Source organism: Euphorbia lathyris, chromosome 8, assembly GCF_963576675.1.
Source record: "Euphorbia lathyris chromosome 8, ddEupLath1.1, whole genome shotgun sequence".
NCBI classification, from domain to species: Eukaryota; Viridiplantae; Streptophyta; class Magnoliopsida; order Malpighiales; family Euphorbiaceae; genus Euphorbia; species Euphorbia lathyris.
In genome coordinates this window covers 36,804,776-36,876,864 of record NC_088917.1, presented here as the reverse complement: position 1 = coordinate 36,876,864, position 72,089 = coordinate 36,804,776, and the positions used below count along the sequence as shown (strand labels likewise).

Here is a 72,089-nt window from a genome sequence, read left to right as displayed (position 1 = left end):
CACTGGAAGTTAAAAGGCAACTACATTCAGATATGGATGCCTATTCCATGGTCAAGCACCTAAAAGAGTTATTTGTGAATGAAACTCGGTGCGAGCGCTTCGAAATAACAAAGGAGTTATATAAAAGCAAGATGCAGGTGGGCACATCTGTAATGGCACACTGTGCCAAGATGATCAGCCTTATCACCAAGTTTTCTAGTATTGGAGATGCGATGGACCATGAACTAAGTGAAAACTTACTTCTTCAGTCCCTCCCCGAGAGTTACTCACAGTTCATCATGAAATACCAAATGAGTGGCTTGCAAACCTCTTTTGTAGAGCTTGCACATATGCTCGAGTCAGTCGAGCCCATTATAAAAGAAAACGAGGAGATACTGGCCCTTGTTATTGAAGGATCAAGAAAAAGGAAAAGGGTCTCTCCCAATCCAAACCATCCTGATAAAGGCAAGGAGGCTGTGCTCACCGAAACGAAGGGAAAGGAATTAAAGAAGCCCAAAGGAAAGTGCTACTATTGTGGTGACTTGGGGCATTGGAAGAGGAACTGCATAGAGTACCTGACCTTCCACAAGAAGGAAAATGATGGTGCTTCAGCATCTAGTATGTTTTATATTGAAATAAATACAGTTTCACAGTCTGAATCTTGGGTACTTGATACCGGATGTGGATCTCATATTTGTACAAATATGCAGGAGCTAAAACAGACTAAGGAACTAAAGAAATGAAGCATAAACTTGCGAGTGGGAAATGGAGCAAGAGTTGTCGCCCTCGCAATTGGAGATTATGTTTTAAATTTGCCCTCTAGGCTTGTAATAGAATTAAGGAACTGTTTGTACATTTCGCAAATATCTCGTAACATTATTTCTATTAGCCGTCTTGTTGACGACGGTTTTCATATTTCAATAAAAGACAAGAGTTGCAATTTTTATAAAGATTCGATCTTTTATTTTTCAGGAATATCACAAAATGAGATTTATGTGTTAGATGAAAAAATTCCTGTTTTTGCAATTGATACCAAAAGACATAAGCTAGATAATTCAACTTACTTGTGGCATTGTCGTTTAGGCCATATAAACAAGAGACGCATGCTAAAGCTACATTCATATGGGCTTATAGATCCAATCGATCCCGAATCATTGGAAACATGTGAATCATGTCTAAAAGGTAAAATGACAAAGACACCCTTTAGCAATAAAGGTGAGCGTGTATCAGACACTCTAGGACTCATTCATTCAGATGTATGCGGTCCTATGTCAGTCCAAGCAAGAGGAGGATTCAGATTCTTCATAAGCTTCATAGATAACCATACCCGATATGGTTACATCTACTTGATGAAGCACAAATCAGAAGCTTTTGAGAAATTCAAATGCTTCAAGAATGAAGTAGAAAATCAATTAGGAAAGAAAATAAAGACGCTTCGATCTGATCGAGGTGGCGAATATCTTTCAGATGATTTTCTGAATTATCTAATTGAATGTGGGATATGCTCACAATGGACACCTCCCTATACACCACAACACAATGGTGTGTCCGAGAGGAGAAACCGTACCCTACTAGATATGGTACGATCCATGATAAGCATGGCCTTACTTCCAAAGACGTTATGGGGCTATGCCTTAGAAACTGCCCTCTTCACCCTAAATTAAGTACCAACTAAATCCGCTAGTTCCACACCATATGAATTGTTCGTTGGTAGGAAACCCGTGTTTTCATTTATGAGAGTATGGGGTTGTTCAGCATTTGTCAAACGCATTGCGTCCGACAAACTAGATTCGAAATCTGATAAATGTTTCTTCATTGGCTACCCTAAGGAAACTATGGGATATTACTTCTATCATCCAGATGATCAGAAAGTAATAGTATCCAAGCACGCAACCTTCTTAGAGAAAGAGTTTCTCGAAGAAACACAAAAGGGAAGCATGATTGAACTTGATGAAGTTCAAGAAGAAGAAACACCGACTGAAACAACAGAGGCGGTTGAGGTACCCGAAGAAGTCCCATTAGATGAGACTCCAGTGCCACCTATTCGTAGATCACAAAGAGTTCGTGAACTCCCAGTTAGATATGGTTTTCTAGTGGGAGATGATAATGAGGTTCCCGTGTTAGACGAAGAACCCGAAAACTACGAAGAGGCTCTTACTAGTCCAGATTCTAAAGCATGGCTTGAGGCCATGGATTCCATGTATACTAACCAAGTGTGGACTTTGGTTGATCCACCCGAAGGGATAAAACCCATTGGGTGCAGATGGATCTTCAAAAAGAAGACAGACATGGATGGAAAGGTTAGCACCTACAAAGCTAGGTTAGTAGCGAAAGGATATCGTCAGAAGCAAGGAATTGATTATGACGAAACTTTCTCTCCTGTGGCTATGTCCAAATCAATCAGAATCATGCTTGCAATTGCCGCTCACTTAGATTATGAGATTTGGCAAATGGATGTGAAAACAGCTTTCCTAAACGGAAACCTGCTTGAGGATGTATATATGATGCAGCCTGAAGGTTTCATATCGAAGGATGCAAATAAAGTTTGCAAACTTCAGAGATCCATTTATGGACTCAAGCAAGCATCAAGAAGCTGGAATAAGCGTTTTGATGAATCCATAAAACAATTTGGTTTCGAACAAAATTGCGAAGATGCTTGCATTTACAAGAAAGTAAGTGGGAGCTCTATAGCATTTCTCATACTATATGTGGACGATATATTATTAATGGGAAATGACATTGCTCTACTACAGTCGGTAAAAGTATGGTTATCTGGTAACTTCTCAATGAAAGACCTTGGTGAAGCAGCTTATATACTTGGTATAAAGATCTACAGAGATAGATCGAGAAGACTGCTTGGTCTTTCATAGGCTACATACATTGAAAATGTGCTAAATCGGTTTAGCATGCTTGAATCGAAACGAGGTAACTTACCCATGCTACATGGACAATCATCAATGTCCTAAAACCGATAATGACAAAAGACGCATGGTTGTAGTCCCGTACGCCAGCGCAATCGGTTCGATTATGTATACTATGCTATGCACTAGACTTGACGTAGCGTTCGCGTTATCAGTAACGAGTCGTTACCAAGGAAATCCGGGAGACGAGTATTAGATTGTCGTCAAGAACATTCTTAAGTACTTGAGAAGAACTAAAGATATGTTCCTAGTGTACGGAGAAGGTGATCTGAAAATAGAAGGATTTTCAGACGCAAGTCATCTCACAGATGAGAATGATTTTAAATCCCAATCAGGATACCTGTTTATCTTGAATGGGGGCGCGGTCAATTGGAAGAGTTCCAAGCAGGGAAGCGTAGTTTTCTCTACGACCGAGTCAGAGTATATCGCAGCTGCGGAAGCAGCAAAGGAAGTGGTTTGGATTAGAAAGTTCATTACAGAACTTGGTGTGGTGCCTGACATTGTAAATCCCATTACACTGTATTGTGATAACAATGGAGCCATTGCGCAAGCAAAGGAACCATGGTCTCATAATGCGTCCAAGCATTACCTTAAGCGATACCACATCATTAGAGAGATTGTGGCTAGAGGAGATGTGAGAATAGAAAGAGTACCTACAGAGGACAACGTTGCAGATCCGTTGACAAAGCCTTTAACCCAGAAAGTACATGATCGTCATTTAACTTCTACTGGGATAAGTTTTAGAAACAATTGGCTTTAGTCCAAGTGGGGGTATGTTGGGGTTTAGTATCCTATAGACAATTGTTCTAGGATACAAACTTAATGTAAATAAATTGTTCTTTATATCATTTGTTTTAATGAGATATATGTTTTATAACTATATAAAGGCAATCCCTTTTAAGCACTAAATAAAGTCTAATAAAAGGAAATCCGTAAGTTTGTTTAAAGTGATTATAAAGTGTTCATACAAGCATGAAGTGAGACAAAACTTTATAATAAACTAATAAACTTAAAACCACCCCAAGTCAAGTGATATGTTTAGGATTGATATATCACTGTTGAGACTTGCATGTGACAATGTCTTCTGTCCGACAGAAAGCTGATCTCACAAGCTTCATATATAGAGATATCTGGACAGTTACATGGATCCAATGAAAAGTAGTTCATTAGGATTGGGGATCCGATTTGAGATAACAGGATGGGTAGATTCATCCTTGTCACCTATTCATCTCATTGGTATTAATAGGTATAACTAATCCTCAGACTCAAAGGAATATTAATTGGTATTCTGGATTACGGAATGTGACGCTTTGACTCTGGTGTAACACGATCCTTAACAGAGATGACTCTGGGGTGTGAACAGTAGATGTTGGGTATCATAGGAAGTGATTACGGGATCGTTATATATTGGATTGAGCATTTATCACTCCCGATAAATGGGAGATACATCCAAGGATCGCTTATGGAAGACTCGACTCTAAATCCTTGCAAGGTGATAGCTTAAGACTTGATATACAGATTTCACTTAACCTATCTATTTGAGTTGACTCGGCCTGTACAAGTAAAACGAACGTCTCGCTATATGTGACTTGACATCATCCATAGTCATAAGATTCAGTTCAAGGATGTAGTTGATAAAGGATCGAATTATACTGTAACTAATACGGAAAGGTTAACGACAGAATCAACCTGTCTTCTTATAGCTCTGGGGGAATGATTACGGACTTGCTAATCACATACTCTGTACATCATTCCGTTATGCAAAGATTAAATATAATTCTTTGAAAATTATTTAATAACGTTGCATACGGCTAGAAGCAATAAGAACCTAATGGGTCACACATAAGACTTGGAACCTAAAAGAGAGATAGATGTTAATTAATTGATGGAAGCCCAATTGAGCCCAATAAGGCCCATGGACCAAAGGGGGGGTCGAAATTCATGTAGTAACATACATGAATAATTAATTTGATTTTGTTAATTCTAATTGGATTAGGATTATGAATTAAATTAATTAAGAGATAAATAAGTTAGGAGTTTTAATTAGATTATAATACTCCTTTTATTATCCAATAAGGTTATTATTATTATCCTTAATATATTAGATATATAATGAGATAATAATTAGGAATTCTATTCCGAATTGAATTCCTATTCAGTAACCTAATTCTACCTAACTAGGGATTAGATACAAGAGATTATAAATACCCCACCCTATGAGATTTTCGAAAGACACTAGCTAATCCCCTATATGAGATTTTCGAAATCTACCCTAGTGCAAGAGAGAGAAAATTCGACACCCCTAGTTCGAGGACGAGATTTCTCTACGGCTTCCTTCCGATCAATTGATTTCATCTATTTCTTTTATCCTTGATCTTGTGTTGATTAGTTAGAGGCAATCTACTTTGGTTGCTATTCAACGGTTGATTCTAAATTAATATTCCCGTGTTTTATTTCGTGTTTGGGAACTTGGAGAAAAGTTGTGGGCACTTCATTAACAACGGTAGATTGATCATCAAAAGGTAATTCTTCTTATCCTACTTTATATGAAATAACGATTAACGGATCCTAGGGTTAAATGGAAATAGGTTAAAAAAATTATATTTCCGCTGATATACCTTAGCCTAATTTCCAACAGTGGTATCAGAGCCATCGTTAAATCCGTTATTTCATATATGAAAATTTAGAAGTTTTTCAATAGGATTGAATAAATATTTATAGTTAGGATTAATTAACAAATTGTTTTGATTAATTGATTCTAAAGATAAATAAGTTTTAATTAATTGTTAATTAAAATAGATTATGCGTATGTTCCTAATTATTTTGGTTGATAATCATTATAACAAAAATCTATTAGTTTTATAGTTAGATTGATAAAATCAGTTTTATTAATTCTAAAGATAAAACGGAAATCTATAGTAGATTTTCCTATTTTCTGAAAATCGTTTTAAAACCGTTTTAGAACTGATATATATATATATATATATATATATATATATATATATATATATATATATATATTTGAAATTGTTATTATATATAAAAAAAACGACAGCAGCCCGAGTCGCGCCTCGCAGCGCAACTGGCCGCTGTCGCGCGCCTGCTGCCTCGCGGCAACAGCCGCGTGCGGCGCCTGGCCGTCGCTGCCGCAAGGCAGCGGCGGTTCAGCCGCCCTAGGGCTGCTGCCAATCGGCAGCAGCCCACTCTCGGGCCCGGCCCGACACCCACTTGATTTTAAATTATTTAAAATCGTTTTTATATTTAAATATATATGTTTCAGAAATTGATAGTTTTCTGTTTTGATTATCGAATGAAAATTTGTTTAAAAGTTTGTTTTACCAATTTGTAAATCAAAATGTTAAATGAATTAAAATCAAAATAATTGGAACGTGCATAATTAAAGTTTTGTATAGTTATATTAATCTAAAAATTAATATAAAAGATACGAAACTATTAGAAGTAAAATTGGATGAAAGTTAATTTGATAAGTTAATGTGATTAACATAAATATTACATAAGATAGTTATGTAATCAACCAATTAAATTTATTTAATTGAGTCTGTGCATGTTTGGAGTTATGGACATATTTGGACCATCTTTTAGTCTTTTGGTATTTTTGAAATAGGGCCTGCGAGTCCTGCCTTTCTACTATCTATTGTAATTTCTCCTCTCATCTGATTCCCTTCAATTCAATTGAAGTTTTCTTTAGTAGTATAGAAATTAATATGTAATTTCAAAGCGCCATGGAGAAGACGGAGGACCTAAAGAGAAATATGTAATAGTTAGTATTTCCTTAGGTTTGCCCTTTTATTCCGTCTCTGGCTCGACGGAATAATTTAGATGATATGTCCATAACACCAATGTATGTGAATGTATGTGTCTGATGTATGTTAAAGCAAATCAAGACTAAGTTAGATTATGAGACCTAAAATAAAATCCCTCATTAAAAAGTTAAGTAAATAAACAAGTTATTAAAATCGTTGCCCCTCCCTAATATTATAATTCAGCCGACAGTACTGAGGGCCTTTGGGTTGTTGAGTAAACTCAAGCTCGGGGTCTTACGGTAACACCTGAATTATCGAAAATCATTTTTCATGAATATGGGGTAATACTTAAATTAGATTATGATAATTGGATGAGTAAACTCATGTTGTCATAAACTAATGGGCAATACGGTTGGGATTAATATGAATAGCATATTAGTTACTAATGTGGTTAGTAACCCAATAACCTAGGAATCACATTAAAGATGTGATTGATTACATGAGTCTACCTAATGAATGAGACTAGCTTGTTGAGTAAACTCAAGGCGAAATCTCAGGAGTTAGGATCCTAGCTCACTAAAGGATTTGTGAAATTCTTCGAATTAATATGGAGGGCTATTAATTTGGCAAAATAGTGGGAGCAATCTAAAATAAACTAAAAGGCCTATAATTTTAGATTGATATACTTTAAGCAAATGAATGACATACGTTTACTCTTTCTCACTCTCAGGTTTAATTAAACACACTCTTAAAATCATGACTAACACCAATCTGCAAAACATTCTTACCGATAACAAATTGAATGGTTCAAACTTCACCGACTGGTATCGCAACCTCAAAATTGTTTTGAAGTTCGAGAGGAAATGGTATGTACTTGATACACCGATACCCCTTTACCCAACGGATGATGCTCCCTACTAAGAATTTTATGCTTACTTGAAGCATAAATCTGATGATGATCAAACGTGAGACATCATCCCTGACACTGGAAGTTAAAAGGCAACTACATTCAGATATGGATGCCTATTCCATGGTCAAGCACCTAAAAGAGTTATTTGTGAATGAAACTCGGTGCGAGCGCTTCGAAATAACAAAGGAGTTATATAAAAGCAAGATGCAGGTGGGCACATCTGTAATGGCACACTGTGCCAAGATGATCAGCCTTATCACCAAGTTTTCTAGTATTGGAGATGCGATGGACCATGAACTAAGTGAAAACTTACTTCTTCAGTCCCTCCCCGAGAGTTACTCACAGTTCATCATGAAATACCAAATGAGTGGCTTGCAAACCTCTTTTGTAGAGCTTGCACATATGCTCGAGTCAGTCGAGCCCATTATAAAAGAAAACGAGGAGATACTGGCCCTTGTTATTGAAGGATCAAGAAAAAGGAAAAGGGTCTCTCCCAATCCAAACCATCCTGATAAAGGCAAGGAGGCTGTGCTCACCGAAACGAAGGGAAAGGAATTAAAGAAGCCCAAAGGAAAGTGCTACTATTGTGGTGACTTGGGGCATTGGAAGAGGAACTGCATAGAGTACCTGACCTTCCACAAGAAGGAAAATGATGGTGCTTCAGCATCTAGTATGTTTTATATTGAAATAAATACAGTTTCACAGTCTGAATCTTGGGTACTTGATACCGGATGTGGATCTCATATTTGTACAAATATGCAGGAGCTAAAACAGACTAAGGAACTAAAGAAATGAAGCATAAACTTGCGAGTGGGAAATGGAGCAAGAGTTGTCGCCCTCGCAATTGGAGATTATGTTTTAAATTTGCCCTCTAGGCTTGTAATAGAATTAAGGAACTGTTTGTACATTTCGCAAATATCTCGTAACATTATTTCTATTAGCCGTCTTGTTGACGACGGTTTTCATATTTCAATAAAAGACAAGAGTTGCAATTTTTATAAAGATTCGATCTTTTATTTTTCAGGAATATCACAAAATGAGATTTATGTGTTAGATGAAAAAATTCCTGTTTTTGCAATTGATACCAAAAGACATAAGCTAGATAATTCAACTTACTTGTGGCATTGTCGTTTAGGCCATATAAACAAGAGACGCATGCTAAAGCTACATTCATATGGGCTTATAGATCCAATCGATCCCGAATCATTGGAAACATGCGAATCATGGCTAAAAGGTAAAATGACAAAGACACCCTTTAGCAATAAAGGTGAGCGTGTATCAGACACTCTAGGACTCATTCATTCAGATGTATGCGGTCCTATGTCAGTCCAAGCAAGAGGAGGATTCAGATTCTTCATAAGCTTCATAGATAACCATACCCGATATGGTTACATCTACTTGATGAAGCACAAATCAGAAGCTTTAAAGAAATTCAAATGCTTCAAGAATGAAGTAGAAAATCAATTAGGAAAGAAAATAAAGACGCTTCGATCTGATCGAGGTGGCGAATATCTTTCAGATGATTTTCTGAATTATCTAACTGAATGTGGGATATGCTCACAATGGACACCTCCCTATACACCACAACACAATGGTGTGTCCGAGAGGAGAAACCGTACCCTACTAGATATGGTACGATCCATGATGAGCATGGCCTTACTTCCAAAGACGTTCTGGGGCTATGCCTTAGAAACTGCCCTCTTCACCCTAAATTAAGTACCAACTAAATCCGCTAGTTCCACACCATATGAATTGTTCGTTGGTAGGAAACCCGTGTTTTCATTTATGAGAGTATGGGGTTGTTCAGCATTTGTCAAACGCATTGCGTCCGACAAACTAGATTCGAAATCTGATAAATGTTTCTTCATTGGCTACCCTAAGGAAACTATGGGATATTACTTCTATCATCCAGATGATCAGAAAGTAATAGTATCCAAGCACGCAACCTTCTTAGAGAAAGAGTTTCTCGAAGAAACACAAAAGGGAAGCATGATTGAACTTGATGAAGTTCAAGAAGAAGAAACACCGACTGAAACAACAGAGGCGGTTGAGGTACCCGAAGAAGTCCCATTAGATGAGACTCCAGTGCCACCTATTCGTAGATCACAAAGAGTTCGTGAACTCCCAGTTAGATATGGTTTTCTAGTGGGAGATGATAATGAGGTTCCCGTGTTAGATGACGAACCTGAAAACTACGAAGAGGCTCTTACTAGTCTAGATTCTAAAGCATGGCTTGAGGCCATGGATTCTGAAATGGATTCCATGTATACTAACCAAGTGTGGACTTTGGTTGATCCACCCGAAGGGATAAAACCCATTGGGTGCAGATGGATCTTCAAAAAGAAGACAGACATGGATGGAAAGGTTAGCACCTACAAAGCTAGGTTAGTAGCGAAAGGATATCGTCAGAAGCAAGGAATTGATTATGACGAAACTTTCTCTCCTGTGGCTATGTCCAAATCAATCAGAATCATGCTTGCAATTGCCTCTCACTTAGATTATGAGATTTGGCAAATGGATGTGAAAATAGCTTTCCTAAACGGAAACCTGCTTGAGGATGTATATATGATGCAGCCTGAAGGTTTCATATCGAAGGATGCAAATAAAGTTTGCAAACTTCAGAGATCCATTTATGGACTCAAGCAAGCATCAAGAAGCTGGAATAAGCGTTTTGATGAATCCATAAAACAATTTGGTTTCGAACAAAATTGCGAAGAAGCTTGCATTTACAAGAAAGCAAGTGGGAGCTCTATAGCATTTCTCATACTATATGTGGACGATATATTATTAATGGGAAATGACATTGCTCTACTACAGTCGGTAAAAGTATGGTTATCTGGTAACTTCTCAATGAAAGACCTTGGTGAAGCAGCTTATATACTTGGTATAAAGATCTACAGAGATAGATCGAGAAGACTGCTTGGTCTTTCACAGGCTACATACATTGAAAATGTGCTAAATCGGTTTAGCATGCTTGAATCGAAACGAGGTAACTTACCCATGCTACATGGAGTAAAGTTAAACAATCATCAATGTCCTAAAACCGATAATGACAAAAGACGCATGGTTGTAGTCCCGTACGCCAGCGCAATCGGTTCGATTATGTATACTATGCTATGCACTAGACCTGACGTAGCGTTCGCATTATCAGTAACGAGTCGTTACCAAGGAAATCCGGGAGACGAGTATTAGATTGCCGTCAAGAACATTCTTAAGTACTTGAGAAGAACTAAAGATATGTTCCTAGTGTACGGAGAAGGTGATCTGAAAATAGAAGGATTTTCAGACGCAAGTCATCTCACAGATGAGAATGATTTTAAATCCCAATCAGGATACCTGTTTATCTTGAATGGGGGCGCGGTCAATTGGAAGAGTTCCAAGCAGGGAAGCGTAGCTTTCTCTACGACCGAGTCAGAGTATATCGCAGCTGCGGAAGCAGCAAAGGAAGTGGTTTGGATTAGAAAGTTCATTACAGAACTTGGTGTGGTGCCTGACATTGTAAATCCCATTACACTGTATTGTGATAACAATGGAGCCATTGCGCAAGCAAAGGAACCATGGTCTCATAATGCGTCCAAGCATTACCTTAAGCGATACCACATCATTAGAGAGATTGTGGCTAGAGGAGATGTGAGAATAGAAAGAGTACCTACAGAGGACAACGTTGCAGATCCGTTGACAAAGCCTTTAACCCAGAAAGTACATGATCGTCATTTAACTTCTACTAGGATAAGTTTTAGAAACAATTGGCTTTAGTCCAAGTGGGAGTATGTTGGGGTTTAGTATCCTATAGACAATTGTTCTAGGATACAAACTTAATGTAAATGAATTGTTCTTTATATCATTTGTTTTAATGAGATATATGTTTTATAACTATATAAAGGCAATCCCTTTTAAGCACTAAATAAAGTCTAATAAAAGGAAATCCGTAAGTTTGTTTAAAGTGATTATAAAGTGTTCATACAAGCATGAAGTGAGACAAAACTTTATAATAAACTAATAAACTTAAAACCACCCCAAGTCAAGTGATATGTTTAGGATTGATATATCACTGTTGAGACTTGCATGTGACAATGTCTTCTGTCCGACAGAAAGCTGATCTCACAAGCTTCATATATAGAGATATCTGGACAGTTACATGGATCCAATGAAAAGTAGTTCATTAGGATTGGGGATCCGATTTGAGATAACAGGATGGGTAGATTCATCCTTGTCACCTATTCATCTCATTGGTATTAATAGGTATAACTAATCCTCAGACTCAAAGGAATATTAATTGGTATTCTGGATTACGGAATGTGACGCTTTGACTCTGGTGTAACACGATCCTTAACAGAGATGACTCTGGGGTGTGAACAGTAGATGTTGGGTATCATAGGAAGTGATTGCGGGATCATTATATATTGGATTGAGCATTTATCACTCCCGATAAATGGGAGATGCATCCAGGGATCGCTTGTGGAAGACTCGACTCTAAATCCTTGCAAGGTGATAGCTTAAGACTTGAAATACAGATTTCACTTAACCTATCTATTTGAGTTGACTCGGCCTGTACAAGTAAAACGAACGTCTCGCTATATGTGACTTGACATCATCCATAGTCATAAGATTCAGTTCAAGGATGTAGTTGATAAAGGATCGAATTATACTGTAACTAATACGGAAAGGTTAACGATAGAATCAACCTGTCTTCTTATAGCTCTGGGGGAATGATTACGGACTTGCTAATCACAAACTCTGTACATCATTCCGTTATGCAAAGATTAAATATAATTCTTTGAAAATTATTTAATAACGTTGCATACGGCTAGAAGCAATAAGAACCTAATGGGTCACACATAAGACTTGGAACCTAAAAGAAAGATAGATGTTAATTAATTGATGGAAGCCCAATTGAGCCCAATAAGGCCCATGGACCAAAGGGGGGGTCGAAATTCATGTAGTAACATACATGAATAATTAATTTGATTTTGTTAATTCTAATTGGATTAGGATTATGAATTAAATTAATTAAGAGATAAATAAGTTATGAGTTTTAATTAGATTATAATACTCCTTTTATTATCCAATAAGGTTATTATTAGCCTTAATATATTAGATATATAATGAGATAATAATTAGGAATTCTATTCCGAATTGAATTCCTATTCAGTAACTTAATTCTACCTAACTAGGGATTAGATACAAGAGATTATAAATACCCCACCCTATGAGATTTTCGAAAGACACTAGCTAATCCCCTATATGAGATTTTCGAAATCTACCCTAGTGCAAGAGAGAGAAAATTCGACACCCCTAGTTCGAGGACGAGATTTCTCTACGGCTTCCTTCCGATCAATTGATTTCATCTATTTCTTTTATCCTTGATCTTGTGTTGATTAGTTAGAGGCAATCTACTTTGGTTGCTATTCAACGGTTGATTCTAAATTAATCTCCCCGTGTTTTATTTCGTGTTTGGGAACTTGGAGAAAAGTTGTGGGCACTTCATTAACAACGGTAGACAAAAGATAATTCTTCTTATCCTACTTTATATGAAATAACGATTAACGGATCCTAGGGTTAAATGGAAATAGGTTAAAATTTTTATATTTCTGCTGCTATACCTTAGCCTAATTTCCAACAGTGGTATCAGAGCCATCGTTAAATCCGTTATTTCATATATGAAAATTTAGAAGTTTTTCAATAGGATTGAATAAATATTTATAGTTAGGATTAATTAACAAATTGTTTTGATTAATTCATTCTAAAGATAAATAAGTTTTAATTAATTGTTAATTAAAATAGATTATGCGTATGTTCCTAATTATTTTGGTTGATAATCATTATAACAAAAATCTATTAGTTTTATAGTTAGATTGATAAAATCAGTTTTATTAATTCTAAAGATAAAACGGAAATCTATAGTAGATTTTCCTATTTTCTGAAAATCGTTTAAAAACCGTTTTAGAACTGATATATATATTTGAAATTGTTATTATATATAAAAAAAACGACAGCAGCCCGAGTCGCGCCTCGCAGCGCAACTGGCCGCTGTCGCGCGCCTGCTGCCTCGCGGCAACAGCCGCGTGCGGCGCCTGGCCGTCGCTGCCGCAAGGCAGCGGCGGTTCAGCCGCCCTAGGGCTGCTGCCAATCGGCAGCAGCCCACTCTCGGGCCCGGCCCGAGACCCACTTGATTTTAAATTGTTTAAAATCGTTTTTATATTTAAATATATATGTTTCAGAAATTGATAGTTTTCTGTTTTGATTATCGAATGAAAATTTGTTTAAAAGTTTGTTTTACCAATTTGTAAATCAAAATGTTAAATGAATTAAAATCAAAATAATTGGAACGTGCATAATTAAAGTTTTGTATAGTTATATTAATCTAAAAATTAATATAAAAGATACGAAACTATTAGAAGTAAAATTGGATGAAAGTTAATTTGATAAGTTAATGTGATTAACATAAATATTACATAAGATAGTTATGTAATCAACCAATTAAATTTATTTAATTGAGTCTGTGCATGTTTGGAGTTATGGACATATTTGGACCCTCTTTTAGTCTTTTGGTATTTTTGAAATAGGGCCTGCGAGTCCTGCCTTTCTACTATCTATTGTAATTTCTCCTCTCATCTGATTCCCTTCAATTCAATTGAAGTTTTCTTTAGTAGTATAGAAATTAATATGTAATTTCAAAGCGCCATGGAGAAGACGGAGGGCCTAAAGAGAAATATGTAATAGTTAGTATTTCCTTAGGTTTGCCCTTTTATTCCGTCTCTGGCTCGACGGAATAATTTAGATGATATGTCCATAACACCAATGTATGTGAATGTATGTGTCTGATGTATGTTAAAGCAAATCAAGACTAAGTTAGATTATGAGACCTAAAATAAAATCTCTCATTAAAAAGTTAAGTAAATAAACAAGTTATTAAAATCGGTTGTCCCTCCCTGATATTATAATTCAGCCGACAGTACTGAGGGCCTTTGGGTTGTTGAGTAAACTCAAGCTCGGGGTCTTACGGTAACACCTGAATTATCGAAAATCATTTTTCATGAATATGGGGTAATACTTAAATTAGATTATGATAATTGGATGAGTAAACTCATGTTGTCATAAACTAATGGGCAATACGGTTGGGATTAATATGAATAGCATATTAGTTACTAATGTGGTTAGTAACCCAATAACCTAGGAATCACATTAAAGATGTGATTGATTACATGAGTCTACCTAATGAATGAGACTAGCTTGTTGAGTAAACTCAAGGCGAAATCTCAGGAGTTAGGATCCTAGCTCACTAAAGGATTTGTGAAATTCTTCGAATTAATATGGAGGGCTATTAATTTGGCAAAATAGTGGGAGCAATCTAAAATAAACTAAAAGGCCTATAATTTTAGATTGATATACTTTAAGCAAATGAATGACATACGTTTACTCTTTCTCACTCTCAGGTTTAATTAAACACACTCTTAAAATCATGACTAACACCAATCTGCAAAACATTCTTACCGATAACAAATTGAATGGTTCAAACTTCACCGACTGGTATCGCAACCTCAAAATTGTTTTGAAGTTCGAGAGGAAAGGGTATGTACTTGATACACCGATACCCCCTTACCCAACGGATGATGCTCCCTACCAAGAATTTTATGCTTACTTGAAGCATAAATCTGATGATGATCAAACGGGAGACATCATCCCTGACACTGGAAGTTAAAAGGCAACTACATTCAGATATGGATGCCTATTCCATGGTCAAGCACCTAAAAGAGTTATTTGTGAATGAAACTCGGTGCGAGCGCTTCGAAATAACAAAGGAGTTATATAAAAGCAAGATGCAGGTGGGCACATCTGTAATGGCACACTGTGCCAAGATGATCAGCCTTATCACCAAGTTTTCTAGTATTGGAGATGCGATGGACCATGAACTAAGTGAAAACTTACTTCTTCAGTCCCTCCCCGAGAGTTACTCACAGTTCATCATGAAATACCAAATGAGTGGCTTGCAAACCTCTTTTGTAGAGCTTGCACATATGCTCGAGTCAGTCGAGCCCATTATAAAAGAAAACGAGGAGATACTGGCCCTTGTTATTGAAGGATCAAGAAAAAGGAAAAGGGTCTCTCCCAATCCAAACCATCCTGATAAAGGCAAGGAGGTTGTGCTCACCGAAACGAAGGGAAAGGAATTAAAGAAGCCCAAAGGAAAGTGCTACTATTGTGGTGACTTGGGGCATTGGAAGAGGAACTGCATAGAGTACCTGACCTTCCACAAGAAGGAAAATGATGGTGCTTCAGCATCTAGTATGTTTTATATTGAAATAAATACAGTTTCACAGTCTGAATCTTGGGTACTTGATACCGGATGTGGATCTCATATTTGTACAAATATGCAGGAGCTAAAACAGACTAAGGAACTAAAGAAATGAAGCATAAACTTGCGAGTGGGAAATGGAGCAAGAGTTGTCGCCCTCGCAATTGGAGATTATGTTTTAAATTTGCCCTCTAGGCTTGTAATAGAATTAAGGAACTGTTTGTACATTTCGCAAATGTCTCGTAACATTATTTCTATTAGCCGTCTTGTTGACGACGGTTTTCATATTTCAATAAAAGACAAGAGTTGCAATTTTTATAAAGATTCGATCTTTTATTTTTCAGGAATATCACAAAATGAGATTTATGTGTTAGATGACAAAATTCCTGTTTTTGCAATTGATACCAAAAGACATAAGCTAGATAATTCAACTTACTTGTGACATTGTCGTTTAGGCCATATAAACAAGAGACGCATGCTAAAGCTACATTCAGATGGGCTTATAGATCCAATCGATCCCGAATCATTGGAAACATGCGAATCATGTCTAAAAGGTAAAATGACAAAGACACCCTTTAGCAATAAAGGTGAGCGTGTATCAGACACTCTAGGACTCATTCATTCAGATGTATGCGGTCCTATGTCAGTCCAAGCAAGAGGAGGATTCAGATTCTTCATAAGCTTCATAGATAACCATACCCGATATGGTTACATCTACTTGATGAAGCACAAATCAGAAGCTTTTGAGAAATTCAAATGCTTCAAGAATGAAGTAGAAAATCAATTAGGAAAGAAAATAAAGACGCTTCGATCTGATCGAGGTGGCGAATATCTTTCAGATGATTTTCTGAATTATCTAACTGAATGTGGGATATGCTCACAATGGACACCTCCCTATACACCACAACACAATGGTGTGTCCGAGAGGAGAAACCGTACCCTACTAGATATGGTACGATCCATGATGAGCATGGCCTTACTTCCAAAGACGTTCTGGGGCTATGCCTTAGAAACTGCCCTCTTCACCCTAAATTGAGTACCAACTAAATCCGCTAGTTCCACACCATATGAATTGTTCGTTGGTAGGAAACCCGTGTTTTCATTTATGAGAGTATGGGGTTGTTCAGCATTTGTCAAACGCATTGCGTCCGACAAACTAGATTCGAAATCTGATAAATGTTTCTTCATTGGCTACCCTAAGGAAACTATGGGATATTACTTCTATCATCCAGATGATCAGAAAGTAATAGTATCCAAGCACGCAACCTTCTTAGAGAAAGAGTTTCTCGAAGAAACACAAAAGGGAAGCATGATTGAACTTGATGAAGTTCAAGAAGAAGAAACACCGACTGAAACAACAGAGGCGGTTGAGGTACCCGAAGAAGTCCCATTAGATGAGACTCCAGTGCCACCTATTCGTAGATCACAAAGAGTTCGTGAACTCCCAGTTAGATATGGTTTTCTAGTGGGAGATGATAATGAGGTTCCCGTGTTAGACGACGAACCCGAAAACTACGAAGAGGCTCTTACTAGTCCAGATTCTAAAGCATGGCTTGAGGCCATGGATTCCATGTATACTAACCAAGTGTGGACTTTGGTTGATCCACCCGAAGGGATAAAACCCATTGGGTGCAGATGGATCTTCAAAAAGAAGACAGACATGGATGGAAAGGTTAGCACCTACAAAGCTAGGTTAGTAGCGAAAGGATATCGTCAGAAGCAAGGAATTGATTATGACAAAACTTTCTCTCCTGTGGCTATGTCCAAATCAATCAGAATCATGCTTGCAATTGCCGCTCACTTAGATTATGAGATTTGGCAAATGGATGTGAAAACAGCTTTCCTAAACGGAAACCTGCTTGAGGATGTATATATGATGCAGCCTGAAGGTTTCATATCGAAGGATGCAAATAAAGTTTGCAAACTTCAGAGATCCATTTATGGACTCAAGCAAGCATCAAGAAGCTGGAATAAGCGTTTTGATGAATCCATAAAACAATTTGGTTTCGAACAAAATTGCGAAGAAGCTTGCATTTACAAGAAAGCAAGTGGGAGCTCTATAGCATTTCTCATACTATATGTGGACGATATATTATTAATGGAAATGACATTGCTCTACTACAGTCGGTAAAAGTATGGTTATCTGGTAACTTCTCAATGAAAGACCTTGGTGAAGCAGCTTATATACTTGGTATAAAGATCTACAGAGATAGATCGAGAAGACTGCTTGGTCTTTCACAGGCTACATACATTGAAAAGGTGCTAAATCGGTTTAGCATGCTTGAATCGAAACGAGGTAACTTACCCATGCTACATGGAGTAAAGTTAAACAATCATCAATGTCCTAAAACTGATGATGACAAAAGACGCATGGTTGTAGTCCCGTATGCCAGCGCAATCGGTTCGATTATGTATACTATGCTATGCACTAGACCTGACGTAGCGTTCGCGTTATCAGTAACGAGTCGTTACCAAGGAAATCCGGGAGACGAGTATTAGATTGCCGTCAAGAACATTCTTAAGTACTTGAGAAGAACTAAAGATATGTTCCTAGTGTACGGAGAAGGTGATCTGAAAATAGAAGGATTTTCAGACGCAAGTCATCTCACAGATGAGAATGATTTTAAATCCCAATCAGGATACCTGTTTATCTTGAATGGGGGCGCGGTCAGTTGGAAGAGTTCCAAACAGGGAAGCGTAGCTTTCTCTACGACCGAGTCAGAGTATATCGCAGCTGCGGAAGCAGCAAAGGAAGTGGTTTGGATTAGAAAGTTCATTACAGAACTTGGTGTGGTGCCTGACATTGTAAATCCCATTACACTGTATTGTGATAACAATGGAGCCATTGCGCAAGCAAAGGAACCATGGTCTCATAATGCGTCCAAGCATTACCTTAAGCGATACCACATCATTAGAGAGATTGTGGCTAGAGGAGATGTGAGAATAGAAAGAGTACCTACAGAGGACAACGTTGCAGATCCGTTGACAAAGCCTTTAACCCAGAAAGTACATGATCGTCATTTAACTTCTACTGGGATAAGTTTTAGAAACAATTGGCTTTAGTCCAAGTGGGAGTATGTTGGGGTTTAGTATCCTATAGACAATTGTTCTAGGATACAAACTTAATGTAAATGAATTGTTCTTTATATCATTTGTTTTAATGAGATATATGTTTTATAACTATATAAAGGCAATCCCTTTTAAGCACCAAATAAAGTCTAATAAAAGGAAATCCGTAAGTTTGTTTAAAGTGATTATAAAGTGTTCATACAAGCATGAAGTGAGACAAAACTTTATAATAAACTAATAAACTTAAAACCACCCCAAGTCAAGTGATATGTTTAGGATTGATATATCACTGTTGAGACTTGCATGTGACAATGTCTTCTGTCCGACAGAAAGCTGATCTCACAAGCTTCATATATAGAGATATCTGGACAGTTACATGGATCCGATGAAAAGTAGTTCATTAGGATTGGGGATCCGATTTGAGATAACAGGATGGGTAGATTCATCCTTGTCACCTGTTCATCTCATTGGTATTAATAGGTATAACTAATCCTCAGACTCAAAGGAATATTAATTGGTATTCTGGATTACGGAATGTGACACTTTGACTCTGGTGTAACACGATCCTTAACAGAGATGACTCCGGGGTGTGAATAGTAGATGTTGGATATCACAGGAAGTGATTGCGAGATCGTTATATATTGGATTGAGCATTTATCACTCCCGATAAATGAGAGATACATCCAAGGATCACTTGTGGAAGACTCGACTCTAAATCCTTACAAGGTGATAGCTTAAGACTTGAAATACAGATTTCACTTAACCTATCTATTTGAGTTGACTCGGCCTGTACAAGTAAAATGAACGTCTCGCTATATGTGACTTGACATCATCCATAGTCATAAGATTCAGTTCAAGGATGTAGTTGATAAAGGATCGAATTATACTGTAACTAATACGGAAAGGTTAACGACAGAATCAACCTGTCTTCTTATAGCTCTAGGGGAATGATTACGGACTTGCTAATCACATACTCTGTACATCATTCCGTTAAGCAAAGATTAAATATAATTCTTTGAAAATTATTTAATAACGTTGCATACGGCTAGAAGCAATAAGAACCTAATGGGTCACACATAAGACTTGGAACCTAAAAGAGAGATAGATGTTAATTAATTGATGGAAGCCCAATTGAGCCCAATAAGGCCCATGGACCAAAGGGGGGTCGAAATTCATCTAGTAACATACATGAATAATTAATTTGATTTTGTTAATTCTAATTGGATTAGGATTATGAATTAAATTAATTAAGAGATAAATAAGTTAGGAGTTTTAATTAGATTATAATACTCCTATTATTATTCGATAAGGTTATTATTATTATCCTTAATATATTAGATATATAATGAGATAATAATTAGGAATTCTATTCCGAATTGAATTCCTATTCAGTAACCTAATTCTATCTAACTAGGGATTAGATATAAGAGATTATAAATACCCAACCCTATGAGATTTTCGAAAGACACTAGCTAATCCCCTATATGAGATTTTCGAAATCTACCCTCCTTCCGATCAATTGATTTCATCTATTTCTTTTTATCCTTGATCTTGTGTTGATTAGTTAGAGGCAATCTACTTTGGTTGCTATTCAACGGTTGATTCTAAATTAATCTTCCCGTGTTTTATTTCGTGTTTGGGAACTCGGAGAAAAGTTGTGGGCACTTCATTAACAACGGTAGATTGATCATCAAAAGGTAATTCTTCTTATCCTACTTTATATGAAATAACGATTAACGGATCCTAGGGTAAATGGAAATAGGTTAAAATTTTTATATTTCCGCTGCTATACCTTAGCCTAATTTCCAACAGTATGGCTAACAAAGAAGCTGCGGCACTATTTTCAGTCTTACAAAGTGATCATTATTTCCCGGATGGATCCCGTGAAGTATCTGTACCAAACTCCATCCCTAACAGGGAAGCTAGCCCGATGGTTGTTGTTATTGTCAGAATTCGACAGCAAATATGTAACGAAAAAGGTTATTAAGGGGAGAGCCGTAGCGGAATTTTTGGCCAATCAGCCTCTAAATGCGGAAGAGGAGGAGATAAACTATGATTTCCCCGACGAGCACTTGAACGCAATAGAAGTTATACCGTGGAAAATGTTCTTTGATGGAGCAGTTAACTCAAATGGAGCCGGGGTAGGAGTGCTACTTATCTCACCAGAAGGAGAAAGGATCCCAATGGCAAAGAAGTTATCATTCCCTCTCACTAATAATATGGCTTAATATGAAGCGTGCATCTACGGGTTAGAGTCGTTAGCAGCGCTGGGAGCATCGTATGTTAAAATCTGGGGCTTCTCAAAGCTGATTATCGAACAAGCACAGGGAAACTGGGAAGTAAGGGAAGAAAGGTTGCACCCATACCTAGACCAGTTGGAGGGGTTGGCGCAGAGGTTCAGTGAGTGCCGTTTTTATCACATTCCCCGAGCACAGAACCAAGCGGCGGATGCTTTGGCCACTTTGGTGTCGGTATGGGATAATCCACGGAATCTTGCCTCAAAGCCTTTGGTGCTAAAGAGGTCCCACAAACCGTGCTATGAAGATGTAATGTTGTTAGGAGTTGACGAGAAGCCTTGGTACTTCGACATTGTGAATTTCATGAAAAACGGGACTTATCCGGCAGAATCAGAACTTAGGGATCAGGCTGTGATCAGAAGGTTAGCCCAGCAGTTCGTCATCCACAATGATTTGCTTTACAAAAGGCACGCCAATGGATTACAATTGAAATGCTTGGACAAGGGAAAAGCCCATGAGGCAATGGAGTCGGTACACTCGGGAATTTGTGGAGCCCATATGGGAGGAGCGGTGTTACCAAAGAAAATCATAAGGCAAGGCTTCTGTTGGCTCACCATGGAAAGAGATTGCAACGAATATGCGAAGAAATGCCATGGTTGTCAAATCCATGGGGATTATAATCACCTTCCAGCTACGGAACTGCACGTGTTGGCACCTGTTTAGCCGTTTGCAGCTTGGGGCATTGATATCATCGGTGAAGTGAGGCCTAATGCATCAAACGGACACAAGTTCATTGCAGTGGCCATTGATTACTTCACCAAGTGGGTCGAGGCAGAATCGGTTAGTAAGTTGGGATCTAAGCAGATGAGGAAGTTTATCGAAAAACACCTAATCACCAGGTTTGGGGTACCTCACCATGTGATCACAGACAACGGGGTCCAGTTCCAATGAGAGGTGAAAAAAAAATCTCTTCTAAGAGTACGACATTGGGCATCATAGATCATCTCTATACCGCCCACAAGCTAACGGGGCAGTAGAAGCGGCAAATAAAAACCTCAAAGGGATTCTCGTAAAGACCGTGGAGTCACACCAGAATTGGCACGAGCAGCTTCCACTTGCTTTGTGGGCCTATCGCATGACTGTTAGAACATCTACTGGGGCAACGCCGTTCTCCTTAGTGTATGGGGCAGAAGCAGTTCTGCCGATTGAGGTTGAAAAGCGATCACTGAGAATCGCGGGAGAAGCAGAGATTCCTGAAGTAGAATGGGTGAAAAAACGATATGAACAGTTGGCATTGGTCGACGAGAAGAGGATGGAGGCCCTTTACCGCGTGCAACTATATCAGAGGGGGATGGCCCGGGCCTTCAACAAAAGGGTTAAGGTTAGTCCTATCAGAGAAGGAGACATGGTGCTGAAACAGATCCGGATGACGCACACCGACCCTAGGGGCAAGTTTAGGCCAAACTGGGAAGGGCCATTTCTCGTGAAGAAGATGCTAAGTAAAGGAGCGGTTAAGCTAACTACTATGGACGACATGGAGTTCTCCGAACCTACCAATCTGGATAGGCTTAAGAAATACTTTTCGTAAAATAATAATAAAAAGAAATAAAAATTCCCGATAGGTTGAAAACCCGCAAAGGGCGATCTATGCAACAATAAGGGACATCCCAATGAGTGAAAACCCAAGAAGGCGCTCATTTGAAAATTCCGGGATAATAAAAGGAGAGTTGAAAAATCGCTGGGATCTAAAAACCGAAAAAAGGCGGGTCCTGGTAACAGTAGTTCTGTCTTGAGCAATTACAAAAACAATGTATAATTGGCTAAGTATTTCTGTTGTTTGTAAATGAATAAAGGCATGAATATATTTGAAGAGAATGATTAGAATTATTATGATCGACTGAATGCATGGTATTGTAAGTCATGATTATACATTTATTTTCCCCACCACCAAATAAAAAGCCTACACAAATATCTTTTTCACATATACCCGCTATACATCATGGTAGTACTAATAAAGTTGTAAACCGAAACAATGACAGGACTATCAATGAGAAGGAATCCCAAAGTCCCAAAAGCCCCCAAACGAATCAAAGCCTCCGAAGTAAGGTGCCTGCTCCTCAGCTAAGGTCTCCTAGGCAACTCGACGGGCATCCATAGTCGCCCGCCAACCCTCATCCGAAACTCGGCGGCTCTCCACTGCAATCCGCAAACTCTCCTCAGCAGCTCCCCGGGCCTCTATGTCCACACGGCTCCTCTCCTCGGCTGCTCGGCCTCGCTCCTCTCAGTTGGAGCGCTCATCCTCCATATCCCGATAACGACGTCCGATCTGAGCATCATCATCCCGCAGTGACTCCTCTCACCCGGCCGCTATGCCCTCCGATACTCTTCGGTCAATAGAATGAAGATCTCATTGCAAAGGAAAATAGGAGCGAAGCAATAAAAAAAAAAGAAAAAAAAGAGAGGAAAAATATATATACATTCATTCATAATCATGTGCATACATATCACTACACTAGGTTATACTCACCAAGTGATGGGCGTGACTCAAAACAAGCTGCACGCAGAAATACTCGGATAGCTCCACGACATTCGTGCAAGTCTAGGCAGGTTTCGATAGGCAAATTAAAATTCGATCTATGGGCACAGGCCCCGCTACGGACTGCGGTCTACGGTATCATCAATGGGCACAGGCCCCGCTACAAACTGCGGTCTACGACATTATCAATGGGCACAGGTCCCGCTATGGACTGCAGTCTACGGCATCATCAATGGGCACAGGCCCCGCTACGGACTGCGGTCTACGGCATTATCGATGGGCACAGGCCCCGCTATGGACTGCGGTCTACGGCATTATCAATGGGCACAAGCCCCGCTACGGACTGCGGTCTACGACATCACCAATGGGCACAGGCCCCGCTGCGGACTTCGATCTAAGGCATCAAGCGAATGTGGTCAAAAACTCTCGGACGAGTGATAAAGCCCAAATATCAAAGCGACGGTGGTCAAAAAGTCTCGGACGAGTGATAAAGCCCAAATATTAAAGCGACGACGGTCAAAAACTCTCGGACGAGTGATAAAACCCAAATATCGAAGCGACTGCGGTCAAAAACTCTTGGACGAGTGATAAAACCCAAATATCGAAGCGACTGCGGTCAAAAACTCTCGGACGAGTGATAAAGCCCAAATAACAGAGGACTGCGGTCAAAAACTCTCGGACGAGTGATAAAGCCCAAATATCAAATCGACTGCGGTCAAAAACTCTCGGACAAGTGATAAAGCCCAAATATCAAAGCGACTGCGGTCACAAACTCTCGGACGAGTGATAAAGCCCAGCTATCATCAACAAAGGACGCCTCCAATCGATGTAGAGATTAGGGTCGAACGGTTGATTTTGAGATATGCAAAATTAAAGGACGCTTGCGATCGATGTATAGATTATGGTCGAACGGTTGATTTGGAGATATGCAAACGAAAGGACGCCTGCGATCGATGTATAGATTAGGGTCAGATGTTCGATTTGGAGATCTACAGTACAAGAAAACGCCTGCGATCAATGTAGAGATTAGGGTCGAACGATGGATTTCGAGATATGCAAAACGAAAGGACGTCTGCGATCGATGTATAGATTAGGGTCGAACGGTTGATTTGGAGATATGCAAATGAAAGGACGCCTGCGATCGATGTATAGATTAGGGTCGGATGTTCGATTTGGAGATCTACAATACAAGAAAACGCCTGCGATCGATGTAGAGATTAGGGTCGAACGAGGGATTTCGAGATATGCAAAACGAAAGAGTACCTGCGGTTGAGATAAAGACTAGGGTCGCTAGAAAAAGCTACATACCTGCGGTCGAGATAAAGACTAGGGTCACTAGAAAGAGCTATATACATGCGATCGATTTAGACTAGGGTCGCTAGAAAGAGCAATTTACCTGCGGTTGGTTTTTTTAGACTAGGGTCGCTAGAAAGAGTTATATACCTCCGGTCGATGTATAGGCTAGGGTTGGATGGTCGACTCGAAGACCGGGAATGAAGAATCACCCACGGAGATCTACGCTTGCAGTCGATGTGGAGGCATACGACGTGAAGATCAGGTATTCAGGGAGTCCTCGTCCCACTCTATATGTGTCTTTTACTTTAATATATTTCGCATTGCATGTGTTGTATTCTAGAAAAAGTTTTTTCAAAAAACACACACGTCACTGTCAAAAATAGAAAAGTAGGGGCAACTGTAGACAGTGAGTCGGAGGACCTGTGACGAAAACCCATAACAAGACGGTTGAAGCGGTTGATTCCAATAATTTAAACAATAAAAATCACGAAAGGGTCCGAAAGGATTGCGTGTCGTCAAGTAGACGGCTCGCGAGTGCTCAGCGGCGTTGGGCGAGCGCCCAGCGGCAGCTGGCGCGCGTCCGACGGCAGTTGGGCGCGCGTGCCCAACCTGCGTTGGGCGAGCGCCCAACATCCGCTAGGCGGACGCCCAACTCTCGTCGGGCGATGCCAATTTTTTTTAGGGTCCGTGCCTATAAAAGGCACGGATCCCCATGCATAAAAGGGGGGGATTTTTTGGAGCTTTCTCACTCTATACATTTTTAGAGAGAGAAAGTCAATTTTTTGGGAGAAAATATTTTTTTTCCTAAAAAAATCCAAATTTTCTAAAAGTTAAATATTTTACCAAAACACCAAAAACACCGAAAAAATCATAATTCGTGGGATCAACCGACTTCAGCTGTCAATACCGATCTTGAGGTATTATCCGAGGACTAGACTCGTTTTATTTATTTATTTTATTTATTTTATTTATTCTATTCATTTATTTATTTTTAGGACATAGTTTTATTTATTTATTTATTTATCACGTTTATTTACTTTTTCGCGTTTATTTAATTCCTGTCTCGTATTAAACAAATATTTTTGTTTTAAATAGAAAACCCTCGTTTTGACATCCCAACACGAACCATGACCCGATTTGAAGGTAGTTCGGGATCAAACGTTGTAATTATAAATTTTAAAAATATTTGCGAATAACGTTTTGAAATAAAACATCGTTTTAGGAGTCTCCGTTATTGACTATGATCCAATTTCGGTAGTTCGGGGACCCAAAATGATATAATAGTTTAGATTTAAAGTGTTTGAATAAATCTGAAAAGTTAGGTGCTGTTTCTGTAATTCTACCATTTTCTGTCGCTAAAGGCTGTTTACCGACGGATTTTCCGTCGGTAACCCTGCTGGAACTTTAAAAAACCCATTTTTGAACATTTTTCTTACCTTTTTGGAATCGATTCTTATATATGTATATATGTAACTATGTAATATGTTTATCAAAATTATTTTTGGGGTATATAACTATTAAATACTAATTATACATCTATTCATTCGCTATTTTGATACCATTTATACTAAATTAGCTTTGGTAAAGTATATGTATATATATATATATATGTATAGTTTTTTTGGGTTTTTGGGATAATCAATTAATAGATGATGTTGGGAGGTATTAAACCTTGGTTTAGAGTTTATTAGGTAAAAACTATTTTAGATTAAAGGTTGTTTTTCTATAAACTTTGTTCATTGTTTTACATAATTTTAATTTGAATAAAACTATATCATACCTAATAGTATTTTCATCATTATTTTCACCTATTAATATGTATTATCTTCTCTCTTTAGTTTTAATGGGTATTATTACTCATTTATATATATATATATATATATATATATATATATATATATATATATATATATATATATATATATATATATATATATATATATATTTCAAATGTATTTAGGGTGGGGTTTGGATTTAATTTGTTTAAGTAATGAGTAAATTGAGTGAAAAAGGGAAAAATAAACCACAAAAGAGATTTTAACTTGATTATTTAAACTAATGGTTTCTAGAGGTTCCTCATGTAATTAAAAGGTTTCTCCTTAATTCTTTATCGTTTTCAAACGATTTCTCAAATATCATGTTTTAAAACCTTAATTCATTCCAACGACGGATTAAGCGAACCTTGTAATTAAAATCGTCTTTTAATTGTAATTAATAGATTTTTGAATCGTTTTCCCAACTAAGCGGTTTTGTACAAAAATTAATGGACTTGTATACTTAATCACTTTTTTTAAAGCTTCTTATCTCACGTTTTCAAACGCTCGAGTCGTTCCAACGGCGATTCGAGTCGATATCATGTAAACTGACGGGGTTTTGAAATGTACCTAAATCGTTCCAACGGCGATTAAGGTACGAACCATGTAAATAAACTCGTTTTTGGGGAATGAGATTAGCTTAGAGTTAATATATAGATTGAAGCATAAATCACACTGTGAATAAATCAATTCTCTCCTCTATCTCCCTCTCTCTCCTATATACTTTAAATTCATGCAAAATGGTTTATTCTTTACTAAAATGGCTTTCAATAACATGCTCAAAACGGTTTTCAAAGCGAGAAAGAAACGGTTTCAAATGAATTTTAAACTTAAAGAAATATGCGATTGGTCTGTTATCGCCTAACACGCTAAGTAGGAGGCCGGTGGTTCATAATCGGGCGATGTCGGGGTGCCTAGTAGCCTTTCTCCAGAAAGGAGCTAGCCTTCTCGGCTCGTACCTAAGTTTCCCGAACCCTCACCGGTCTCCCGCAAGGGATCGGTGTTCATTTCCCATTCGTGGGTGGCGACTCTTCCATACTCCAGGCTCTGGTCCTGCCGAGCAGCTTGATTCCGCGATTGGCTGCTTTCGGCGCCAATCACAGCATCTGTCGTCAACGGTGTCCACCCCCCGGTCCGCCCGGGCGAGGCCGCGGCACCTACAACACTATAACATCCATGAGTTTTGACACTAACTATTTAGTCCCTCCATCCATAAATTTTATAGAAAATGACAATTTTGCCCTTCTACCACTAATTAACTTTCTTACATGTTTAATTAAGTTTTATCTAATTTTATTTATTATATTAATTCAAGAATAAAAAGTAATATTAGTAATAAAATTATATTAGGTAAAGGCTATGGTTACTTTGTTTTTTACAAAGTAAGTCTTACTTTGTGTGTTTTCACCATTGGATTAATTTTATACTCCATCATTCAATGGTAAAAATACACCAAGTAAAATTAAAATTTATGTAAAATTTCTAATTGATTTTATTACACACTATTTTAGTACAAAAATATTTTTTATATATAATTGATCTGATTGCTCAGTTCAAGATTCGTTTGACACCCTTTAGGAGGATTCTCTTGCAATTAATATTTTTTATGTATACTAAGACTCTAACTCAAGATCTTTAGTTTAAGCGACTTGAGGTCTTTTACCAATCAATTCGATATTAGTTGGTTTAGAAAAAAAATAGTTAAATACTACATTGATTTTTTAATATATTGATTTATTGAATATTATGAAATACTAAAATTTTTTTTTATAGAAATTGGGACGAGACAGAACTTAGGCGGGGTGAGCACCCGTTGCCCAAGAACTGACAAACCCTCAATATATTAATAAACGAAAAATGAGTGTTTGAACAAGAGAAGAGGAAGGAGAACAAACAAAAAGAAGGGGGAGGAGAAAAGTTTAGGAAAGTCAAGAAAAACGCAAGTGAGAAATACTACAAATGTCATCATTGATAAACCTGTGGCAAAAAGCAAGAGCTGAAGGCCACTAATTGATCACTGAGGAAATTGGTAAATTTATTATTTTATTTATAATTATTTATTAAAATAATTTTAATTATTGATATAAATAAAATTTGATAGAACTTAATTAAATATAGATGAAAGTTAATTAGTGATAGAAGGGCAAATTTGTCATTTTTTATATAATTTATGAATGAATGACTAAGTAGTTAGTTTTGTCAAAATTTAGGGATGTTATAATGTGTTTTTAAAAACAGAATGACTAACTAGTGTAATATACACAAACTCAGAGACTAATAAATTATTGGGTAAATTCAAAAAAAAACCCCTGTGGTTTGATGTTGTTCCAAAAAAACCCTTGTGGTTTGGTTTTACAAAAAAAAAAGGACCGTGGTTTCGCCGTTACCCGAAAAACGAAAATTGGCTTAACAGTGTTAAAGTTGCTGACGTGGCAAGGGGTAGAGTTGGAAAAATATTTTTTTATTTATTTTTTCTTTTTCTTTTTCTTCTTCTTCTTCTTCTTCTCCTTCTTCTTCTTCTTCTTCTCCTTCTCCTTCTTCTTCTCTTTCTTTTTTTCTTCTTCTTTTTTCTTCTTCTTCCTCTCTCTTCTCTTCTTCTTCTTTTTTTCTATCTTTTTTTTCTTTTTTTTTAATTTTCAGAATTCTGGAAAATTCCAGAAAGAAGAAGAAGAAGAAGGAGGAGGAGGATTTCAGACGTTGAACGTCTGGATTTCAGACGTTCAATGTCTGAAATCCAGACGTTGAACGTCTGAACCAGACGCTCAACGTCTGAATTTCAGACGTAACGTCTCGATTTCAGAAATTAAAAAAAAATAGAAGAAGAAGAGGAGAGGAGGAAGAAGAAGAAGAAGAAGAGAGGAAGAAGGAGAAGAAGAAGAAGAGAGGAGAGGAAGAAGGAGAAGAAGAAAAAGAAAAAAGAAAAATAAAAAAAATAAAAAAATATTTTTCCAACTCTGCCCCTTGCCACGTCAGCATTTTTAACGGTGTTAAGTCATTTTCCGTTTTTCGGGTAACGGCGAAACCACGGTCCTTTTTTTTTTTGTAAAACCAAACCACAAGGGTTTTTTTGGAACAACATCAAACCACAGGGTTTTTTTTTTGAATTTACCCTAAATTATTTAACCTTATTTTTTCCTTAGTTAGATATCCGAGCGGACCAAATTATTATATCAGGTGGTTTGTTAGAGTATCTCCAAGAGACTCTTAGTGCACTCCCTAAAAATAATATAAATAATTGACTCTTTTTTTTAAACAATAAATAATTGACTCTTAGTGATTTAATAGTAACTAAGACATATCATTTCCAACAATACTCCTTATATCCACTTATTTATTATTTATAATTAAAATTATTAATGATTGTTACATTTGTCAATAGTGAAAGGAGAGAATTATTAATAAAAAATAAATGGCAAAAAGCATCCTGAGGCCCCTGATCTTTTATTGTTTGGTGCATTAAGTCATCGATCTTTCATTTAGACACATTGAGCCCCTGATCTTTCATTATTCGGTTCATTAAACCATCGATATTTTATTTAGACACATTGAGCCCTTGATCTTTTATATATGGATGTATTAGACCCTTCTGTAAATCAATTCATATGTATTAAATGCCTGTTTCATTAGGTTTATATAACCGCATCGTTTAGAATTTTCTTTGGACGCTGCAGGATTTTGAAGCTTTTCACAAAAAGCTCTTTTTAGAATTTTTCATGAACAAATGTTTGCAGTTACTTATTATTGACAAAATTATTCTTCTTATTTCCAGAAAATGTGTTTCCTTTTTAACTTATTTTTATTTTTAGAACATAATTATCGAAAAACAAGGTTTTATTGCGTTCAATAAATTTTTTATTTTTTATTTAAATTATTTTTATGTATTTGTATAATACATTTTTTATTTTATAATTTATTTGTTGATTAATTTAAAACATGTCCATATTAGACATTTTAAATACTAACAGCAACAGTTCAGTATAATTTTACCAAACACTAATAATTAAACCGCTAATAACAAACAGTCAACAACAACAATAAACAGCTTACTACAACCGTAAACAGCTAACATCAACAACAACATCTATTAGCTAACAGTTGAATCAAACAAGCTCTTAATACACATATATATGAATTGATTTGCGGAAGGGCCTAATACACCCATATAGGAATTGATTTACGGAATGACCTAATACACCCATATATGAAAGATCAAGGGCTCAGTGTGTCTAAATGAAAGATCGAGGGTTTAATGCACCAAACAATGAAACATCATTGACTCAATGTGTCTAAATGAAAGATCGGGGACTTAATGCACCAAATAATGAAAGATCATGGGCCTCATGATGTTTTTTGCCAAAATAAATTTAAGAGGCACTAAAAGGTGGAGAGAGGTTCTCTATTAATAGAGAGGAGGAAGAGTCTCTTAGGCCATCTCCAACAGGCTAATCTATTTTTCCTACTTCAACTCTATTTTTTTCTACTTTATCTTCAATTATAGAGTTACTACAGTTTCTCTAACCATCTACTATATTTATAACACTAAAAAGAATATTTATATTAACAAATAATATTTTTTTATTATTATATTAATTTTATATACAATTTATTATATAGAATAATATTTTTATTCTTAAACAATCATTAAATCTAAAAATAGAGTAAGACATTTTGATTCTCCATATATAGAGTATCAAAAGTCTTACTCTAAAAATAGAGTAAGGTTTTAGAGAGCCACTGGAGTGCATTTTTACTCTAAAAATAGATTATAGAGAATGGTTGGAGATGACCTTAGTGATTTGAAGAGCCATTAAAAAACTGTTGGAGGTGAATTTTTATTTTTCCACCTTAAATTTTAACTTAAAAGTCAATTTAGGGAACGGTCGGAGATGCTACTAAAAAATACAATATTGTTTATAAGTAAGGGTAAAAGAATTTGCCACTACTTATAACATAAATACAAAAGGAGAGATTGAATATACAGTGAGCACATAGATCCTAAAAATGAAAGAATATGAAAAATGATGATAATGATTTATGATAGAGATCACCTGATAAAACAGTAGCATGATGGGTACCTAACCTAACCTAGCTTAGCTACCTCTTTTCTTATAGATTAATGATCACACCACTACTAATTAGCTATTTATATACAAAAGTAGCCGTGGCAGGCTCAGCAAAATGAGTTTTAGAAAAAGAAAGAAATTAGGATTTGTAATAAATTGATCAAAAGATCTCTTTCATCAGAGATTGATTTTGCTTGCATCACCCATACCCTTCCTTCCTTCCAAAGTACACTGATACAACAGTCTTTGCTTTAATGGATTTTTGATTTTGAAGAGAAACAAACAAACTCTCTGAGACAGTAGTGCATATTTATTATTGCTGATAAGCTTAAAACAGGCTAAAAGAACAAAGAAAAGAAAGAAGTTTTTCTACTTTTCATTTATGTATATATGTATATTAAAAGTGAGTGTTGAAATATGAGGCTGGCATGAACAGAAGTTAGAACAGAGAGAATCCAGATATTTAGATTGTGATGATTGCAGTAGCTAAGCCAAGCAGATAACGAAAGGTGGGATTGAAGCAAGGACAATTGGGCCCTCTGCATTTGAAATGAGTGCTTCTGCACCAAACTCTTTCTCTCTCTATTTCTTTTTGGGATTCTCTTTCTTGCTTTTAATGAGTTTTTCTGATCCACCTTTGTCTTTTTTCTCCAACTCCATTTTTGTGTTATTACGTGGTGGAGTGACACTCTGAATGGATTTCAGTTTCTTGGGTTTTGCATTCTTGAACTGATCATGCAACCAATTTAATAAATTTCACTTTTTTTTTCACCTTTTTTTCACTTTTTTTTTTGGGGGGGTAAAGAATAGTGAGCATGGTTCTTTTCTTTGTTAAAGAAGAAACAAAAGTTGCCACTGTTATGTGGCTTTTGATTATACACTTTCATGGAGAAAAAGAGTAAACCCAATGATTTGAACCAGATTTTGTATTGAAAATAGCTTTGTCCTGTGTTTTCTTAGGAACCCTATATATATCCATACAAACAGACACATCAAACCAATTTTATCAAAGGTTAGCCTTTTATTTTACTTTTGCTTAATTATTCATGAATAGTTCCATCTTTGAGTTCTCTTCTTTCTGTCTCTTGCTTTTCTTCTTTGCTGCCCTTTTGCTTAATTATTGATAAATTGTTTCATGATTACATCTTAGGATAAGCCTATTTTAACACTGAAAATGCTCTGCTATCCTACCGTTTGATTTTGTAAACTGTGTGCTACAATGGAGAATCGTTTGTTCAGTGTTCCTCTTGGAAGAAATTCTGTTCCAACAATGGAAGGAATAGCACCCAACTCACTTGCCGAGTTCGAATCGTTCGATCTCAACAATCAGAACCAGACATTGGACTGCTACAATTTGCTTTCTACATTGCAAGGCTCTTCAAGAGCAGAGCAATTTGTGAGTGGAATACCCTTTTCTGGTCCTGCACCACTTACCACCATTGTAGCTACAAGAAATGGTCGTCAAGAAAATGTGGCCACTTTTGCTATTTCAGAACCTCCAATATACCCTCTAGAGGCTTTAAGAACTTGTGTGTCCAACGAATTCGCTAATGGTTTGACTTCTTCATTCACATCTTCTGTGAATTATGGCTCTGATCAAGTATTTGGTAATGTGAATTCTAAGGGGGAAAGTAACCGATTTCCTGCTCCTGTTAGAGCTGAGTTTCAGCCTTTTAGCTGGATATCAACTAATAGTGTCAACATTAGCAACGATAATCTGTATGGCTCTTGTAATTTTAGTAATGAGCTATCACTGAGCCTTGCTACATCTCAACCTTCTGCAATCAATGGGACTAATATCTCGGATCAGTGCTCCGAGATAAGTTGTCCTGGGGGCTATACCCCCCGGTGCTTGAAAGAATCAACCTCTTCAAGCAGTAAGGAGCTTTCACTAAGTTGCAGTTCCTACAGGAATGGCAAATTCTCACATGTATTGTCAGGTTCCAAATATCTTCAAGTAGTTCAGGAAATTCTTACTCAAATTGCAAGTTATTCAATGGAGATCCTGGAACGAATGTGCTTTTCGACAGGCGGGATGAAGATGGGGACAAGTATCTCTTTCTCCTCCATGTATGCTACAGAGAGAGGGATGGGGTTGATCTGCCCTGATGAAACGCCTAACGAAGATGATGGATTCGAAGTTCATGTGGATCCTGCGCTGCGAAAACGAGCAATTGAAGCAAAGAAGGCACAATTGCTGACTCTTCTTCAAGTGGTAAGTTGATTCACTACTTATTAGCTACATTGCACTGATACTTTTCTTTAGTAGCGTTATTGCATTTCGTGTCCGTGTCAATGTTCGTTTATGCGATGTTAGAACTAATGTTTCCGATGTTTGTTTCCCTATCCGTGCAACATAGCTTATTAGGCCAAACTAGTTCATATAGTTGAAGGCATATGTTGTCCATTCTCAACAACAATCGATAGTGTAGCTGAAACTAGACATTGTAATTCAGGCTGTTATGTTATCTATTTGGACTCAGTTGCATTCTGCTCTTTGTTATCATCATATATTGAGATGTTAAAAATGTAACACAGCTTGATGATCATTGCAACCGAAACTAGACATTGTAATTCGGTCTGTGACGTTATCCATTTGAATTCAGTTGCATTCTGCTCTTTGTTATCATCATGTAGTGAGATGTTAAAAATGTACAGAGGTTGATGATCATTGCAACCGAAACTAGACATTGTAATTCGGGCTGTTACATTATCTATTTGAATTCAGTTGCATTTTGCTCTCTTGGTTTTATCATCATATTCATATATTGAGATGTCAAAAATGTAACACAGGTTGATGATCAATACAGCCAATGCCTAGATGAGATACACACAGTTGTATCGGCGTTCCACGCTGCAACAGAGTTGGATCCCCAAATGCACACTCGTTTTGTGCTCCAAACGATCTCATTCTTATACAAAAGCCTTAGGGAGAGGATCAGCAACCAAATCCTCGCAATGGGAGCACATGCCGATGGCGGTGGAGGTATGAGAGATTCAGAAGAAGGAGGTCATGAAAGTTGCTATTTCCAAAAGCAATGGACTCTCCAGCAACTCAAGAAAAGAGACCATCAACTATGGAAACCACAGAGGGGGTTACCAGAACGTTCTGTCTCAGTGCTCCGTGCTTGGATGTTTCAGAACTTCCTTCACCCGTCAGTCCTCATACTCATACTCTGCCATGAAAAGTATTGATAGCTTATAAAATGATCATTCAACATGATTAACAATTACAAAATCTGCATGATCTCAGGTACCCGAAAGACGCAGAGAAGCATTTGCTAGCAGTAAAGAGCGGGCTTACACGAAGCCAGGTGTGCAGAATGTTATGTTATGTTTTGTGTAGTTTTGTTAGATTTAGAGTTTGGTAGCTCTACTGATGTTTAAACATATTGTGTGATTATTACTAGGTTTCGAACTGGTTCATTAATGCAAGAGTTCGGCTATGGAAACCGATGATTGAAGAGATGTATGCAGAAATGAACAAGAGGAAAGGTCCTCAAAACGAGGAGGGAAGCAGCAACAATAATCACAGAAACCATATCAGCTTCAGCAATCTAAGATTTAATGTCAATTAATATCAGATAGATATATGGCATCCTTTTGATTGTTTATTAGAGGAGCAAATGTAGAATTCATAAATAGGAACAAGTGTATATAATGCTCCATAAAGTTGGGAAATCAAAAGGGTTTAATTATGTTATGTTAGAATGTCTCATTAAACAGATAACATTTTTAGCTCCTACTTAAATGCAATGAGATTATTTTTGTATGCGAATGCTTAATTATTATCCATTTCTCTTTACACAACAATTTTGCTTTTTTTTTTTTTTTTATGTTTGTTTTTCGTTTTTCAGGTTTATATAATTCACTTTTTATGTTTGTGTTAATCTCATCTATACTATATATAATTACGGAAGCAGAGAGAAATGAAGTCTTTTTGATGAGTTGTCAACGTAATAAAAAATCAGATTAAAAATATTTAATTAATTAAAATAAATATTTAATTAATTAAAAATAACAAATTTATATTTATAATATATTAAATAATTACTAGCCTATTTAATTAAAATAATAAAAGAAAGCAAGAGTTACGGGAAGATGAAAAAACACAAAGCAAAGGAAATCCAAAAGTCACAAATAAACTTCTATATAAAGCATGATAGATAGTATTCCACCATTATATTCATTGGTCACGATAGATAGTATTATATTTCTGAAGGTAAATATTCGATTTTTTTCATATGTTGTAGTTATTTTGTTCTCAATTATGTTGTTGTTTTATTTTTATTAAACAATAGTTGTTATAGTTTCATCTTTCAGATTCATTTCTGTTGTTACCCAGGTTCTATACATCTCGTTATCTTATCCATGTTTTCTTTTTTATTTGTCTTTTTTTTTTCCAAACTGATAGCTTCAATTGAAGAAATCCGACAGAAATAGAAGATGCATTAACAACTAAAACCGGAAAACACAAAAGTGTCAAAAATTACAAGAAATTCTTATGTTTCTCAAGGTAATTATTCGATTTTTTTCATATGTTGTAGTTATTTTTGTTCTCAATTGTGTTGTTGTTTTCTTTTTATTAAACAATAGTTGTTATACTTTCATTTTTCAGAGATGAAATTCCATTTCTGCCGTTACCCAGGTTCCATACCTCTCGCTACCTTATCCATGTTTTCTTTTTTATTTGTCTTTTTTTTTCAAAATGACTAAAATAAAGTTTTTGTAAATTTGTATTCTTTTTTAGTATATGTTGCTAGGTGTTATCGTTTCGATTGCTAACTCTTAAATAAAATTTAGATTTTCGGCTTTATATGAACTCAATTTTTGGTTTTCTCAATTGTACTGTTGTTTTATTTTTATTAAACAATTGTTGTTATAGTTTCATCTTTCAGAGATGAAATTCCATTTCTGTCGTTATCCAGATTTCATACCTCTCGCTACCTTATCCATGTTTTCTTATTTATTTATTTATTTTTCAAAATGACTAAAATAAAGATTTTGTATATTTGCATTCTTTTTTAGTATATGTTCCTAGGCGTTATCGTTTTGATTGTTAACTCTAACTAAAATTTAGATTTTCGGCTTTTTATGAACTCAATTTTTAGTTTTAATTGAAGTTAGATTAATTTTTCTAATTCGGAACATGTTGAAATCCACTCATTTTTTTAGTTTGAGTTTAGCTAATTGATATTGAGATAATTGTTTTTGCAACATTGGCTTATATAATTTTTAACTATTATATTATGGTTCGTACAAAATTGTTAGTATTTCAAGAGTTTTTAACAGATGAAAATGAAATATGATCATAGGACAAATTATTGAAAAATATTAATTAAGAAAATCTTATTATTTGAATCTCTTCAAATTCTCAAATGTTGAGCATAATGATTCTAATTAATATAATTAATTTCAAATATTAATTATAAAACGTTTTTTTTTTTTGTACTGAGTGGTTATAATTGCGATTTAATTCTATTTAACTAAAATTAATTTATGGACTTAATACTTCATTAAGAAAAAATAAAATGTTTAATTAATGGGCAAAAAATATTTTCACTCTCCTCTTTATACGCTTATGTCTCGACATTCTCTCTTATTTTTAAAAAAAAAACCCGAGAGGAAGATCGTTCTCTCCTAATTATCTTTTTCATCCCTTCATTTTTTTTTTCAATTCTTTTGTTTGTTTTTCTTACTTACAAAATTCAAGAATATATAATTATTAGAAAATATTAACGAAGTCAAATAAGTGATATCTGCGAGTATGGCTGATATTATATATAGTGAAAGAATGAAGAACAAATTGATCGAATGTCTTGATGAGATATTACGAGATGAAAATAGGAGAAATCATCATCTTAAACTGATTCAATTACATATATTGGGTATTGTAGCAGAATGAATAATTGAATTCAAATACTTGGTGATCATGAAATTCCATCAACCAAAATAATTATCATCAAGATGAATTTGTGACTAATTCTTATGAATTTTATTTTTTTATATGTAACATATTGAATTGATAAAGTTTCTTCATATGCAACATTAGAAAAGTATTGATTGTAATAGTTTATAGAATATTATATTGATGTTGCTTCCATTTTAACATAGATTGTAATTCTTTTATATCGTAGATATAATATTTAATTTTAATTATAGTTTAATTCAATTTTTGTTTAACCTATATTGTAATTCTTTTGTATCGTAAATATAATATTTAATTTTAATTATAGTTTAATTCAATTTTTGGTTTTTTATTATATTATAATATATTTCTTAATTAATCTGCTATTTTATTATTATTGTTTCACAGAATATTTGGAATATGAAAATGTATTAAAATTCCTAAAAAGTACAAATCATTGAATTTTGTAAAAATAAATAAATTATTCATCTTTAGTTAAAATTCTATAAAAAAAGTAGTCAATTATTTTTAAAATTAATTTAATTTCAATTATCATTAAAAAATATATATTAATTTCAAATATACATAATATAAATTTTTTTCATAGCATGATATAAAATTATTTAAAAGTAAATATGTTAATTTATTTATTTATCTAAATTATATAAAAGTTTCATACCCCGTGCATCGCACGGGTTTTCGACTAGTTGAGATTGAAGAACATATGAATATGATGATAACAAAGAGAGCAGAATACGATATTGTTTGTTTATGTGGCCTCAAATTAGAGGAGAGCAAAACTGAAAAAACCATATCAAAAATTAATTAACCATACATGTGGAATTAACTGATTTGTTAGTTGTATTATTTATTAGGTGTATTGCTCTTTGAGTATTCTAAAAGGTTTACATTTTTACTTTAGAATATAAACCGTGGACTGAGATTGTAAATTATCTTTTGGTGAAGAGATTAGAGATGAGCGAATGCAATGATGAGAAAGTAAGAGGGAAAACAAAAATAAAAGGTCAATTTGATAGTACCTTAAGGCTTGATTGGATAAAAGGTAGGGAATGGTTAATAAAGGAAGGGTAGAGAAAGTAAGGAAAGGGAAGGAAGAGGAAGGAATGGTAATTTCTAATCCTTCCAAACCCATCAAATTGGAGGGTTCAAAATTGGATGCAATTTGTTAAAAAGAAACCCTTCAAAACCCCTTCAAACCCTTACCCTCCTAATTTTTTTATGTTCCAAACATGGGTTTGTAGAAACCCTTACTAACCCTTCCTCCTCCCAAACAAGGGTTTCTATCAACCCTTACTAACCCTTCCCTTACTAACCCCTCTAAACCCTCCATCCAATCAAGGCCTTAGCGAAAATAATATGTATTGCAATTCCTTTTATGTACACTCTTAAAAAAATGCAAAACAAGTTTCTTTTCTTTCCTTTTCTCATTTTTCCATTTTGTCAATTATTCTTCCGTGTTTTTTTTTCACATTTTCACACTAGATTTTCTCGTTTTTTGTTTTTTTTCTCCTTTTTCAGGTTTTTATGTTTTTGCTGCTTTTACTTGTTTTCTACGTTCTAATATACACTAAACGACGTCCTTTTGATGAAAATAGTATGCACTTCAATTGCTTTTAGGGGCACTTTTAGGAAAAACCACAAAACATTTTTCACTTGCTCCCAACACTCACCTTGGACATTGTGAAAATAGAGAAAATAAACCGTAGGAAAAACGAAATCCATCTAGTAGAGACGACAACATTGATGACAGGGAGATCGACCCCAACAAACTACAAAGAACACCAGTGAATAGTAGAAGATGTTGTTTTAAAAAGGAAATCGGAAGGCATATTGATTGGGGAGAATTCGAGAGGAACTGGGAGAGAATCCAAACGAGATGAGAGATAACTTTTTGGTGAAGAAACTAGAGATGAAAGAAGGGAACAGAAACGATGAAAAAGAAATAGGAGAAACTCTAAGTAAAAACTAACACCAACCAATGATGTCGTTTCTTCAAAAAATGACGGTAATAGAGAAAATTTTAAGGGGGTAATTACTCTATGGTCACTGTATTAGGTATTTTCACTATATGATTACTAAACTTAACACTAAATTATGTAAAATAAAATACTACTAGTAGCGTTGATCCACTTTTTTTACCTTTATTATACTATTTCTATATTTTTCTTTCTCTTGTGTGTTAACAAAATATAAAGAACAATTGGAAAGAGAAATCCGTGGCTTATTCGGTGTAGATATTGTAAAACACGTAGGAGTCCGAGTCAGCATCAACGGTGAGAACTGAGAAGAAGTCTGTATTTGACCATATTTGGGTGAAATTTGTGTTTGGTGAAAGCTGCTAGTAGGGCGAGGGTCAACATGGATGAATGGTAAAGCTACTGAGAAGTGATTGCTGAATTAGAAAACGAAGGAAAAATGGTAAAACTGACATTAGAAGTTGACACTAGAGTCATTTGAAAAGTTAATTCGCCTAGTCTACTTTTGTTGTTGTCTTTGTCAGTTGGAAATCCTCGTAAATTCTTGTGGTTTTATATCATGTCTGACCTGTTTAACCAGTCCATTAATTGATCTTTGTTCAAACAGAATACCACCAGAAAAATAAAAGCAATAGGCATTAAGGGAAAACATGTCAATAATCCACCAATACAATGTCGGACATAATGGCTTTTACTGTATTCTCCGGATCTGCCCATCCTATTATTGTCAACTTCTGTTGAGGTGAAATCGAAGCGGGTAAGGTATGAATGAAGCCAGTAAAGTATAATGAATCCATTGATTCATATGAATCATACAAACAAGTAGCAGCTTCATCCCAAGCGGCAGATTACCCTCTACCATAGGTATACTATATAACGCTTGAAGATGTAGCTTATCCTTTGTTTGAAGGGATTAATCCAAGTAAAGGAGAGTAAGGTTGGAAGTTGTTTTTTTAGAGTAAATAATGGAACTTAAATGTTTGCTTTCTTTAGCCTTCAAATTCTAACTTCTAAATTGGGAAGTAATGTAAATTTTTAGTAAATTTAATTGATTCTTCTCTATATTTAAACTTTCAAAAGAAGTTTTACATTCTATAAACTTAATTTTTAACTTTCATTTCCACCACTTTTCTTCCCTTTCCATTACCTCTTTTAACTCTCACATTCGTTAACCTCCAAACTTCCAAACAAAGGCTTAGGTTACGTTTTGAAGTTAAGTCGAAAAGTGACTATAGGTATAATTTATCCAATTTTAAGGGCACTTTCGAAAAAAAACAACAAAGCAGTAGCATTAAAGATGCACGTTATTTATATAATGTTATAGGAAGTAATTGGACAACCAAGATCATAAAAAAAAAAAAATTAAAGTTACTCAGGGTATTATTGGAAGTAATTGGAGAACATAAAATTACCAAAATAACATAACGAATTGACAAAAGAATAATGTTATTGAAGGTGCTATTGGAAGTAATTGGAAAAAAGAACAAATTTTAGTTTTGTTTTCGGTTTCCTGATAAAGTTTGTCGCGACCTAAACCGTATATCACTGTTAAATTTTGGTGGGGAGAGTCAGACAATCAGCAGAAAATGCACTGGTTATCTTGGAAAAGCCTCAGTAAATCGAAAGATAAAGGGGGTTTGGGTTTTAGAGATGTCAAATCTTTCAACTTAGCCCTACTTGCAAAGCAAGGGTGGAAAATTCTCACCAAGCCTAACTGCCTTCTATCACAAATCCTAAAGGGTATATACTTTCCTTTTGGAGATTTCATTGGAGCAGAACCAGGACATAATCCATCATGGGATTGGTGCAGTATCCTTCAGGGACGTATTATTCTTCAAAAATGGGTTAGATGGCAGATGGGCAATGGTCGTTCAATTTGGTGTCCCCAGGATCCGTGGCTACCAACCTCTCATCCTTTTAAATTGAATTTGATGCCAAATGTTGGAATTGAACAATTGAGAGTGTCTGATCTCCTCCAACCTAATCAGACATCCTGGGATATCCATCGAATTGACCAACTCTTCACTCCGGAAGATGCCAGCTGTATTAAATGTATTCCTATCAGCCTCACTGGGATGGAAGACAAACGTATTTGGCATTCTCTAAGTCTGGGAATTATTTGGTCAAGTCTGGGTATAAAATAGCAAAAGATTTGTTATCTAGCAACCATGAGGCGAACCCTTTGCAAACCACTTATGGAAATTGCTAGATATGGAGAAAAATTTGGAGCTTGGAAATCCCCAATAAAATCAAATTCTTCCTCTAGAGCTTTCTCTGTGATCCCCTGCCAGTGAGAACAAACATTGCTCGAAGATGCCCCACCCAGAGCAAGATTTGTTGCTGGTGTGAAGAGGAAGAAGACGTGATCCATCTCTTCTTTCATTGACATATGGTGCGTACAATTTGGTTAGCTTCGCCACTTATGCTTCGCTCTAGTACCATTCCTGCTTCATCAAACATGGAAGCTTGGATGTTTATCTCGTCACGGCTCCAAACAGCAAATGACGGTGTGAGCCTCCTAATTTGGTTTAGTTTCATCATGTGGCGGATTTGGAAGGCTCGAAATGATCTTGCTTTCAACCAAAAGGTTTGGACCACGAAGGAAATTCTCTCTCAAGTATTGCTCAATTCAATGAATGGAATGACCACCTTACCACTTACAAGGTTGGTTCTTCGTCTCTGTGTGTCGGGGATTCCCCTATTCCTGAATGAATTCCTTCATGGTCCTTGCCACCAGAAAATTGGGTTAAGATCAATGTGGACGAGGGCTTTCGAGTTTCTTCCTTTACTGGAAGTTCTGGTATTCTTGCTAGGAATCATCTAAGCGAGATTGTAGGTATTGTTGCCTATTCATACCCTAAAGTGCAATCTGTTTTGATTGTCGAGGCTTATGCAATGCGGGAGGGAATTCTCTTAGCAACAATAAGGGGCTTCAACAAGGATGTTCAATTGTAAAGCAATTCTCTGCAGATAATTAATTGTCTTAACATTCCAGACTATGAAATTCTGATCTCTTGCTATAATATTGTGCAAGATATCTTTCATCTCTCCAAGAATTTTGTGAAGTGTTACTTCTTATATGTTAATAGGAATTGTAATTGGGCGGCTCACTGTTTAGCCTCTAAAGCCCTTAGCGAACCTCTTTTTGATTTAGATTTTAATTTGCTTCTCTGTTGGTTTTTAGAGAAGAATGGTGCTAAGTTGTAATTCTCTTCATTTTAATACACAACTATCGTTTCAGTTAAAAAAACATCCACTTTTAAAGTATTACTTTTCCACGTTTTTCGTTTATTCCATTTTCCTTTTATCTTTTATCTTTTCTCATTTTTACTTTTATATTTTTTCGCCTTTTTAGGTTACCACGTTTTTTTCATTTCCTCGATTTTTTCGTTTTACCGTACAATAAACAACGTTTTTTCATTATCCCACACAACTATCCTTAGAGTAATAGGGATGCCAAAACCAAGTAGATTGAAACAGAAGCAAGATTAGAACTTCTAAAATGAGGTTGAAGTCACGAATGGAACCTCTTGGTTTGAGATTTTAAGTTCTTTGTGTTCTTATGGACCTAGAACAAGGTGTTTAAGGTATGTGATTATTGATTTTGTAGAAATAAAGAAGTCTTTTCTCCCTAAATCCAAAAGATAGCTTTTTGATTATGAAATGTGCATCCCTCTCTAATCTGTCATAGCTCCCTTTTTATAAAGTCATTTGTTAGATAAAGTGCAACTTTTTTACTTAATTTCTTATGCAATAGCAGTTACATACGACACTCAAAATTCTGACATAGCTCACTGACTGGTCTCCTAATGAATGTTTTGTACACCCACAAGCTTTCCCACGTGGTTCGCCTCTTGACCCACGTCGTCGGGCCAAAAAAAGGGACGAACCCTTGACGTGTTTCATTACTTTTCATCGAACGACTAATGCTTTTTCGGGATTTGAATTTCTGTACTTTGGAAGGCCGTACAACAAAGGATGTTCATCGCATGTCACAAAAGAGGGATGTATGGCACGAAAAGGTGTTTCTTCACATTGGTATTTCTAGAGATTTTCTTACTCTTTAGTTTTGGATGCCCCATTCAGCATTAGACCTCTAGGGTCAAAAACTAGTGCTTACAATAGTCTCTTTCAATAAAAATCTTTCTATTGAATTTACAACATCCTTATAATTCGGAGTTTCAACCTCTCCATATAGATTAAAAAATCTCGTCCAATATATTTTTCCACTCTTTCCTTTTTCTCCATATAGGCTCTGCCTCTGCCTCTACTTCAATCTCAATTTTTTGTTGAAGGTCTTCACTAATTTCATCAACATTCTCCATATTACTATATCTCTAGAGTCAATAATTTTCTATGAGGAACTACTAAACTCAATCACTTACTGTCCTTACTCTTCAATTAAACTGTTGAGTTCTATCGGACTCTTTGCTCATTAAGGAGGGCAAAAAGAAAGATAAAAAGATTGATTTGGTTCATTGAGTGTTCATGAGATCATTTTTGAGAAAAAAGACTATGAATTCGATTTTTAATGGAGTGTGTTTCTCCTTATTGTGCGAAATAAACAATGTCTATTATTGCTCTATCATTATCTATTGTATGGAAGATGCAAATTCAAGCTTTTCTGATGGATTTCTAGATTGTAATTTTTTAATTCATTATGTCGAGATGTATTATTTTTTCTATGAATGAAACAATTATCTTTATTCTAAAAAATAAACGATTAGAATATAATAAAAAAAATGGACATTCTAAAAAATAAAAAACAGATTACAAAATAGTAAAAATGGACATTCTTATGAATTCAAAACGGCAATATATATAAAATAAAGTTTTAGTGCGTATTTTAGAAAAACCATATAAAAATTATGATTTGATAGAAATAAAAAAAAATGAGGGCAATTTAGGTAATATAGTGATGAAATAAAAACACTTGTGTCGTACTCCAACTGCTTTCCAATTCATGCTGGATTGGAACTCTAATCCAACAAATTAAAGATATATATATTTATTTTGAAAAAGCGTGGCAAATGCTATGTACAATAACCAATACCTTTATCGTTAGGAATAGAATCCTAAATAGTTTGGAATCCTTTTATGCATCAGAACCCACTACAACTCCAATCAATCACCATATATGTTATGTTAGTGCTTTCTAAGTTGTAATCAATTCAGCGCTCCCTCCCTATAGAAACCCTTAGTTAGAGTTTCCATATTCAAGTGGTGCCGGAAATGGAGAAATCAATGCTCGTTTTCGATTTCGATAAAACCCTAATTGATTGCGATAGCGATAACTGGGTGGTGGAAAAGCTTGGTCTCATTGATATCTTCACCCAGCTTCTCCCTACCACGCCATGGAATTCTCTAATGGATCGGATGATGATGGAGCTTCATTCCAGGAATTACACTATTCAAGATATTGCAGATTGCTTGAAACAGATTCCATTTAATCCTACGATTATCTCTGCTATTAAAGCAGCCCATGCTTCTGGGTAACTTGTTCAATTCGTTTTTCAATTTTATTTTCTTGGTTAATATGATTGAATTCCATCCATAATTTTGTATTGAAATATGATCAGTTGTGATTTGAGGATAGTAAGTGATGCAAATGTGTTTTTTATAAAGACAATATTGGAACATTATGGGTTGATGGATTGCTTCTCTGAGATAAAAACAAACCCAAGTTATGTTGATGATCAAGGCAGGCTCAGAATCTTACCATACCATGATTTCAACATATCTTCTCATGGCTGCACCATCTGCCCTCCCAACATGTGCAAGGTTTTTAATTGTCTCCATCTTTTACCTACAATATATATTCATCTATATTCTTAATTAGAGTATAGTATGGTATGGATGCAGGGTGCAATGATAGAAAAGATGAGAGGTGGAAGTAAGATGAAGATAGTGTATGTTGGGGATGGAAGTCCTGATTATTGTGCCACTTTGAAGCTTCAAAAAGGAGATATTGTAATGCCCAGAATCAATTTTCCACTATGGGATTCCATACAAACCAATAAACATCTTGTGATGGCAAATATTGAAGAATGGGAGGAGCAGGAAGACTTGGCCGCCAAGCTGCTCAATTTCATTCAAGACAAACCTCACCCATGGATACCCATTCATTGCAAGTTGTAGTTGTAGATACCCTTTGGAATGGGCTGGGCTGGTCTGGTCATGGACTCCAGTCTTGTTATTAGTTTGAATATGCACAACTATCTCTATACTATATATTATGTTATTTAGGCTATTACCAACATATCTATATGTTGTTCAACAACTTGTACTTTATGCTCATATCGTTTTCCTATAATACTTCTCATATGCATATTCACACCACACTTCTCTAATATATAATTTAAAATTGCACAAATATTTTTAGCAATATAACACAATTGTTTTTTTTTTTTTTTAAGTAATATACCACAATTGTTACTTTTAAAATATAATATTTTTTACTCACCTATTTTTATTAGTAAGTTAATTCAGAGATTTAAAATAATAAAATTAAAAGTTATTCTTTCAATTATACTTTTAAATCTTGTTTTTTTTTATAGATACTTTTAAATATCGTTGAAACTCAAAATGGCTACAAAATATCATTTTAGGATGTAAAGACTCTTGTCTGAGAGCAATTGATTCCTTCGATTTCCTTCCATACCCAAACTCTTCCTTTTTCTGTGCGATTCTGACTGTTGCTCTTCATCTTTGCTGCTATAAGTTTCTTTCGTTATTCCAGTGATTCCATTTTTTCTTGTTTTCCTTATGTTTTGGTTTTTATTGCACCCTGTTTTGATCTCTACTATTTTATTACTTGTTATAGCAAAACATCATAGAATTGGGTTATTGACATTATAGTATTAAATAGTTTGATTTAATTTGAAGTATTAGATGTTTTTGATGAATTAATAAAATATGTAATTTACATTAAAAGCTCTATATAGGAATAGATTTGGGACCGAGTTATTTGTATAACAATTGAATGGTTATTACTAAATAGAGTTTGGTCATAGAGGTTATTACCAAATTGGAACCGAGTTTTTTTATAACAAAATAAAGATTATTCCTATATAAAGGTTTTACTGTATATATTTTTATATGTTATAAAATTAATTGTATAAAAATTTACCGGGCCAACGTGTCTTATAATTTTTATGTCTTATATTAATACCATTTGTCACATCCACACCTGAGTCGGTGGCTTCATATTATGAAAGTGATTTATAAAAACATGTGAATATAATAATAATAATCTCAAATAGTCCTATCAATTTGGAGTTAATTATAACCTAACTTAAAAGGTATGTGTCAATTTCTTGCTTACTAGTCCACCTAGCTAAGTTACATCATTTAATTGCATGCAGCACTAGTTAAAAAGAAAAGAAAAGAAAAAGGCATCCATCCATCTCCAGCAAATTAAAATTAAAATATGCAAGAAAGAAAGAAAGAAAGAGGTCTTCAACTTTATAAATTATACTGTATATGATAACTGTGCTACTTAAGTTTACATAAAATTCTAAACCAATCATAAATATACAATTGAATTGAGTTGCCAACCTCAAAGAATAAACTCAACATCCACCTCTTTCCTTTATTTCTCTTCTCTACTATTATTATTATCACTTTCCAAAATTATTTCAAGGATTTACAACCTCCACTAACTCTATCATTATAAACCAAAGAATCCCAAACTTTGCTTCCTTTCTATCATTCATATATTTCTTTCTCTCTTTCTAATCTATCTACAATCTTCTACTAATGCCCCCTGCTTTTTTTCTTTTTTTATCTTTCCCAATCAATAGATTACAAAACCATTCTTCCCGTCCAAACCCCCCTTTCATACTTCCATAGATATTCGTGTTTTTATCGGTTTTAACTTCAATCCCATGCTTTCAGGGGATAAGAGCTCCGCGGAAATGCAGAGCGGACTCAAAGGGCTTCTAGGGCTAACACTTAACTTAGGTGGTTTGTACATACCATATCCCATTAGGAAGTACTCCATTGGTATTAACATCGCGTGAGGTTGCTCTTCTGTCACTATTGACCCACATGCCTGAACCTGTAGGTACCAAAAGCCTCTATTCAACATCATATTTCTATTGTTGTAAGTTTATGATAAACAAGAAAGTATGAAATTCTCTGCATACCTCTACTAAGGCACTATATCTTCTGTCTAGCTTCGATGTCATGTGGAGAGCCTCCGAATGAAATGGAGAATTCTCCCCTACAAATATTAACGAACGACAATGCAGATTCCTCAGTCCATCGCTAAGGTCTGGCCTCCTACAAGATCGTGAAAATAATATCAAATCAAAAGGCTAAAGCATGTAGCACCTTATTCCCCTGTGTGGTGAACATACAACAATCAAACCGTGCCCCAGTGCCATGGAAAATCATTCCCAACAACCACATCAAAGACTTTTTCATTTCCATGTATTCACTGTGCACCACTAAGAAGAACTGCGTAAAGAAACAGTCATTACCCATTTAATGCTTCAAGAAACTGCAGAACGTTTGAACTCTGCCTTTCGTCGAGCAACTAACAAAAAAAAACAGATATCAGCAACTAGGGAAGTACCAGGAAAGAATGTTATCAAACAAATAGAGCCGCAAGACTAACTCGTCTGCAGGTCTGCACTATATCTGATTCTGGTAATTGAGGACTTCCACGAGCTTCCTGCAGCCACAAGTTAGAACCCAGTTATTTTTAATCAATCCAATCCCAGAAGCACATAATCTTCAATAAACTAGAATCACGAGAATACCTTGCTGAAATACCGCTTCAGCAAAAACTCCTTCACCACTCTACACATGCCATAGTAATACAGTAAATTAGACATAACCTGCAAATATTCATTATCATTAATAAGAACAATAATCGGGCAATCACCAACTAAAAGAAAACAGTTTAGAAAAAGTACCTTATTGCACAACCATTCTGTCCATGAGGGTGCTTGGCACAGAGGAGAAATAAGTATTAAACCAAGAACTCGTTGCCTATATTTCATCTGTTGCAAAGCAAATTTAAAATCAAGAAATAAATTCCAGCATCACAGAAAAAAAAAAAAAAAAAAAGTAACCACTAAAAAGGTAAATTATTGTGAATCATGCCAATAGAACATACAGCAAATAGTGTAAGAACATAAGCTCCAGCTGTAACCCCCATACACATCACTGCACCAAGTCTGGGAAGATAAAAGAAAACACATCAGTTTATTTCTTTCCTATTTTGTCCAAATAACAGGGGATGATGATGGCATACCCAAAAAAAAAAAAAAAAAAAAACACTCAAATCATGTAGTTGGTAATTCTTGTCACATTTTTCAAATGTAAAGCCCATACGAATTGAAATTAAGATGATAACATACGCACAAAGCAGAGGACATATGTTGAAGCATCGTTACCCAAAATAGTTGAGGATCTCAGGGATTTGGTCCGCTAAGTCATCAACGGTAAGAAAAGGATCATCAGGGCTAATTGTGGGAGCTCCTAACTGCAAAAGTTCTTGAAGAAAGTGCTATATAAGAAACAGAGGAGAGTTGCAACATTCATAATAAAGACAAGGCATCAACAAAGCATGACGACTTTTTTTTATCTGTAGATCATTTGACCAAAAATATGCACAAAATTATACAGTAAAGCAATCAAGCCACAAACCTCATGTCCAGGGGGACTGATATGATATATGCAAAAGTTGTGAAGCAGCAGAGAACATGCTTCTGGACAAAAAAATAATCCTTGAAAGCAAGACATGTCTGTTCAAAACATATAAAGACAAAAGTTAAAGAGCTTGGTTGCTACCATGTCCATAAAAAGAAAAACAATCACACTGAACTCATATCTTCCATTCTCAAGCCACAACTTGAGAACTTGTCACAGAAAATGAATCTCCAGCTATTCAATTTTTACTTTTTTACTTACAGTTTAGAGCTAAATCAGGATAAGTAATGAGAGCCGGCTTGTCCTGATCTCCATATACAGAAACAGATACACAACCATGGAAAGTTTTAATAAGAAACTCCTGCAGGAAAATTTACATAAGAATCTTTAGTCAGATAACATTCCAAAAATAAAATCATGTGATCTCCAGCCTTGATATCATTCTTTATCTCCCATAATTAACGTACAGAAAAGAAAATAGTTGCAATTTGCAAAAACAAGTGAAGAGGCAAACTTTCAAAATGCAATTTCCCATCATAAAGGCTCACATCCTTTTAGTTGTTATTCGACTAGCTGACAAACGAAAACATCTATTACCCAAGTTAAGCATATTTCTCTTACGGAGACAGACTAGCATGTGCACAAGTTCCTTTCTGATAAATTTGACTAAACTAAATTTCCCATTGAGGTATGTAAAGATTGGCCAATTTGAAAATGTACATCTTTACTTAAATTTTTATATTCTTTCACTCCAATTGACCTCATTATGGGACATAATTTAACCATTATTAAAATTGGAAAGGCATTTACTATAATGGCTAACTGATTCAGAGCATTTAATACTGACAAGGATCATATTATATAAAAGAATCATTTCAGTTAAGTTAAACAAATTCACAAAGCCTAAAACTCAGGATTTGTAAAAGCCCCCGTTCTGCATTTTAGAAAAGAATCAATTTTAGAAAATAGTGCATCCAATGACTGCACAAGGTTAACTCAAAAGTAAAACTATATAAGTTGATACAATAAGCAATCAATAATAATTTTTTTACTAATATGGCATCACAATATCTGGCTAATTTGGCAACCCAAAATAGAACTAAAGACCAAGTAAAATATGGAAGCATAATAGATCAACAAAATCAACAATGATCATCTGTAATTTTCCACACAATCAGAAACTCTGGTAGTGGGGACCAAATTTATATTTTCAAACCCGGTGATTTCTTATCCTTTTCACGGCATTTTGATAATAAGACCAGAATACAGGAAGAAAAAGCATTAATACATATGTAAATGCAGGTTACCTTTCCGGCAAGAGAGGGAGTATCCATATCAATGGAGATTGAGTCGCTTGAATCCGCCATTCCCCTCTCTTTCAATGTTTCCTGTGTCTTTCCTCCCTCTGTATGTGTAAATAAAAATATCAATTCAATGATAACTTTGGCTCGGCCTCCTCTCCATGGCTTAAATATCCAAATCTCTCGCTTTCTGTGAAATTATTTTCTCTCTTTAAAAAAGAAAAAAAAAAGAAACAAGTTATAACTCGGAGCGAGTCACCGACGCTGGATTGTGCAGTAATAGAGAGATGGTAGGGGAACTCACGAGAGGTCCGTACTTAATGATGGTAACCTGAGACTCTGGTTAAATTAACTAGAGTTAGCTAGGCCGACAGTTTTTCCACATTTACTATTTTGCCCTCACTATTCTCCTTGGATATCCTTTTCCATCTTTACAATTATTATAATCATTTGGCCCTCTGTTGACTTTTGACTAACCTAGTATATTTTTTATTCAGTAAAATACATTTATGATAACCTATTTATTAATATTGGATTTCATTTTTTGAAAGGATTCATATTGGATTTCTTTTTTATTTTAAGGATTAATATTGGATTTCTAAATTTTATTTTGCCAAGTAAAATTTTTAAACTTTATATTATATTAATATTAAGAGGGTGTTTGTTTCAGCTTTTCGAAATAGCGTTTAGCGTTTCACTCCAAAACGCAGGAAATATAGCGTTTGGTTAAATTTATATAACCGCAGCGTTTAGTATTTTCTCTGGAAACGGCAGCGTTTTGGAGCGTTTCACGAAAAGCTTGTATTTGGAGCTTTTCACAAACAGCTATTTTTAGTTATATGTTATTGACAAAATTATCTTTCTTATTTCCATAAAATATGTTTATTCTTTAACATTATTTATATTTCTACAACATAATTACCGGGCGAACAAGGTTTTATTGCGTTCAATAAATTTTTTATTTTTTATATAGATTATTTTTATTAATCTGTGTAACACGTTTTTTATTTTATAATAGGATAATGTGCAAAAATACCTCTAATATTTGTAGCTAGGAGGAATTTTACCCTTAAAGTCATCCCTAGTTTTAGCAGCCAAAAGCAATTTTATGTGCATTTTTTCACATTTTAAATCCGAACAGCAACAGTTCAATATAATTTTACCAAACACTAGTAATTAAATAGCTAACAGCAACAGCTTACTGTAACTGCAAACAGCTAACAGCAAACAGACCTTAATATATAAATCAAAGAAAATATATTTAAAAAATTAAGTTAATGATAAATTCAATAAATTTAACTGCGTCATTATTTTTTATTTTTTTAACCATATTATCATAAATTATAGTCAAATACACCTTTCCAAATTCCAAGTTATCATTTCTTTAAAAAAAAATTAACAATTATTTCAATTTAGACTCTAATATTAGTAGCAATATAATTCAAGTAATTATCAATATATTTTACTACTAATTAAAATTGATTTGAGTGGTTAAGAGTTTTAAATCGTTTAAGCTAAATTTTGAATTTGAATCCTAACGTATGTAAAAAAATTTAATGGGAAGAAGATCAACCTCAAAATGTCCGACGACGCTTGAACCGGAAAATCGGATAAACTATCAATGTAGGTTACCTATCTTTTTTTTTCAATTGTCTCTCTAGTTATTTCATTTTTATTTCTAAAATGGAAAACAAATTTACACCATAGCTTGATGTTAATCTTCGGTCTAGTAAAAAAAATGTATATTTTTAAGGAAATACTGAACAAAAAATACTATTTATAAATTTATTTTATCAGTAGTTTTAGTTTTATTATTACATTTAAGAGTGGATAATGAATGGATTTTGAGTTTAGTTATAACAATGTCCTCAAATATAAGAAATTATATGTTACCTTCAATAAACAATAGAAAAAAAATAATAAGCAATAGCAATTTTATTTATAGGTGCTATGTTTTACATTTAATAATAAGTTATAGGTGAAAATTTAAAGTTGTAAGAATATTTAACTATATTAGGTGAAAAGCATTTTAAACCATTAATATATGCTAGATTAGATATCTTACATTCTAAAACATAACTCTTGGATTGAATGACCCTTGACCTAAAATTTAATGTGACAAGCATTTACATTATTATTATACTTTATTATTGTGCATGTAGAGTTTATGCATTTTAATTCATATTAGGTAATAATCAAATATAAAATTAGATTCTTTCGAAAAAAGAAAAAAAAAAAAAGATATTTGTTGTTGGTTATTGATAAATACAGCCCCGATCACATGGACCCTAAGGTCCATGGTCATTAACCATTGGATCTGACTCTCTATGATCCAATGGTTTATAAAAAAAGTAGATTTATTCGAAAAAGTCACTTTACTCTTTTTATTTTTTTTAAGACAAAATAAACTAAAATCCCCTAAATTAAAGGGAAACCTGATGGAAAACGTAAACTCAATTAATAACTAACTAGGAGAGAGAAACGCAAGAGGGAGTCGTCTTCCTTGTTCGACTGGAACGAGAACAGAGGTTAATAAAATACAGTCCCATGTCTTCTTTGTTATTGCCCTTCAAAATTTAGTGTTTGAATCCCCATTTCGTTGTGGACAGAAGCAGATTCAGGTCACTAGCTTTGCAGAAGGAAGCAGATTCTAGATAGAAACTTGTTGTTTGAGTCACGACCATTCATTACGGAAGGAAACAGATTCTGGTCCACCTCCGGTCACCGCCAATTTCTAATAGCTTGGTAAATTCTTCTTGATCTGCACATTAGTTGATTCTAGCAGTTCGAATAGGAACTCGATATTTGGGCATATCTGGTTTGATGGTTTGATGCTCTATGCCGTATTTGTTATTGCTTTACTTGTTTATCACAGTGTGGAGTTGGGATCATAGATAAGCCAACCAAACAATGTGTGTCTTTTACGTAATAAACTGAATTTTTCCAAAATTGTGTTTAACTACGCAGTGAATTAATGAAGCAGGCCTATGAGTTATGATTGTGAGCTTAAACAATTAAAAAAAAGATAGATATAGAAAAAGGGGAAGTGGAATTAATGTGTAGCAGTATGACATGAATGTAATTACTTAATGAAGAACTCAGTGGCTGATGAAGCAAATTAATTAGTAATAGTTGCATAAAAGATAATGATGGCTATAATTGTTGAAAATTGCTTTATGCTGCACCTATATACAAATCCTTCCTTGATTTTGGGCATTCTATTATTAGTAAAGATTAAATGGTTATTGTGTGTGGCTTCTTATTTGTTCAGATCTAATTTTTTAACATGAGATTCAATCAATAAATACAGTAAAAAAAGAACATGAACTTTTAATTTTCACCTGAGAAAATTAGTTCTGATACTTCAAGTAATGCTGACTCTCTTAATTACTACAGCATTTGATATTATCTATTTTTATTTAATTTATTATATTTTTTGTACCAGATAAACAGTATCCACCACTTCGATAAATCAGAGCTCTTTTTTTTTATCGTTTAATCGCATTGTTTCGGCTTCAGCTTCAGTTCTCCGTCTGTTTTAATTCAATGGAAATCATATCCGAGAAATTGATTTTATTCCAAGAAGATAATAATAAGACATTTATCCCCGATGTTGAAGATGATATGAAACCAAAAATTGATCAACAATTTGATTCATTAGATGTTGTGTACAAATTTTACAATGACTATGCACGTAATGCTGGATTTAGCGTCAGAAAAAGTAAGAAAAATAAAAAAAATGGAATAGTTACTTGGAAAAAATATGTATGTTTTAAGGAAGGGGAAACTAATGAGACATGGAGAAACAATAATGAAATTGAAGAAAGAGATCGTAAGAATATTCGAACAGGGTGCAATGCAAAATTAACCGTAAGTCGTGATGGAAGTTCTTATATTGTCAAGACTTTCATAGAAGAACACAATCATCCACCTACAACACCAAGCAGAGTTCACATATTATCATCACATCGTAAAATTACAGAAGCTAAAAAGAATCTTATACAAGACCTCAAAAAGGTGGACATTCCATTATACCAACAATTTGGATTATTTGAATCACAAGCTGGTGGACATGAAACTGTCGGTTGTATTGAAAGGGATTTAAGGAATGCGGTCCGAGATGAGAGAGAAAAAGTAAAGGGACATGATGTAAACATTTTGTATGAGCACTTCAAAGCTGAGCAAGAGAAGGATCCCGATTTCTTTTTTGAATTTGACACTGATGAAGATCAAAGGCTTGTGAGATGTTTCTGGATCGATTCAATTGCAAGAAAAGCATATTCAAATTTTGGTGATGTGGTTGTATTTGATACGACATACAACACCAATCGTTACAAGATGATTTTTGCCCCTTTTGTAGGCGTGAACCACCATGGACAGACAACGGGTTTTGGGTGTGCATTTCTAAGTGATGAGACTTTTGAATCATTTGTATGGTTGTTGAACACTTGGCTTCAGGCAATGCCTAATGGTCCCCCGCATGTTATTATCACTGACCAAGATCAAGCAATGTCAAAGGCAATTGCTCAAGTTTTGCCAACCACATTTCATAGGTATTGTATATGGCATATTCTGAAGAAATTTCCTGAGAAAACTAGTATTGTTTTTATGAAAAACTACTATGAGTTCTTTAAGAAGTGCATATGGGATTCAGAATGTGAAGAAGAATTTGATAAAAGATGGTTTGAAGAATTGGAAAAAAGTGAACAAACAGATAATGAATGGTTGGAAAAAATGTACAAGTTGCGAGAAAAGTGGATTCCTGCATATGTTAAGAAGTATTTTTCAGCAGGGATGTCAAGCAGTCAAAGGGTTGAATCTGAACATGCGTTCTTTAAGCGTTACTGTAGTAAAGAAAATAGTTTGATGGATTTTATCACACGTTTTAATAGGGCACTTGCTCATCAGAGGCATGAAGAATTGGTTCAAGACCATAAAGATTTGAATGAGACACCTGTTCTAAGGCTAGGGATGCTAATGGAGGTCCAAATGGCTAATTTGTACACTAAAAAATATTTTGGGTATTTTCAAGTGCAACTTCATGATAGTAATGGCTATTATGTTGATGATGTACACGAGGATGATGTTCGTGGTGTTTACAATACGAAAAGTGTGTACAATAACAACCTTAGAATGCGAATACTTGTACATGATAAAGTGTCAAACATAGTGACTTGTAGTTGTAGAATGTTTGAGTTTGAAGGTATCCCTTGCAGACATATTTTGGCTTTTTTACGAGTGAAACAGATTATGAAGTTGCCAAAAGAGTATATTTTGAGAAGATGGACAAGGTTTTCAAGAGTTCATAAAGAAATATGTCAAGGCCAGGATGGTGGAGATAGTTCATTGATAGTAAGACATAACACTATGTTCAAACTTGCTTCTAGCTTAATTGACGAGGCTGCTATTTCAATTGAAGGTACTGAGTTGGTAAAAAAATCATTTGAAAGGTTATTGGAGCAAGTTAAGGAATTAAATCTTTCTACTAAACAATCTGCTGTAAAAAGCTTCATAGCTGGAACTTCACAAGAAAACCGTTATCTGGATCCTTTTCAAGTGAAGACTAAAGGGAGTGGAAAACGACTAATCTCATGGAGAGATAGGAAGGGAAAAGTTAAACACTGTTCTATATGTCGAAGTACTAAACATACTAAAAAATCATGCACATCGGTTAGGTGCGTATGTATTCCCTTTTTTATTATATGTATTACCTTTTTTATTAACTTGGTAAGCTTACTTGATTTATACTATATTTGCTAGGTCAAATGTTGTAGAAACTGAAGTGAACAATTCATTTGCCGAACATAATCATGGAGGAAATTTTATTGAAGATGAGGCCGTTAACCAATGACATGAGCCAAAATTTTGATTTTTTTTATTATAGGACATTTTTTCAATTGAAGAGATGATGTAAAAGGACCTATTAGTGTATTTTCTCATGGAGATAATGTAAAAGTACAAAATTTGCATCTTGAAATAATGATTATACATTTAATTCAATGTTACCATTTAATTGAAGCCAGTCATTTTACCAACTAACTAACCTTTAAATCAACTGAAAACCCATTGAAAAAATAAAGCATTTTAAGTCCAAAAGTTGTTCTAAGAGACAAGCTAGAATAGACATTGGTGACATTTCTAATGAATAAGTATTCATTCCTCAAAAGTGCAAGTCTAGTAACTTTTGAAACATAGAAGTTTTGAAAAATATATTCAGGTTTTGGGACACAGCATAAAGCATCATAATTTGAATCAATCAAAGGAGCAAGCCACACAGTTATTTGAATTTTAATTAGTAAGAAGACCTTTTTGCATAACATGACAAAGCCAAATATTTATCAGAGAACGACATAACCAAAGCATTATGAAGTATGTACATTACATATAAACTATCATGGACAATACCATATGAAGGATCATATATGACCAGAGCATCATGAAAAACAAAGAAAGATTTTGCAGTATTTTCTTGCATCATGGACAGACTCCATTCTAGCATTTTCCCCAATCTCACATCAAAAATTCAGATTCAAATTAAAAAGAAAGAGAAAAAAAGCCTCAAAATTGGAAAGAGGAGTGTGGTTAATCTAGTCAGCTAGAGTGAAAACATGATGCAGATACCATAAATCTGAAGTGCATAAGCAATGGCTATTATTGTTCCCTTGCAAGCATTCTGAATTGATTCTGAACCAGTCTGAGCCCGACTCTGAGTCTGAGTATGAGTCTGTGCATATCTCCATTATTGTCACTAATGCATTTCAGGCATACAATACTACCTCTGCCTGCCTGTTTCCATAATAATATAATTAGAGCCAAATCATTTCCTATTAGATTTATTCATATCAAAATAGACATATACATCTATTTAGATTTTTCACTATTTTATTTCCCCCCATATCTTCCTCTTATTATTATTCGTCCCATCAATTGCTACCTACCTATCTATCTCCCGGCGACCCGCGTTTTATGGGCGACCTTCTTCTATCTACTATCTTATCTATCACTAGTCCAACCACATTCAGTTACAATTTCATGCTTTCTTTCACCATAGACCAGAAGAATAAATTACCATCACACAGTATACAAGCTACAAGCATAATCAAAACATGAAAACAATCATAAGCTCACCAATTTGGCATTGATGTTCTTGTTTTCAGAAGTGGCAATGACTATCAATGAGCATGAAGATCAGAAGCAATTTGCAGTACTGATTTAACCGATATTTGTCTATAGGAAGGAAAGGCTAGAGAGGTAGAAATAGAAAACAAAAAAAAAACTCATAAGTACAATTTTGATGAGGTTTTGACAAAGAATAACCACAAAGAATAACTACATAGAATAAATATAATATAATGGCTAGCATAGTTTTGACATTTCTGGAAACATTTTCAACAAGAAAATCTTATATGTTTCTCAACACTATATATATCTTTAGACTTAGCAAATAATTGAATATCAATATGTCAAAATTGAAACACCATATCAAGACTTTGTGGCTCCCATTCACATGAAAAGTTTTTCTAAGATGGATATGTTCTTGAACTTCGAGGCCATGAGTGAGTATTTCAAACAGAGAAAAGAGTAACAAAGATCAACTCAAGCACAATATATGATATGATTAGAGCATTTGTGTAAAGGAAGACCAGTTTGGGACTAAATAATGTAATTTTTCAAGGAATTCAAATTTGCAACAGCGGATATATGATAATACCATTGTCTACAGAAAACACAAGTTTTATTCAAAAGAACAGAATAGGGACCTATTTGTATTTCTTTTTCATATTGGCTAAAATAGAACACACAAACAGGAAATTAAATTTATCCAAACAAACCATCTATTGAGCACCGCCTCCAGCCACCTCAACAAAAACGGCTCCGGCTTGAGAATTATTAACCTCCTTTAAGTTTTGATCTATCTTCAATCCAAGATCATTCAAATCGAGAATGTCCAGAAATCCCCTAAATCGACCTCGGTGCGGAGACGGCCAAACTTCCGGCCGCCAATCATAAGGATTGTGCATGAAATTCTTCAATTAACTAATTCCAGAAAATAATGTTTCTCATCGTAGTTTTCTCTCTCTAAGATCTCTCTCTTCTCTCTGAAATTCTCCGGAACTTGAAATCACAATGCAAGAATCCCCAATTCTTCAATTAGCTTACTTTCAGGAAAATTCTTATTGTGGTGGTGATTGTGTCTCTCTTCGTTACACTTTTCTCTTCTCGATCGATCCCAATCTGGATCTCTCTTCCTAAGCATATTATTCCTTTAATTTAGGGGATTTTAGTTTATTTTGTCTTTAAAAAAAATAAAAAGAGTAAAGTGACTTTTTCGAATAAATCTACTTTTTTTATAAACCATTGGATCATAGAGAGTCAGATCCAATGGTTAATGACCATGGACCTTAGGGTCCATGTGATCGGGGCTGATATGCATGATATGAAAGAATGGTTTGAACTTTTTAACGAATCGGTACTAATAGACGGGTGTCGATGTAAAAATTAAACAATGAATAATTTTAGAAAATGATAATAAAGTAAAAATAACACGTTGAAAAAATAAAGATAGAAATTTTAATTTTCGATATATATGCGTTTTAAAGTGTGAAATCACTAAATTCTAGATTTCATTTTGAGATTCAATGGGATTTTATAATTGATACATCATGTGGTTGGATTTGAGGTGGGACCAATGGGTCCATCAAAGTTCCTTGCCATGTATTTTTTTTCAATAAAAAATAATAATAATAAGAGTAAGAATTATTAATAATATAGTGTCCTGAATCAAAAATGATGATAATAATAATAATATATAGTGTCATTTTCTAATTGAGTTGGTATGTGTCATTACCATTCACCAGCCAGTAACCCACAAATCTTCATGCCCTTCCTACCTTCTCATTGTAAATATGTTTTGTGGCTTTTTTTTCCATTTTTTTTTAAATAAACAAAAAAAGTTTCGGGACTAGAATTAACTAACTTATAATTCACTGCGCCAAAACTTCCTTCAGACGACGGTTAGAAACCATCGTCCCGCGAGATATAAATCTGTCACATGACTCGCTGCCGTCTGTTGCACCTTCAGACGACGGTTAGGTTCTGTCATTTAAAGATACTACACATGACATCAGCCTAGTTTCGTACTGTCATATGAATATTGTGACGATGCATCTTTTTATTTATTAACGTCACTTTTAATGTCATCACATGACATACTACAACAACAACAACAACAACAACAAAGCCTTAGTCCCGAAATGATTCGGGGTCGGCTAACATGAACCATCATATAAAACCGTGAAATCAGGTCGTGTCAGCAACACAAATTCGCTCCCTCCACTCCGTCCTATCCACTACCATATTTTCCTCAATTCCTAGTAAACTCATATCACTCTCGATCACCCTCCTCCAAGTTTGCTTAGGTCTTCCCCTACCCCTCACCACTACATCCCTTTGCCACTCTTCGGTTCTCCTAACCGGCGCATCAAGCGCTCTACGTCTCACATGGCCAAACCACCTTAGTCGGTTTTCTCTCATTTTATTCTCAATAGATGTGACCCCTACTTTTGTCCTAATTATTTCGTTACTCACCCGATCCTTTCTCGTATGACCACACATCCATCTCAACATACGCATCTCCGCCACCGACATCTTATGGATGTGGCAGTGTTTCACTGCCCAACATTCCGTACCATATAACAATGCTGGTCTAATTGTCGTCCGGTAGAATTTCCCCTTCAATCTATTAGGCATGCCGGGGTCACAAAGGAAACCCGTAGCACTCTTCCACTTCGACCAACCAGCTTTAATCCTATGAGCAACATCTCCATCTACTTCTCCATCCGTTTGGATAATAGATCCTAAATACCGGAAGCAATCCGAGGCCTGAACAACTCTCCCATCACATGACATACTAATAATTAAAAATGTCAAGTAGCTATATGGGAAATTGGCATATTGGTATTCGCGGTGACAGTTTTTATAATAATTTCTGTCGTAGTAACTTATATCAGATGGCATAGGTCTTAATCAATCATGTCAATAGATTTATTTTAGATGACAGATTCTTTTATTTTAATGTCTTTTTATTGTTGTTTAAATGATAATTTTTTAATCGTAAATGTCACTCCTTGCCTTCTTCTTCGAATGAATCTGGAAATGAACAATAATCAAATGAACAATAATTTCTTTATATCAATGATTTTAATTTTATTGGAGACTAATGCTCATAATCTGTTTACATTTGAACTACACAAATTTCTGAATGTAGTAAGGTAAAAAAAATAAGCAATGTACATCTCCAAATCTGTCAATATTCAAGAGGCGTGGTGGTGTTGATTGGAAGCCAAATCCAACTTGATCTGCAGCATATCTAAGTCATCATTTCTTAGAATCCCTAAAGTCTTGATATATGCAAAACCAATTGATGATGCTCATTAATTACGTACTGTATACAGATAGACCTAATTAATCTCGTTTTACCCTTTCTCCATTCTGAGACCCTTCACTTACCCACCCACATTATAAATATGAAGCGTTTAACAATTCTCAAGAGTCACCCAGGGAAACCTAACACTATACTTACTCTAGTTATATCGAGCATGGATAGACTTATAAGGAACCTCTATCGTAATGTTGAGTTTCAGATTGCCCTACTCCGATATGAGGCACCCAGGTGGCTTGTCAATATATATGCAGGTCTTGACCGTCGGTAATGGAATGCCGTGATGAATGGCCCTCCAAACACCCCTTACGAAGGAGGTGTATTCATAGTCCACATGGACTTCTCTGTCGATTTCCCCTCCACACCGCCAATTGTAAGAACATGCATAAACTTGTTAACACACATAAATCAGTTCATATATATGCAAATACACTCATGACATTACTATTGTTCGTAGGTCATATTCAGGACCAAAATTTATCATCCTAATATCGGTCCCTTAGGGCATGTATCTATGCCCCATCTACTTGATCGCCCTTCCCATAGTATTGTCACGGTAAGATGATGTTATAAATCTATGCATTTGGGGTCTAATTTATCTATTCATGTTTGGGGTCTAGTTTATCTACTCATGTTTGGGGTATAATTTAATTTATCTATGCATTTTATAGATGCTGTGGAATATTTATGGACTGCTGGTAGAGCCCTTCATTAAGGGGCCATTTCCTGGACGAGAGCAAATTGCTGAACGATACATCAGCAACAGGGCAGGTTATGTAGCAACTGCTAGGAGATGGACTGAAGAGCATGCAGGGGATATATGATGTGAAAATAGCAAGTAAAGGGGGCATTATGATGTGACGTGCGAATAGCGTACAAGGGGGGTGTGATGTGCGAATAGCAAGGAGATTTGGATGCTGGGCAACCATTGAGTTGGATGGTGTGGACTACTGGATGGGCATAGAGCCAATCTTGAAGAATAGAATGATTAGTGATTACAAATGTACTTGGTAATCAATCTGATCTTCAATGTTTGCTCCATGCCTCTCCAGTATTCGACGCCATTTAACTCTAATGGTTCCCCATCATCCAGATATCCTTGGTTACCATCTGCACATTCTTGAAGAAAGGAGATTTGGATGCCAAAGAAACACTGAACTGGATGGTGTGGACTACTGGATGGGCATAGAGCCATTCTTGAAGAACAGAATGATTACTGATTACAAATCTACTTGGTAATCAATCTGATCTTCAATGTTGGCTCCATGCCCCTCTAATATTCTACTCCATCCATCCAGCTCCAGTGTTTCTTTAGCATCCAAATCTCCTTTATATTCGCGCATCACGCCCCCCTTGTATGTTATTCGCACGTCACATCATAATGCCCCCCTTGCACGCTATCCTTTTTTGATAGGCAATACAAAGTAGACAACTTATTCAAGTAGACATATATATGTATATTCAAGTGACGCATAACATGTTATAACAAGTAGTCAACTTATTCGTTTATGTCTATTAAATTGGATCAGTTCTACTTCCTAACATATGTATATTCAAGTAACACATAACATGCTAATTGATATGAAACATATGTCTATTCCTGAATCAATTCTACTTCCTAAACAGAACATAAAACAAGCCAACATGCTTCATACATAGACACATAACACATAACATGCTAAATTGACATGAAACATATGTCTCATCAGCATAACTCATGCTAAAATAGAAAGGAATCAGGCAAGTTCATCATTTTCAGCTTTAAGAGTATGCATGATTAGCTACCTTCCTAAATAGAATATCAAGTAGACAACTTATTCGTGCATGTCTATTCCTTACTTATTCATAACATTTTTAGCTTTAAGAGTATGCCTAACATGCTATAACAAGCTTAGTCATAAACTTGTGTTGTTAGAATCACTATGTACCTGCCTAAAGCCACCACTATGTACCTGCCACTTGGATTGTACATTTCATGATGAAGTTAGCATGGTGATGAAGTGTATGATACTGTCACCACAAGCTTAGTCATAAACTTGTGTTGTTAGAATCATACAACTTCATCACCATGTTAAATACTTTTCCATAAGCATAACAAGCCAAGTGACATGATACATAGTAATGGAGATTTAGGTTGACCAACCACAGCATTATTTCACTCAATGAACATTCATAGCATAAGAGTATGGCCAATCACAACAACATCATACATGTAACTAATCAGTTACATGCCCAAATGAACATTCGTACACATACTCAATCAGTCTAGCTTCCTAAACAGAACATCAAACAAGCCATGTTTCATAGACTTACATATATCAATCACTTCTAGAAGTATAACTCATAGGTGTAAGAGTATTGCCAATCACAAAGAACATTCAAAGCTTTAGAGTATGCGTAATCAGCCACATGCGTAATGATCATTCATACATAAACTCTATGAGTCCTAGCTTCCTAAACAGTTATATCTAACCAATCAGTTCAAAATCAGGCTAGTTTCCTAAATCAATGAGTTCTATGTTCCTAAACAGTACATCAAACATACTCAATCACTTCTAGCTTCCTAAGCAAAACATCAAGCATGAACAAGCCAACATGCTTCATATACATACACATACTCATTCAGATAACAAGCCAAGTGGAAGATATATTGCAAACCTATCTCAGCAGCACCACCCACAATAATATCATACATGCAACCAATCAGTTCAAACCAACATAACAACAATATATACTCAATAAGTTAAAGAAATCTTCTCATATGCTAAACGCAAGAACTGATTGACAATCTCTTCAGTCAGCCTTCGCATGTAGCATTCTTACTATCCCTGCAAATATTATGTTCAAATAAAAAGAAATCAGAACATCTTCAGCAACAAGCATTGTATTGCCCTAGGTTAAAAAAGATAAAGACCCAAGCTTTTCAGCGGTGAATCTAACAATGAATACAATAAAATCAGTATCTAAGCGAGAGATCTAACCCTTTAAATCATAGGTCTGAAAATCAATGGATCCTTATTCCAGCTGTTGAAATCGACATACACAAAAGTAAATCGGATGAGGAAAAGAGAGAGTAAGGAATAATGAAAATCAATAGATACTTACTAGTACCGTCTTTCGAGCTCACTGATTGCATGAATCAACCATGGAGATAGAGAGAGAGATGAGAGGGGATCAAGATTGCGTAACCTAGAAAATTTGGTTTTGGGTGAGATACAGGCTTTTTATACGAGCTGAAATTTCAGTCAAACCATTCCAGCGCCTAAATTTGGTATATGGCCGCGTAAGTGAAATTTCGTTTGCCGCTTTTTTTGTTTTCCGTATACAATGACAGTCATTTATTTCATGTGTCATCTGATGAGTAAGTGAAATTTAACAAAAACGCGCATTTTCTTTGGATGACAGGCTTCTGTAATCGTAACGTCATCTGAGAATCGAGCGCATTTTTTATTTCGCCTTCAGATGACATAGAGTTAAAATACTGTCACGAAAAATATTCAAACGACACGAAAACAAATGGTTGTCATGTATCTTGTGCCATGTGAAAGGAAAAATGGCATAGTGATTATTGTAATTTATCTGTCAATTCTCTATCGTATCCTTCTTCATCGAATTTATCGCTCGATTTCCTCCAAAGCTACGCAGTATTATCGTTTTTCATTAGAGAATTTATTCCATCTTTTTGTTGATTGAGTTTTCTTCTCTTTCAAATTGTTGCTATTAATTTGAGGAGGAAAAATTAAAATTGTCTTCTTTTTTTCTCTTCCTACTATTCTATTTTCTTAGTTTTCTTCTTTTTTCGTTGAGTTTATTTTAGTTGGTTTCATATGTTTTACCGAATCTTGTATTCCGTTTGAACAATATATGTTGTTTATTATCTTTTCATTTTTAACATTATCTGATTTAGCACGAACAGAAATGGTAGATCTTATCTGTATGTCATTAGATCTACGTGGTTGCAAAAGAAAAGACTATGATCCGAAGGTTTGGAAAGATTCAAATGATGAAAATTGGATTACAAGTGCTTCTCTGTGAATTTGGAAGTTCGAGAAATATATATTGTTTGTGTTTGTTATACCTTTAATGGTTTGTTTTGCTCTTTACCTACATGGATCATGTATTAGGCTTAGCCCTTACTTAAATATATAAGGTTTTATTCCTTATTTTTAATGTTGTACTTACACTTTTCTTATCTATGATATGATGCATACTTTTTTACATATATAAAGAAAAACTTCTAACTACTGTTAGACTTATTAGAATTCTTGAATTTGAATTCGAGTTTTAGATAATAGATCTGAGAATGTAATGGAAAAATTTAGAGTAGAACAAATATATTTGATGAAATAATTTCTAAGTAGAATTCAATTTCGCTGAACAAAGCACAACACACATATATAAATGGAATATCAATACGAACTTAGAATGTACATTTTAATACAACAATTTCAAAATTTTAAAACAAATACAACTATGTTCCGGCTCTGTTCTTGGAAGAATAGAGCTGCATGACTTTTTTTGCGGTATTTTCCGGATTTTTTTATCCATTTTTAAAATGCTTTTATACTAAAATTAAGCAAAAAAAAATCTACCTTTTAAGAAAAATGGATTTAAAAATGAGTTTTGAGTTTGAGAAACAGGTTTTTTTTATTTATTTAGTATTTTCTTTGACTTGTTTAGTCTTTTATTAGAATTTGATTATTAAAAATAGATTTCTTGTATATAAAATTTCTACTTTATTCTCAAGGGTTCCATGAAAAAAAAAATCAAAGGCAAAAAGTTGTTTTTATCTTTATCTTTATTTATTTTATAAATTTAATCCCGTTATTATCTAATTATCACATACAAACTCTTAAATAAAAAAAAATCAAAATCACTATCTTCACATTCACTCACATTTACATGATGTCGACCACCTTCCACAGTTGAACCTATTTCTGGCGACAGTTATTGGAGTCAGATGATGGCAGCCTGTTGAGCGGTGACAAACGGGCGGCTCGAATGGCATAATTTGATGCATCGGGTAAAAGTTTGTCCCTCTACTCGTTTGCAGCGTCTCCGCTCATCTTTGTCTGTGTTCCATTGCTAGTTTCATCCTCCATCGTTCCGGGCGCATCGCTGCTTCCATCATCATCATCCATCGTTCCGGGCGCATCGCTGCTTCCATCGTCATCCTCCATTCATCATCGTTGCTTCTGTCATTCTCCTCCATTCATCGCCGGTCAGTTAGGTAAGGTTTCGTTTTATTAATTTTTTGTTTTTTTTTGTAACATTGGAAAAATAAACAACAGAGAAAACAAGAGACAAGAAGAGAAAGCAAAGAAAAACACAGTAACCGGCTACACTAAGTAGCAATCAGCCGGGGAAATGTCACCCCTAAAATGTCCTCACTCAGTAGCTTGCACAAAAGGTTCGAGGCTTGGTGCAGGGTCTTGAACCCAATGGGGTACTTAAAAGCATAGTTCGCCATGAAGTTTGCGCAGCGGTTCCTCTCTCTGTATATATGAGAAACAGAGACATGCTCGAAACGGCCCAATAAAGCTTGGATGTTGCCAATTCAAGCTCTTATGGGGTGGTGAGGGGGGCATTGGCTTTGGATAAATGAAACCACCTCAACACAATCAGACTCAACTTCTAGTTGTTTGATATTTGACTTAAGGGCCACTTCTAATCCCGAAGAAATCCCCCAGAGTTCCTGTTAGACGAGGTGCCGCGGCCTAATCTCCCGGGCGGACCGGGGGGTGGACAACCTCATGGCGACGTAAGCGGTGATTGGCGCCGAAAGCAACCAATCGTGGAATCAAGCTGCTCGGCAGGGCCGGAGCTCAGAGATATGGAAGAGTCGCCACCCACGAATGGGAAAATGAACATCGATCCCTTGCGGGAGACCGGTGTGGGTTCGGGAAACTTAGGTACGAGCTGAGAAGGCTAGCTCCTTTCCGGAGAAAGGCTACTAGGCACCCCAACATCGCCCGGTTATGAACCACCGGCCTCCTACTCAGCATGTTAGGCGATAACGGACTAATCGTATACTTCTTTAAGTTTAAAATTCATTTGAAACCCTTTTCTTTCTCTTTTTGGAAACCATTTTGAGCATATGATATTGAAAAGCCACATCAGTAAAGAATCACCCATTTATGTTTATACATACACAGAGAGGGGGAAGAAAGAAGTGATTTATTTACAACCGTATTTAAATGTTATGTTGTGTGTCTATCCTACATTAACTTATTTCCCCAAAACGATGTTTATTACATGGTTCGCACCTTAATCGCCGTTGGAACGATTTAGGTGCGTTTTAAAACCCCGTTTGATGAAGCTTACCCGAGTCGCCGTTGGAACGACTCGAGTAATTGAAAACGTTAAAGTAAAAGCCTTTTAATAAGAAAACGTGGTTAAACATACAAGTCAATTTTATTTTGTACAAATTCATTAAGAAAGCGATTCAAAATCTCCATTATTAACAAAGAAAACGATTTTGATTACAATGTTCGCTTAATCCGTCGTTGGAACGGACTAAGGTTTTAAAACGTGGTGTTTAGAAAACGATTTGAAATATCAACCAAAATGACTCTATTTATCTACATTAGAGATTTAAGAAAGCTCATTAGCTTAAATAATTTAATTGAAAACTCTCTTCTTGTGACTTATTTTCCCCACTTATTTAATGGACTCTCTAACTATTATAATTACATCAATAAACACATTTAGGCCCAAAATTTAATTTTTCCAAGTGAAGCCCATTTGAAACATGGACTTATAAATGACCAAAAGAAATAAAGAAAATAATATAGATATATATTTACACATTTTAGCCCAAAAGACATAAAATAAGAGTAAAAGAAAATATACTATCTAATACATATATAAGAAAGAATAATGAAAATAATATATTTATACTTTAAACATAAGAAAATAGTGAATGAAATTCATAAATAGGAAAATAGCCTTTATCACTCAAAATAATTTTATTTAACAATAATTAAGATAACCCAAATATACCCCAAAACTATATATATACATAACTAATATAATCCTAATGTCAAAAAGACTATATGTTCATCCCCCAATATCTACTAATTATCTCCCAAAATGCCCAAGTAAATAACATTTAAAATAGAATTTAATGTAATTTAAATGAATAATAATAAAAAGAAAGTAATATGTACATATACAAAAAATTAGAATAAAAAATGGAATACCAATCTCCTAAAATAATTATATATGTTGAAGTTTTAAAAAAATTTGAAAAGAATATATTACATTATTATATATTTATATACTAAGGATTAAAAGTCTAAAAGTTAAGAAAAATGGACCGAAATGGCATTTTTTACATTTTGGCAGATTTACCGACGGAAAATCCGTCGGTAAACAGCATTTAGTGACAGAATTGGCAAATTACAGCAGCATTCCAATATTTTCCAGATTTATTCAAAAGCTTTAAATTAAATCTAATTCAATCGTTTTGGACTTCCGAACTACCAAAGATGGATCATAGTCGAAAACGGAAGTTCCTAAAACGATGTTTTTATTTTAAAACGTTATTTGAAAATCTCTTTTAAATTAAAAACTTATAATTACAACATTTTCGATACCCGAACTACCTTTTTATCGGGTCACGGTTCGTATTGGGATATCCAAAACGAGGTTTTTATTTTAAAACAAAACCCGAGTTTTATTTAACACGAAACGAAAATTAAATAAATACGTTAATTAAACAAAACGTGACAAAATAAATAAATAACTAAAGGAATAAAAACTATAGTATAAAAAAATAAATAGAAGGAGAGAATAAATTAAATAAAATAAAGAGTCTAGTCCTCGGATAATACCTTTGATTCGGTATCTGACAGTCGAAGCCGATTGATTCCACGAACCGCGAGCTCCCGATATTAATAAAAATTTAGTAAAAATTGAACTTAGGAAATTTGGAATTTTTGAGAAAAAAAATATTTTTCTCAAAAAAAATCCACTCTCTCTCTCTCTAAAAATGTTTAGAGTGAGAAAGTTTTCCCAAAAAAAAGCCTCACTTTCACCTTGGGATCCGTGCCCTTATATAGGGACCGCCCAACCTTGTTGGGCGATCGCCCAACTTTCGTTGGGCGATCGCCCAACGGCGTTGGGCGAGCGCCCAACGCGAGGTTGGGCACCCGCGCCCAACCCTCGTCGGGCGTCCGCCCGACGCGTTAGGCGTTCGCCCGACGTGGTTGGGTGCCCGCCCGGCGACCCTCGGGGCGTGCCCCGCGTCGTCGGACGCGTCCACTCCGTGGCCGCCGAGCGCGCGTTCCACGCAGCTAGACGCTTGCACGTCGCGACCGCCGAACGCGCGCCTCGCACTGCCAGGCACGTGTGCTCAACGGCCCACGAGGGCACGCTCCGCCAGCGTTACCAGGCATTGCTCGGGCGTCGAGAGCGTGCCACTCGTGGTGCGTCCGACGGACGCCGCGCGCACGTCTCGAGCCGTCAAGCGGGCGTTCGACCATCGTCGTCCGCGTGCGGGACGCCGTTGTGTGCCCGTGTCGTGCCGTTAATTTTCCTCAGCTTATTATTCTTTATATATTTTTCAAAACTTCCGAAATCAATCGCTTCGACCGCCTTGTTTCAGGTTTTCGTCACAGGTCCTCCGACTCGGTGTCTACAGTTGCCCCTACTTTTCTATTTTGACAGTGATGTGTGTGGTTCGAAAACGTTTTTGCTAACGTAACACATACAATGTAAAACATATAAAAGTAAAAGACACGTAACGAGTAGGAGGAAACATACCTGACCTTTGCGCTGCGCGCTCTGGCGTTGCTCTCTGACTGCATCAGACTCTGCTTCGGGCTGCGCCCTAGTTCACGATCGCGGGGATAATGGCTAAATGGCTACCCTAGTTTATGACCGCGGGGATAATGGCTAAACAGCTACCCTATTTCAAGATTATGGGGATAATGGCTAAACAGCTACCCTGATTTACGACTGTGGGGATAATGGCTAAACCGCTACCCTAGTCTACGATCTTAGGTAAATATGGCTCAAAAGCAACTCCGGTCTGCGACCATGAGTCAGATGGCTCAAAAGCAACTCCGATCTGCGACCGTGAGTCGGATGGCTCAAAAGCAACTCCGGTCTGCGACCGTGAGTCAGATGGCTCAAAAGCAACTCCGGTCTGCGACCGTGAGTCAGATGGCTCAAAAGCAACTCCGGTCTGCGACCGTGAGTCAGATGGCTCAAAAGCAACTACGGTCTGCGACCGTGAGTCAAATGGCTCAAAAGCAACTCCGGTCTGCGACCGTGAGTCAAATGGCTCAAAAGCAACTCCGGTCTGCGACCGAGAGTCAAATGGCTCAAAAGCAACTCCGGTCTGCGACCGTGAGTCAAATGGCTAAAAAGCAACTTCGGTCTGCGACCGTGAGTCAAATGGCAAAAAGCGGGTTCTGTTTCTGGATTTTCTTACCACACGGTTGTCTGTATTTTCTCACTAGAGCTATCATCTCGACGATTCGATGGGCACACGTCTGAGTCCGAAATGAAATAGACTACTGATTGTTTTTCTGTTGACTGTCGTCTGTATTTCGATTGGTGTCACTGTTCTGTAAAAATTAGCTGTTGTCTGGAATTGATGTTTTGACAATGTTAGTCACTGTCTGGGAGAAATGCAGGCTGAAACGGACTGCAAATCGGAAGTCTGTGCACCTGGTAATTAATTATTTACTTTTTACCTTTATGTCAAATCGTACTTTTTTCACTATTTACGGGAATGCCATTCCCTTTTCCTATATAAGGTGGTGGGGTTTCATTTCAACCCCACACCTTCTCTCTCCTCTTTCTCTCACTAGACTTCAATTTGGATTATTCTCGGGATGGATTTAGACGAATGGGATGGCACCAGAGGCATGGACGAGGTTTACGTAAACCTAGATAGAGTGGATACCTTCCACGACCCTACAACACACTTGAGCAGGACACGCTGCAACGAGGTAAGTGGTTTCTCACTTTTATTTGATTTGAACTCTAGGCTTTAACATTCCTATACGAACATGATTTGCATGCTAACTCTTAGGCTGCTTTAGAGGACTTTAGCTAGAAAACGTGAATTCCTTTATTTACACGTAACACCTGTTTGTTTTTGTAAGAATGCGCGCTATATGCATGTGAATAGTACCCTACGAATTTATGCATGTTAACAGTAAAAACGACGTGAATAGTAAAAACGTGAATAGTGCACGTGAATAGTGACAACGTGAATAGTAAAAACTTAGCTAATGCACATGAATAGTAAAAACGTGAATAGTAAAACTTAGCTAACGCACGTAAATAGTAGAACGTGAATAGTGCACGTGAATAGTAAAAACTTAGCTAATTCACGTGAATAGTACACGTGAATAGTAAAACCTGGCCAACGCACGTGAATAGTGCACGTGAAATAGTGACAACGTGAATAGTAAAAACTTAGCTAATGAACGTGAATAGTGACAACGTGAATAGTAAAAACTTAGCTAATGCACGTGAATAGTAGAACCTAATCTATGCTCCTCGTCGCCGCAGACGAGAGTGGATCAAAGAATTGACTCAACCTTACGTGAAGGACCCTACATGAGAGATTTTTACAGAAAATTGGTCCTAACTGACCGGATGTCTCTAGGTTAGAAAATGGAAGAATACCTAGTCTTAACGCGTTCTTTTCAATTGCCTGCTTTAGGAGCTGTATTTAAATTTTCTTATCTTGTTCTTTTTTAGTTCATTGAGATTTCGGGGACCACCGCCGAGGTTCTCTCATGGTATGATAGGCTAGGTGCCGCGGTGAGAGCCCGTGTGCAGGAGTTGGGCTTCGAGCCCTTTATTGCAGCGCTGCCCCGCACCAACGGGGTATGCGATCCTTTTGGCCTACGGGCCTTATGCGAGCGGTGGGTTG

At 35.7% G+C, this 72,089-nt stretch overlaps 3 protein-coding genes across 3 annotated transcripts; 2 read left to right on the top strand and 1 right to left on the bottom strand.

The window, feature by feature from the left end:
• Window positions 1-32,312: 32,312 nt before the first annotated feature.
• Window positions 32,313-35,636, top strand: LOC136203151 (homeobox protein ATH1). The gene is made up of 5 exons (XM_065994229.1): window positions 32,313-32,897; window positions 33,036-34,100; window positions 34,679-35,040; window positions 35,139-35,199; window positions 35,296-35,636. Exons 2-5 carry the CDS (start codon window positions 33,105-33,107, stop codon window positions 35,461-35,463), a joined length of 1,587 nt encoding a protein of 528 aa, XP_065850301.1. The 5' UTR covers window positions 32,313-32,897; window positions 33,036-33,104; the 3' UTR covers window positions 35,464-35,636.
• A 9,239-nt stretch (window positions 35,637-44,875) lies between these two features.
• On the top strand, window positions 44,876-46,087 carry LOC136202945 (inorganic pyrophosphatase 2-like). Its single transcript, XM_065993948.1, has 3 exons — window positions 44,876-45,282; window positions 45,370-45,571; window positions 45,653-46,087. Exons 1-3 carry the CDS (start codon window positions 45,023-45,025, stop codon window positions 45,926-45,928), a joined length of 738 nt encoding a protein of 245 aa, XP_065850020.1. The 5' UTR covers window positions 44,876-45,022; the 3' UTR covers window positions 45,929-46,087.
• Window positions 46,088-47,229: 1,142 nt separating this feature from the next.
• On the bottom strand, window positions 47,230-51,025 carry LOC136202944 (protein NDL2). The gene is made up of 11 exons (XM_065993947.1): window positions 50,758-51,025; window positions 49,712-49,811; window positions 49,448-49,545; window positions 49,195-49,283; window positions 48,915-48,975; window positions 48,712-48,798; window positions 48,556-48,633; window positions 48,411-48,467; window positions 48,274-48,329; window positions 47,938-48,073; window positions 47,230-47,849 (listed from the first exon to the last, which is right to left on the bottom strand). The coding sequence occupies exons 1-11, from the start codon at window positions 50,815-50,817 to the stop codon at window positions 47,628-47,630; spliced, it is 1,044 nt and encodes a 347-aa protein (XP_065850019.1). The 5' UTR covers window positions 50,818-51,025; the 3' UTR covers window positions 47,230-47,627.
• Window positions 51,026-72,089: the final 21,064 nt, after the last annotated feature.

Excerpts from the sequence above, each read along its gene's own strand:
- LOC136203151 (XM_065994229.1), top strand. The coding sequence starts at position 33,105 with ATGGAGAATCGTTTGTTCAGTGTTCCTCTTGGAAGAAATTCTGTTCCA. Across the intron at positions 35,041-35,138 it reads TTTCAGAACTTCCTTCACCC|GTACCCGAAAGACGCAGAGA; the intron begins GTCAGTCCTCAT and ends GCATGATCTCAG. Across the intron at positions 35,200-35,295 it reads GCGGGCTTACACGAAGCCAG|GTTTCGAACTGGTTCATTAA; the intron begins GTGTGCAGAATG and ends GATTATTACTAG.
- LOC136202945 (XM_065993948.1), top strand. The coding sequence starts at position 45,023 with ATGGAGAAATCAATGCTCGTTTTCGATTTCGATAAAACCCTAATTGAT. Across the intron at positions 45,283-45,369 it reads AAAGCAGCCCATGCTTCTGG|TTGTGATTTGAGGATAGTAA; the intron begins GTAACTTGTTCA and ends AAATATGATCAG. Across the intron at positions 45,572-45,652 it reads GCCCTCCCAACATGTGCAAG|GGTGCAATGATAGAAAAGAT; the intron begins GTTTTTAATTGT and ends GTATGGATGCAG.
- LOC136202944 (XM_065993947.1), bottom strand. The coding sequence starts at position 50,817 with ATGGCGGATTCAAGCGACTCAATCTCCATTGATATGGATACTCCCTCT. Across the intron at positions 49,284-49,447 it reads TCAGTCCCCCTGGACATGAG|TTAGGAGCTCCCACAATTAG; the intron begins GTTTGTGGCTTG and ends GAACTTTTGCAG. Across the intron at positions 47,850-47,937 it reads GATATAGTGCCTTAGTAGAG|GTTCAGGCATGTGGGTCAAT; the intron begins GTATGCAGAGAA and ends TGGTACCTACAG.